A 72,089-nucleotide genomic window follows, 5' to 3' on the forward strand; every position below is an offset into this window, starting at 1 on the left:
TTGGGAACTGATCCTCGGCGGGTGACAAAGATGATAGCGTTCACCGTGGTGGATATTTTTTCAGCGTATAATGGAATTCTATGACGGCCAGCCCTGAAGGATTTCAGAGCCGTAGCTTCCACTTATCATCAGAAGCTTAATTTTATGTGGGAAAAGGAGTTGGAGTCTTGTGCGGGGACCAAAAAATCACGCGTCGGTGTTATGAAGGAGTAGTGAGGGAGGAGGGAAAAAGAGCATGTGTGGAGCTTAACATGATTATGAAAAGAAGAAATGGGTAACTTTGTCCTATTGAGGTACAAAAAGAACAGAGATGAAAGTTGGAGAATGCGCCGGGCAATGCTTTAAAGAGACTCGGCAACGCTTACCACCTTAGAGAATATTAATCTTGACTTGAATTTTGATGTATTTCGTTTCTGAATTTGTCTTGTATTATCAGTTGAAATTTAATAAAGTCAAGTTCTTATATTAAGTTCGTGGATGTTGTTGTATTGTGAGGATGAAATGAATTAAATTTTCCTGCTAAGGCATCATCTAGCAGAGGAGCAGAGTTGGGAAAGAGAAAAATTTTATTTTCCAGCTATGGCATCGCCTAACAGAGGAGCAGAGTGAGGAAGGAGAAACATTTTATTTTTCCTCCTAAGGCATCGCCTAGGAGAGGAGCAGAGTTCGGGAGAAGAAAAATTTTATTTTCCTGCTAAAGCATCGCCAAGCAGAGGAGCAGAGTTCGGGAGAAGAAAAATTTTATTTTCCTGCTAAGGCATCGCCTAGCAGAGGAGTTAGATGGTGAGGGTGGAGAATCTTTATTTTTCTGCTAAGTCATCGCCTAGTAGAGGAGTTAGAGGGCGGGGGTGGTAAATTTTTATTTTCCTGCTAAGGCCCGACCTAGCAGAGGAGTTAGAGGGTGGAGGTGTTGAATTTTATTTTCCTGCTAAGGCCCGGCTTAGCAGAGGAGTTAGAGGGTGGAGGTGGTGAATTTTTATTTTCCTGCTAAGGTATCGCCTAGTAGAGGAGTTAGAGGGCGGGGGTGGTAAATTTTTATTTTCCTGCTAAGGTCCGACCTAGCAGAGGAGTTAGAAGGTGGAGGTGGGGAATTTTTATTTTCCTGCTAAGGCCCGGCTTAGCAGAGGAGTTAGATGGTGAATGTGGTGAATTTTTATTTTCCTGCTAAGGCCCGACCTAGTAGAGGAGTTAGAGAGTGGGGGTGGTAAATTTTTATTTTCCTGCTAAGGCCCGACCTAGCAGAGAAGTTAGAGGGTAGAGGGGGTGAATTTTTATTTTCCTGCTAAGGCATCTCCTAGTAGAGGAGTTAGAGGGCGGTGGTGGTAAATTTTTATTTTTCTGCTAAGGCCCGACCTAGCAGAGGAGTTAGAGGGTGGAGGTGAATTTTTATTTTCCTGCTAAGGCCCGTCTTAGCAGAGGAGTTAGAGGGTAGAGGTGGTGAATTTTTATTTTTCTGCTAAGTCATCGCCTAGTAGAGGAGTTAGAGGGCGGGGGTGGTAAATTTTTATTTTCCTGCTAAGGTCCGACCTAGCAGAGGAGTTAGAGGGTGGAGGTGGGAATTTTTTTTTCCTGCTAAGGCCCGGCTTAGCAGAGGAGTTAGAGGGTGAAGGTGGTGAATTTTTATTTTCCTGCTAAGGCATCGCCTAGTAGAGGAGTTAGAGGGCGGGGGTGGTAAATTTTTATTTTCCTGCTTAGGCCCGACCTAGCAGATGAGTTAGAGGGTGGAGGTGTTGAATTTTATTTTCCTGGTAAGGCCCGGCTTAGCAGACGAGTTAGAGGGTGAATGTGATGAATTTTTATTTTCCTGCTAAGGCATCGCCTAGTAGAGGAGTTAGAGGGCGGGGGTGGTAAATTTTTATTTTCCTGCTAAGGCCCGACCTGGCAGAGGAGTTAGAGGGGTCGATGTGGTGAATTTTAATTTTCCTGCTAAGGCATCGCCTAGTAGAGGAGTTAGAGAGCGGGGGTAGTAAATTTTTATTTTCCTGCTAAGGCCCGACCTAGCAGAGGAGTTAGAGGATGGAGGTGGAGAATTTTTATTTTCCTGCTAATGTCCGGCTTAGTAAAGGAGTTAGAGGGTGAAGGTGGTGAATTTTTATTTTCCTGCTAAGGCATCGCCTAGTAGAGGAGTTAGAGGGCGGGGGTCGTAAATTTTTATTTTCCTGCTAAGGCCCGACCTAGCAGAGGTGTTAGAGGGTGGAGGTGTTGAATTTTATTTTCCTGCTAAGGCCCGGCTTAGCAGAGGAGTTAGAGGGTGGAGGTGGTGAATTTTTATTTTCCTGCTAAGGCATCGCCTAGTAGAGGAGTTAGAGGGCGGGGGTGGTAAATTTTTATTTTCCTGCTAAGGTCCGACCTAGCAGAGGAGTTAGAAGGTGGAGGTGGGGAATTTTTATTTTCCTGCTAAGGCCCGGCTTAGCAGAGGAGTTAGATGGTGAATGTGGTGAATTTTTATTTTCCTGCTAAGGCCCGACCTAGTAGAGGAGTTAGAGAGTGGGGGTGGTAAATTTTTATTTTCCTGCTAAGGCCCGACCTAGCAGAGAAGTTAGAGGGTAGAGGGGGTGAATTTTTATTTTCCTGCTAAGGCATCGCCTAGTAGAGGAGTTAGAGGGCGGTGGTGGTAAATTTTTATTTTTCTGCTAAGGCCCGACCTAGCAGAGGAGTTAGAGGGTGGAGGTGAATTTTTATTTTCCTGCTAAGGCCCGTCTTAGCAGAGGAGTTAGAGGGTAGAGGTGGTGAATTTTTATTTTTCTGCTAAGTCATCGCCTAGTAGAGGAGTTAGAGGGCGGGGGTGGTAAATTTTTATTTTCCTGCTAAGGTCCGACCTAGCAGAGGAGTTAGAGGGTGGAGGTGGGAATTTTTTTTTCCTGCTAAGGCCCGGCTTAGCAGAGGATTTAGAGGGTGAAGGTGGTGAATTTTTATTTTCCTGCTAAGGCATCGCCTAGTAGAGGAGTTAGAGGGCGGGGGTGGTAAATTTTTATTTTCCTGCTTAGGCCCGACCTAGCAGATGAGTTAGAGGGTGGAGGTGTTGAATTTTTATTTTCCTGGTAAGGCCCGGCTTAGCAGACGAGTTAGAGGGTGAATGTGATGAATTTTTATTTTCCTGCTAAGGCATCGCCTAGTAGAGGAGTTAGAGGGCGGGGGTGGTAAATTTTTATTTCCTGCTAAGGCCCGACCTAGCAGAGGAGTTAGAGGGGTCGATGTGGTGAATTTTAATTTTCCTGCTAAGGCATCGCCTAGTAGAGGAGTTAGAGAGCGGGGGTAGTAAATTTTTATTTTCCTGCTAAGGCCCGACCTAGCAGAGGAGTTAGAGGATGGAGGTGGAGAATTTTTATTTTCCTGCTAAAGTCCGGCTTAGTAAAGGAGTTAGAGGGTGAAGGTGGTGAATTTTTATTTTCCTGCTAAGGCATCGCCTAGTAGAGGAGTTAGAGGGCGGGGGTCGTAAATTTTTATTTTCCTGCTAAGGCCCGATCTAGCAGAGGTGTTAGAGGGTGGAGGTGTTGAAATTTTATTTTCCTGCTAAGACCCGGCTTAGCAGAGGAGTTAGATGGTTGAGGTGGTGAATTTTTATTTTCCTGCTAAGGCATCGCCTAGTAGAGGAGTTAGAGGGCGTGGGTGGTAAATTTTTATTTTCCTGCTAAGGTCCGACCTAGCAGAGGAGTTAGAGGGTGGAGGTGGGGAATTTTTTATTTTCCTGCTAAGGTATCACCTAGCAGAGGAGTTAGAGGGTGAAGGTGTTGGATTTTTATTTTTCTGCTAAGGCCCGACTTAGCAGAGAAGTTACGAGATGATGAGGTGAGAGTTTTATTTTCCTGTTAAGGCATCGCCTAGCAGTGGAGTTAGAGGGTGGGGAGGGTGAAGTTTTATTTTTCCTGCTAAGGACTATTTTAGCAGAGGAATCAAGAACACGGGGAAGTGAGAATTATTTTCCTTCAAAAGCTTAGTAGAGGACCTTGAAGATGGGGGCGACGAGGGCATACCATGTTATAAAAACTTATTTGGTTTGTCGTTAACGAACGATGTTTGCCGCTGCGAAAATTACGGGGATCGACCTGCCCGGTCAGATCGCGGGGATCGACCTGCCCGGTCAGATCGCGGGGATCGACCTGCCCGGTCAGATCGCGGGGATCGACCTGCCCGGTTAGGTCGTGTGGGCTTGGGGGCAACGCCCCCAAAAGCTATTCAGAAACCGCATAATCATTCACAAGTGGCAGAGGACAAGGCTGTGCAGGGCGAGTGTGATGGCTTGGGCGAGGGGTTCGTTGGGCGAGGTTGATTGCCTGGGCGAGGTTGGCAGGGTATAGACGAGAGCGCGCTGGCGAGGGTGTAGGCGTTGGGCGAGGAGGGCTATCATGTATGGGCGAGGGCGTGCAAGTGGTGGGCGTGCAAAAAGGGTGGATGGGCGAAGCTGTGGCGAGCACTCGAGGAGGTTGGTGCGCTGGGCGAGGCTGCGCACTTGGCGAGGGCATGCTTGAGCGAGGGTGGGGCGAGCCCGGAAGAGTGTCGGCGAGGGCAGGCGAGGGCGAGGGCCAGGAGTTTGGCGCGCTGGGCGAGGCTGCGCAACGACTGTGCGCTCGGGCGAGAAGGCAGGTGCTCGGGCGAGGGCGAGAGTGGCGGGGCTGGGCGAAGTGGTGCGTGGACGTATGGGCGAAGGTGGAAGCGTGCTAGGCGGCAAGGAGGCTTGAGTGAGGCCTGAGGCGAGGGTACAGCTTGCGGCGAGGAGGCGAGAGTGAGGCCTGGGCGAGGGTACACCTTGTGGCGAGGGGGCAAGAGGCGAGGGCGAAGGGGTGAAGGGTTGCCCTGGCTGAGGAGAGTGAAGCACGGGCGACGCTACGAGGGGCGAGAGGAGGGATGGCGAGGCGAGGGTGCGAGTAGGGAGGTGTGGACGTGTTGGTTTGCGGGCGAGGGGCGTGGTGTGGTGGCGAGTGTGCGAGGTCGGCGCTGCGAGGGGATGTGGCGTGGTGGCGCATGCGAAGACGGGCGGGAGCGGCGAGAGGCGGGGAAGAGCGTGGGAAAAGAAAGCAAGGGCAGGGCGAGGGCGGTGACTGGCGAGGCGGCAGTGCGAGGATGTGTGGAAGGGCGGCGTGGGGCGAGAACATGTGCTAGGCGAGCGTAGGAAGGGACAAATATGGAGGGGAAGAGAAGTAAATAGTGCGTGGGAAAAATGAGAGTGAAGGAAGGAAGGATCTCTATTTTTAGGTGAGGCCCAGATCAGGTCTGGCTCTTCAGAGGAAGATTATGATTTAGCTTGTTTCCAAATTTTTGGAGACTGACGAACGGCTGGAAGAAAATGCACAACTCTCACCCGGTACCCCGAGGACAGCACAACTAATCGAATTTCGAACTTGCGATTCAGTTCGACTCGGGAGGGGGAGACTGGTGATACCCCAAGAATGGGCCCACTACCTCTGGCCCATCCCCTGGCCCATCCCAAGCCCAAGAGGAAGACAGGCCCATCAAGGGCCCAGGTATTCTCCTATAAATACCAGGTTTGAGCGTATGATAATGGATTCAATATATTTTTTTTCAGCAGCACCCTTAGCTGCTCCCCTCATATATCCTCAGTCACTGACTTGAGCATCGGAGGGGTTACGCCAGGACACCCTCATGGCCCCCTCCTAACGGTCTTCTTCATGATTTCAGGCTCAGGACCATTTCAAAACCCTGCGTCTGTACTAGTGACGCTTGTCTGAATCGGACCCTAAATTTTCCGTGAGTATCACAAGTATTTGACAATAGATTTCTTACTCCCAATTAGAAATCTAAACACAAATAGATCCTTAAATGATCGGATTAAAAATTATCAGCGTGTGCTTTCTTCGATCAGTTGCGCTATCCAAGAATGCTTTGAACTTCGAAAGCTTTTATTGCGAGGAAATGATGTCTCAAAGAGATTCTAAAACTTGCCTTACTGATCTAATTATAGGCATCACCTACAAAGATGTCTTTCGAATCTTGTATTTGTGTCCAAATACAGACGTCGTTGCTGCTATGTCATCGTCTTTTATGATATAACTTATACTTTGGGTAGTGCACATGGACTATGTCAGTCAACCAAATAAAAAATTGTTACAGATGATATTGTCCAATCATCAGCTGAGCTCTATTTTTTAAGGGATGTTAGTAGATGATCAGAGAATGTTCATTGATTAGACTAACTGATCCACTGAAGCAGCTTGTTGTCCTTTGATCAGTTTGGATTCTATCAACGACCCTTTATAGCTTAGCTTAGCTTAGTTCAGTAACCCTTAGCCCACAAATAGACTTCTATTAGTTTTGCTTAGGTGTCGGTAGAGATCTGATTAACAATTTTATTTCGGAAACAAAGATGTTAATAAATAATCAGTTTCTTTTCTAAATTCAGTTCGGTTAGACCGTGTAATTATTCATTAGATCAACAATCTTGTTAAAATCACAAAAACTAAAATGTTCTAACAAATCATATAATATAAATGAAATATATATGAGATAAACATTTATTAGAACTTAATTTTGTTGATATTTGTTTGTTTCTGGAATATTTAATGCAATTAACGAATTTCAGAAAACATTTGCATTGCTCAAATCGTGATCATTGCTCGAGTGATCACAGTGTGGTTTAAACGGTTTTTACATTAAATTCAAACCGAATTGACATGTGCGGTTTGGTTTGAAAACTTTTTTTGGTTACAGTTTTTTTATGTAAAATTTCATGTGCGGTTGCGGGTGGTTTGGCAGTACTTTTTGTCCGATAAAGAGCAAATTAGCACTAATTAGAAATAAAAAAATAAGTTACAACAAAAAATTAAGTTACTAGTACAATAGAGCTAAAATTTTAAATTAATATTAAAACATTAAATAGATTTAGAATATCTTTGAAATAAAAACATAAACTCCGACTGTAAAAACATTTTGTAAGAGAAGGGAGACATAAGGTTGAAAATTGAGAATGTTGAGAAAATGGAATAGAAATTGATGCCGATGAATGAAATTAGATTCTATTTAATAGTTTATTAACATAAACGTTTGTTTTGAATTAATTAAAAAAAGAAAAAAGAAAAAGAGGGAATGTAGAATAAATAATTATTCGAATGAATTAAAATTGTTTACTTTTAAATCTTCAATATTCTAGTTCACTATATATATATATATATATTATTTATTTTCTAGCATTGAAATTAGATATGCTAATGTGTAATTTGAACCGAACTCTTGAATTAAATTAACTTACGAAGAGAGTATGGATATAACAATAATTTCATAATTTTACACTCCAAACTTTGGCAAAAACTTATGTGAGACGGTTTCACGGGTCGTATTTTGTGAGACAGATCTCTTATTTGGGTCATCCATGAAAAAATATTACTTTTTATGCTAATATTACTTTTATTGTGAATATCGATAGGATTGACTCGTCTAAAAGATAAAGATTTTTGAAACCGTCTTATAGGAGACGTACTCCCAAACTTTTCCACAATCTTTCAAATACATACGTTCATACAAGAAGTGAAAAAGGGGGCAAAAATCCATTGATCCAAGCACACACACAATTCTTTAAAAGCTTTTTAAAAAGAGAAACAGCACCAACAACAGAAAACAAAATCTTCACCCACCCACCTTGGCTGAGTTTGTTGGACTCATCGAAAGAACCGGTTCCCTTTCCGAGTGTCGAATATTTGAAGTTCAAGCTGCTATCACGAAGGATTTTCACCAATTCATTTGAATGGTTGGAACCTGACAAAATCGGAGATGGTTAAAATGAGACTGACCCGAATATTATCAATTATAAATCTGGATTGTACTGTGTTTCCAAAAATACATCACAATTACTCCTTCAGTGATAAAAAAACAGCAAATGCACTACCCTCTGTGACGACTGTAACTATTAGCATCCCCATGTAAGAGAGAAAACTCATGCTGACCAGGTTTGATTGGGGAAAAAAACTAATAACCAACTTTCTAACATTTAAATCTGAAGAAAAACACACAACCTAGAACTGAAATCCAGATAAGCTAAGATATTAACTCTAGAACTAAAATTCCCAGGTATAGGATCAAGGTAATTTGTATCAGTTACAGCATATCTAGCTGTAACTTGGAGTTGATTACATTGGAAAAATAAAAACAGAGAACAACAACAAAGTTATATGGAGTCCTGCATGCCATGCAAATCCCAATCCAATCAAACCTTATGGATTTGCATGTGGTCAAATGAGTGTGATTCCATCCTCTTGACACTTGTAAGGTCGGGCAGTCATATATGCATATTCTAGACCAGTAAAAATTTATGCATAATGAGCCATGTAAACCAAATGAAATCATGAGTTAATTAGTAAAAACATTTTTATGCTTGATAAGATTAAGTTTCTGCAGACTAGACTTTATTACAAATAATATGACAATTTTTGTGAACAAATTTGAGACAATATGAACTTCACACGCTACAAAAACAGCGAAGTAATGTAAGATACCCCCGGTATCTCATGACAAATGCATGAATAACACTAACTGACAAGATCATTTAAGCAAAACTAAAACAGAAAGACAAAAAAAGGAAAGGAAAAAAACCATAGGCCGCATCATTGTTTTAGGTCCAGCAACATAAAAGCACAATGTTAATTCCTCTTACTGGGAAACATAAAAGATAGTTCATCTCACTGCACCTTGTGATAATTTGAGTTCCTAAAAAATGTTGTTAAGACTTGGGTTTTGTTGTTACCCATTTTCTCTAGCAGAAACAGCAAGGAATGAACAAATAAAGCATTTGAGGCAAGGTTGAGTTCTAGAATATTTCAAGCTTTCAATGTACTTTTTTCTTGAGAAACACCAAAGACGGAAATGAAAACGTGGGAGGAGAAGGCTAAAAGCAAAGCTTGGTTATGATCTGAAATGAGATCATATCAACAAAACAGTTTTAAGCATATTGAAACTTGGGAAATTATAGGATGCGAGAAGGGGAGACTTTTTTCCCCTCCTTTATTCGAAAAAAGGGATATGCATCAGTCAGGAGAGAGCAGGCTCACATTACCAAGGAGGACGAAATGCTTTCAATTTAGGAAATCCTTGGAGAATTTGAAGTATCAAAAAATATTTAGAGAGAAACAGCTGTTTCTGGTGCCCATAACTACTGAATAGAAAAAAAATTGCAGGGCATGTAAAGGGGTCGGTATCGTCAATCCCTCTAAGCAAGCATTATCCTCAGGTATACTTGTACATAAGCGATACTATGAAAAATAGAACGCATGAGAAACAGCTGCTTGGTAGACCTTAATTGTCCTGAAGGTATTTCATACTTTTCTGGATATGTTCCTCTTGTTACTGATTAAAAAAAACTAACAGAAGGTTTTGGTGGCACATGAAGTTTCTTGGATACTGTAGGTTGATGTAATCCAATGTGGAGATAAAGAGAAGGTAAAACAATGATTCCACAAAAGAAGAACCGAGAGAGAGAAGATCTCTAGATTTTGTTGTGTTTGATATGTTTGCCCATGGTCTCTACATATATAGAGACCAAACCATATCAAATAGGATACCTGATAGGTATCAAACTCTAAAAGATTAATATTCTTTCAAATTAATAAATATTTTATCTTATCAGGTGACCGGGTCAAAGCCCACATGTTTAAGTCCAACAGGGAGATATGTAGCCATTTTTGTGAGGAAAATAGAATCAATCTTGTATTTGTAAAATTGAAATAAAGTACAAAAGGCCACCCCTACGGCCATCACCACTTCAGCTTAATCTATTCCTCTAAAATAGAATCAAATCCCAGTAGGTAACCTTCATCTTTCATCAGCTTGCTCAATTTCCATATCTCTGCACGGGTGTGTTTGATTTCAGGGTGCAACAAATCCCCAACAACAAACACATGAACCTGATTCTTCAACTCAATCCAGCTACATCCAGGCTCCTTGCTCACCCCTCTGATATTCATCATCCTTCTGACTCTCTCAATGTCATCTAACCTACCCAGAGCTGAATAAATACTCGACAACAACACATAGCTAGATGATTCAAGAGAACCCAATTCCATCAACCTCTCTCCCGCATATGCACCCAACAAATAATTATGATGGTTTCTACAAGCACTCAACAAAATATGCCATAAAGAAAGACCGTGATCATTGGGTGCTGATTCAATAAATTCTTTGGCTTCTTGGAGTTTCCCAGCACGACTGAGAATATCAACCATACAGGCATGGTGCTCTGTTGTCGGAACTATATTAAATTTATTGGATATTGATTTAAAATACTCCCAACCCTTGTCGACCAGTCCCATGTGGCTACAGGCTGAAAGAACATTTACAAAAGTAACACAATCGGGATTGGCACCCTCCAATTGCATCTCTTCAAAAAGTTCGAGGGCTTCAAGCCCAAGGCCATTCTGAGAAAGACCGGAAATCATTGCATTCCAAGATACCACATCTCTGGTAGGCATCCTCCTAAAGATAGCATTCACATCAACAAGGTTCCCACATTTTGCATACATAGTCGATAGAGCACTTCCAATTGGAACTTCAAGAGAAAATCCATTCTTAACCACATGGGCATGGAGCTGTTTTCCTTGCTCCAAAGCTGAAAGGCCAGAGCAGGCTTTCAACACACTGGCCAGAGTCAACTCATTAGAAGCAACCCCTTCCATTTGCATTCTACAGTACAAACTGATAGCACTCTCATTGTCTCCATTCTGTACAAAACCTCCAATCATGGATGTCCACATTACAAGATCAGGCTCTAGCAGAGTCTCAAATCCCTTCTGGGCATCAATTATTCTGCCACATTTAGCATACATATCAACCAAAGCTGTCATAATATACACTTGAGATTCGAATCCTGATTTGATCAAATAGCCATGCACTTGCATACCTAAATTTGTCGCATCAGTATCACTACAAGCATTAAGAATCCCAACAACTGTGTATTCACTAGGCTTCATCCCACAACAATGCATCTCCTTGAACAACACCAGTGACTTGTCGCCATGTCCACTCTGTGCATAGCCAGTTATCATTGCAGACCATGAAATTGAATTCTTATCATTGGAAAACTCAAACACCCGAACCGAGTCATCTAAATTCCCACACTTAGCGTACATAGTAACAACTGCATTACTGACAGAAACAATTTCTAGCAAACCATTTTTAACCGCTAAACAGTGAATTTGCTTCCCTGTTTCAAGGAATTCATGTGATTTAAAAGCACTCAGCGCACCAGTCAACACAAACTCATTAACACCTTCATTCCCTCCAGCCACCAACACTCTGAAAACCCCAAAGGCCTCGTTCACAAGCCCCTGGGAAGCGTATCCAGAAATCATGGTAGACCAAGTGACCGAGTTTCTATTCAGCATTTCATCAAACACCTTACGACCATCACCTAAAAATCCCATCTTGCAATAAGCATTCAACATAGAGGTGTACACAAAGACATCACCGGTGGTAACGAACTTAATCACCAAAGAATGCGTTTGCTGAGCCACGACAGGGTCCTCCAAATTGGCACAGGCAGATAGAACGCCGGTGAAAGTACGGGAATTAGGGAGTGTAGAGTGCTGTAACATTTGCTGGAAGAGTTGGAGTGCCGAAAGGGAGTGATGGCCAAGACCCATCTGGGAGTGGCCGTTGATGAGGATATTCCAGGAGACCGCGTCATCTTTGCATGGGAAATCTGTGAAGAAATTATGGGCCTCGCAAAAGAGGTCGCATTTGGAATAGAAGTTGAGGAGGGCGTTGGACAGGAATATACACGATGGGATTACACCATCTTTCAGGAGGTGGCCATGGATGGATCTACCGCTTGAAAGATTTTTGTTGCAAGTGAAGAATTGGAGCTTGGTAACAACACTGCGGTACTGTGGAGGTAGAGTGGCAACAACCTGATTCATAAAGAAGCATTTGTAAACAATTTTTCTCCCTACATCTTCATTAACCCGATTGAAGTCGTTATTTTCTTCTTATTTCTTCGCACTTTTACGTGCCAATTGTAGTGCTTTGATTTCAAGAAATTACAATTTCACGAAAATTTCACGAGATTGTCAGTGTTAAGAGTAGTGTCATAGCTAGGGGTGTTCATCGATCGGTTCGGTTCGGTTTTCGATTTTTTATTTCGGTTTTTTCGGTTTTCGGTTTTAGAAATATATAATCCGAATCCGAACCATTTTTCTTCGGTTTGGTTCGATTTTCTACCAAAACGGTTCGGTTATTTCGGTCGGTTATTTTGGTTTTGGTATAATTATTTAAATTAATAATATAAATATATTATAAAATATAATATGTTAACTTTCTATATGTTTTCTTAGTAAAATATTTAAATATAAAGTCTAAATTAATTAAACAAACAACAATCAACTAAAAATTGTTCAAAATGGTTTTGTATTAACTAAATATCATATAAAAATATATAATATAAATAAAAATATAAAAAAATTATTAATTTAATGAAATTTCGGTTTTTTCGGTTTTGAGATATATAATCCAAAACCGAACCAAATAAACTTCGATTTTAACATTTATATCCGAATTATAAAATTCGGCTTTCGGTTCGGTTCGGTGTTCGGTTTTTTCGATTTGGATTTTCGGGTTTTTCGGTTTTATCCGAAGTTTGAACACCCCTAGTCATAGTGAACCAACGAGCAAATTTAACTTAATTGATTTTAATGTTAAAATAATATTTATTTTAATAATATTTTACGATTTTATCCACTTATCATATTTGATTTATTTGTATATCAATGCAAGCTGTATAATTAAAATCTTTGAATATTCAATAGAAAATACCATGAGGTCTGCATCTCAACGTAATATCATAAAACTCGTTAAAAAGTGTACAATATATTCTAAATAGGTTTCTAACCGAATCAGCCGCGTAAAATAAGGATAAAGATCGCTTGAGATTGAGCCATGATTTATTGGTAAGAGCATGAAGATGTCCATTCGTACAGATGAATGATCATTTGATGATTCACTTAACAATCCTCCCTCGAACTGTCTAAGTGGTTATCACTTATTGAGTAGAATATTCCGTAGTTGTGGTTGTACATCATCCTTTGACCAGGGACAATGTAGAGGTTCTAGCATATACTTTGATCTGTTTACTGACTGCATTGAGGGTCATCAGGTGGCGATGTTGGGTGTAGTTTCGAAATACGTAGAAGCAAATACATTGTAGTCGAAAATTCATTGTTTGCCAATGAGTGAAGATATCTTATGTGATCTGATAAGTCAATAATGCAAGAAATCTCTAGTCAAAGTAAGACATGTGTATTTTGGAAATGTATTTCCTCATATGCACATATTATGTCGCTATTAGTACTCAATTATACATCACATCATTATCGAATTTATATTAAACTCTCGATTTAGCAATGATTGCAGATTCGATCGAGATATATGAGTTGAAGGGATATGCAAACCATAACTTAAAGTTCTTCAACACACTATCAATAATACCTAAAGGGATCATGGAGCGATGCTACTAAATGCTCTTACCATGATCTAATAAATACAATTATAAATGAGTTCCGACTTTTTAGAGTCACTATTGGTACTCAAAAGATATCTCATCGTTATTAAAAACTGTTGTCTATTAATGTGTTTTTCAAAGTAAAAAAAAAAAAACGATTTTTGGAAGTAAGTTGTCCATTAACCTTTTTTATTTATGGTTTGAATGACAACAATTATGAGAAACCCTTGTCTATTGCCTTGATTTTAGTGTCAAAGGCAGCGATTTTTTTTAAAAAAATGGATTAAGCTCGTAATATTGGCTATATCGTGTGTCTTCCTCCTCTGAACCCTAAATCGATTGATGGAGAAACCGAAATTAACATTTACAAAATAAAAAAACTACTGAGCTCCAAATATTCACATGTCACCACCACCATTCCTACTCCGAATCTACAATCGATTTTGAAAATCGACGATCGACGGTGAAGTTACGGCCTTTTCAAGTAACGAAAATTGTCATGACTTGAGGGAGAAGAATGAAGATGTCACAGGGAGTGGAGAGAGTGAACAAGAAATTGAAAATTGATTGGGGCAAATCAACAAATTTTTAAAATAAAACATATCTATTACTTTTTAAAAAAAATTAGGTGGGGCTAGAGCCCAACCTAGCCCCCAACCTAGCTCCGCCCATGATTATGGGTGTATTTTAAGGTGTTATGGTAAGTTTGGATGGATCGGGTCGCCGTTTTAAGGTCTAAGGATAAAATTGAGAAAGTTAGGGTTTCGAGGGCAAAACAATCATTTTACACCTGAAAAATGTTAGACGTCCTGGCAGTGCCCTGAATGCTGTAATGAATGTCAAAATGTTATTTAAAATATTATGGAGTTTATGATGCAAAACGATAAATGCTAAAAGACGTGTTGTATGTTTGATTTAAAAGAAAATGATATTATTGCATGTATTTTTATAAAGTTAAGGAAGCGAGGAAAAATGTTTTGAAAGAAGTGATTTAATTGTGACGGTAAAGAAATGAGGATTCGTGAGGGACGAGGCCCAGAGAGAAACCGTTTATGGGAGAAGGCCCCAGAGAGAGCCTGTCGATCGAATTTCCATCGAAATGAGATGATAATATGTAAGGTCAATGCTCAGTTGACAGGTGAGAGTGTAGCTGATGTCCCCGCTGACTATAGCTAAGGCATATAACGGAAAAGTGGTTAATGTTGCCTCGCCACCTGGTACTATGGTTATAGATTAGATTGATCAATTGACCGAATGATGAAAGGATGATCACAATTAATGAACGGAATTCATCTTAAAAGAATTGTATATGTATATCTTTATGATGAGGAAATGATATGATGAAAGAAAAAATATTTAAATTTTATGCACATTCATAAAAAGCTGTTTTTATTAAAAGTATTTTCACTGTTGCATGTGAATGTATATGTATTACTTGTTATCATGGTTAATGTTTGTTGAGTCGATAGTATCATTAGGTGTGATCGGTGTAGATGAGCATGATTTTGATGATGTTGGAGGACTTGATGGTTGAACTAACTAAATTGATGATACACATAACCCGATGATCTTTACTAATTTTTCCGCGTTAGTATGATTTTAAAGATTTTATGACGTTTATGACTTTTGATGCTGTTGAGTGGTTTTGAGATGATTTAAGAGTTTATGCTATTTTTAGGTTTGGTTTGACAATTTTATATTTTGCACTCGTTCTTTTAGAATTTTAAATAATAGGTTGGTTGGTTTAATTTAAATTTTGCAAAATATATACATGTGTATGCATTTTTTACCGAGAGATTTAAAGAAAGAAAAAAAATTAGTATATTTTTAAAATAAAATGAGTAGTAGACGTTTCACAATATTTTTTAGGTTTGTTTAGATTTTTAATATGTATTGATATTATTATGATTTATAAATTTATTGCGTTATTTAAATTATTTATATTTATAGATTACATCTATAGAGGTTTAATAGAAAAATATATATCAATTAATGAATTAAGAAGCACTTCAATGATATTCATCCAAACACATTTTATGAATTTAAAAAGTATTTTTTTATCTATTTATTCAAACACAAAAATAACACAATTTTTATTTCAAAAAAACGCTTTTTTTTTTACGGTGAAAACTTCTTGTAATTTATTGAATAAGAGTCAGATACTTGATTACAAGATTAATCAGCCAAAAAGGAAAATCTCCACACTTCCAAACAAATGGGGAAGGGGAGGAACAGGCAAAAAAAGCAATAGAATGTGCAACATGATTTGCAGTCCGACGAACATGCCTAAGAGAAGGGCTCCCTAGAAGAGACAGTAGGCCACGGATTTCAGACGCTAGGGCCTCAGTGTAACTACGATTCTCTTCTACACCAATGACTGCTTGCACGGCGAGCAGAGAATCAGAGGTAATAAGATGAATCCTGATGTTATGATCCCTTAAAATGTTAACACCAACTAGAATAGCTAGTAGTTCATCAAAAGTAATCGAGGAAGGCTTCTCAATCTTCTGACCAAAGACAAGAATCGGTTGGCCCTCATGGTTCCTGATAATCCGACCAAGAGCATATCTATTGGTACCTTCATTAAAAACTGCATCAACATCTAGGCGTAGGGTATTCACCAGGGGAGCACTCCAGGATCTAGGAGACCAAATTGGATCCTGCGATGAGGCAAGCCTTAGGGCTTGGCGTGCCGATTGAAAGTCTGCCAGACGGCTTGAGCTCCACTCCACATTGAAAGCAAGGGGATCCACTTTCGGACTATGAGTAAGACGAAGCCTCTCACACCAAATAGCCCAAGATCGCATCACAAATATCTCAAACTCATCCTTGCTTAGCTTTTCCGACATCCAGAGTGATATGTCCTGGGCCTCCAAGTGGTGAGTTTGTTTTAAGATCTGCCAGAAACCGGTACCTTTCCAGCAGTGCTTAATGGCCGAACAGGAGAAAAGAGCATGGGCAGTTGAGTCACAAGAGGCATGGCATAAGGGACACGATCCAACAACTGGGACATGGTGAGCCCGCAAATTCTGCTGCGTGGGGATAATATTCTGTAGAACCCTCCACCAAAAAACCCGGACTTTCGGAAGAATATTGAGAGACCAAAGGAGCCGCCATTCATTAACAAAATGTGGAGCCGAGGTGGAGGGGTGAGAATAAAAAAAACCAATCTCTGCCTTGTAGCCACTCCGAACTGAATATTTGCCCTTAGGGTCAAGGGCCCAAAACCTAAAATCAGCTTTTTGAGTAGGAAAGAGTGGGATCGTGAGTATATCCTTGACTAAGTGAGGTGGGAAGAGGTTATGGATAATATCCTCATTCCAAGTATCCCCGTCCAATAGAGAGCTCACGAAAGAGAAATTTTCAGAGTTAGCAAGCACAGGTGTCAGGCACGACGACCCAGGAATCCAACGCTCCTCAAAGGTTGCAATCTTCGAACCATCCCCCACTTTCTAACAAAGACCCCTTTCCAAAAGCGGCCTGCTCCACGCTAAAGATTGCCAGATATAGGACGGGTTATTGCCAAGAGGAGCTTTCATAATATCAAGATGCCGAAAGTATCTAGCTTTCAGGACTCGGGCAAGTAAGGATCCCGGGTCATTAATTATCCGCCAAACATGTTTTGCTAATAAAGCTTTGGTAAACGACTCAAGATGGCGAAAACCAAAACCCCCCATGCACTTAGGTCTGCACAGAGTTCTCCAGGTTTTCCAATGTAAGCATCTCCTCCCCTTTTCCCTACCCCACCAAAAGTTTGCGCATTCATGTTCAATCTCCTCACAGATCGATTTTGGGATATGGAAACACGACATAGCATAGGTAGGTATGGCTTGGAGAACAGATTTGATTAAGGTCTCCTTACCTCCTACCGAGAAAAACTTATTTCCCCACCCATGAATTCTTTGCACAATCCTTTCCACCAGGTACCGAAATTGCAGCTTTTTGCTACGACTAGAGGCCACAGGAAGGCCTAAATACACATCATGTCCCTGTACCACAGGTATTGCCAGGGCTAATTTAATTTGATCTCCCACTTGGTCTGTAGTGTTAGGGCTGAACGATAGAGAGGATTTTTCATAATTGATCAGTTGGCCCGAAGCCCTTTCATAAGAAGATAAGCAGTTACGAATTTCCCTGCAATCCTCCATAGTTGCCCTAAAGAACAATAGGCTGTCATCTGCAAAAAACAGATGGGAGATAGTTGGGCTGGAAGAAGCAATACGCACCCCATGTAGGAGCTTTCTGGCCTCAAGAGATAAAAGAGCTGAGGATAGACCATGAGCACACATCACAAATAGGTATGGAGATAGTGGATCTCCTTGTCGCAGCCCTCTGCTTGGAGAGATATTACCAATCAAATCACCATTCAGGAAGACGGAGTATCTAACCGATTTCAAACATCTAATGATCTTTTCCACCCATGGCACTGCAAAACCCAATCTAAGCATCATGTCCTCAAGAAAACACCACTCTACTCGGTCATAAGCTTTGCTCATATCAAGTTTCAGCGCAGCATAACCTTTCTGGCCCTGTTTCCTGTTTTTAATCCAGTGCAGAGTCTCAAAACTAAGAATAATGTTGTCAGAAATGAGTCGCCCGGGGATGAATGCACTCTGAAATTCATTAACAACATGTTTTAGAATAAGACTAAGCTTGTTACTCAGAGCTCGAGCAACTATCTTATAGCAGACATTGCATAGGCTAATTGGCCTGTAATCTTTCATCGTCATTGGGCTCTTGATTTTTGGAATAAGGGTAATAATAGTAGCATTCCAATCGTCAATATTACCCCCATCATTAAGGATATGAAGAACAGCCGACGTTACCTCGTCTTCTAGAACATTCCAGAATTTCTGAAAAAAGAATACTGACATACCATCAGGACCTGGAGCTTTGTCGGGGTGCATGTCAAAAAGGGCTTTTCGAACTTCAGGGGCCGAAAAAGGCCTGCATAAATGCTCATTCGAATGTCCATCAATCGTTGGTATCACACAATCCAGAATCTTGCTGCGGTCTTCCATAGATGGATTATTTGTCGAGAACATATTCACAAAGTAGTGCTCTATAATTTCAGACATGCTGCTTTACTCAGTGCACCAGTCCCCATGAGAGGAGACCAAACCCCTAATATGGTTCTTTGCTCGGCGAGAAAAGGCACGAGCATGGAAAAATTTGGAATTCCGGTCTCCATGAGCTAGCCATGAGACTCTACTCCTTTGTCGCCAATACAATTCCTCTTTATGCGCTAGCTTCTCAACCTCACGCTCTAGTTCTCTGATATCTGCTTCCGAATGCTTCCAAAGATAATCAGATTTCAGAAGATTCAGGTGGTGACGTTTTCTCTTGATCTGCCGAGGAAGGTTATTAAAACAAGCTCCAGCCCAAACCCGCAGTGCTGCCTTACAACTCAAGAGACAGTTAGGTAAAGAGAGAGAACTGTCAGATTTGCACCAGCCCCTTTCTATGACATCTTTACAGTCAAATTCAGTAATCCAGTGAGGTTCAAAACGGAACACATTGTGCTTTCTAATAGGTTGTTGTTGCGGTCCTCGGAGCTCTAGGAGAATCGACCTGTGATCGGAGTGGTAGAATTCCAGGGACTGCACTAGGGAGGCTGGGTAGAGAAGTCTCCATTCAAAAGAGGCCACGAAACGATCAAGCCGAGCAAGTATAAGAGCATCTGAAGAACGCCGGTTCACCAATGTAAAGAACTCGCCCTCACCATGAAGATCCTGAAGAGAGAAGTCCTCTAGAACATCCCGAAAAGCTCTAGTCTGAAAGAATGGCCGAGGATTCCCCCCAGACTTTTCTCGGTCAAAACATATCTCATTAAAATCACCTCCTACCAACCACGGAAGGTTTCCAAGTTCTGACAAGGATCCTAAGCGCCACAGCAGGTCCCAGGAGAAATGTTGCCGACTCGACTCTGGGTGCCCATAAAAACCTGTGAATCTCCATCGCTTATCCTCATGCTGGATGGAGCAGTCAATATGGCCTGAAGAATAAGAGAGAATAGAAACATTAAAAGGAGTGCGCCACAGCAACATAAGTCCACCACTTCTCCCTTTAGAGTCAACCACAAAGAAACCATCGAATCCTAGAACATGCTTCCACCATTCACATTTAAAACCCATCATTTTCGTCTCGCAGATGAAAGGAAGGGTTGGGCTCTTCTCTGCGACAAGTCGCTTAAGTTCACGGAATGCTAGTTGGTTCTCAAGCCCCCGAGCATTCCAAGAGATGCCACTCATTATTGTCGGCGGGGTTGCTTAGCAACCACCGCCGTTGTTGTACTATCAGTCGGAACCACCGCACCATCAAATACACGTTTCTTTGATATAATGGGAATATCCCGAGTAGATACCATTTCAGGAGCAGTATGCAGGCTGTGTAGTTTACTAACACTAGCCTCATGTTCACGAGCTCTGCGTTTCCACTTTTTCCCGCCATGCACCTGTTGAGTGGTGGTCAATTCCAGAGAGCCCTAGTTCGGCAGACTTCCAAGTGGCATAATATTACCGGAACTCCCCTCTGGTATAATAATATCAGTAAGGTCGGCTTGGAAAGAGGTCTGGGGAAGACCCGTTGGCTTGGAAGGCCGACTCTCAGAGGCTGAAAAATCGTGACCCTCGGGTAGGGGAATAAGCGCGCCTTCCTGACCTTTCTTCTTAGGAAGCAGGGCAGTGCTTTCAACAGAATGCGAGTGGTGGTCTGATTCACTACTCCGAGTATTATTCTCAGAGGCCTTAGAAAAATTGTTGGAAGAGGATTTCCGATCACCCCCCCTCCCGGTACTTGCCCGAAGCCAACCTCCATACGCCATTTTACCTGAATCCAACAGAGAGGAAGGACACTCCCGGAACGAGTGTCCAAGACATCCACAATTATAACAAAAGTCAGGGAGCCTTTCATAAGCCAAGATAACAATAATATCCTCTTCTTCTTTGTTAACCGAGACCCTTATAGATTTTTGAGGGGTTTAGAAACATTAATACGGACCCTTATTCGAGCAAAGTGACCCAAGACGAATCCACTTTCCCGAGTGTCGATCTCCTCCACTATACCGATTTTGGTTCCCATTTTCTGGAGAAAGTCCTTATGCATGCAGATTAACGGCAAATTGTAACAGTGAACCCAAATAGAGATTTCATCAAAATTCAAAGATCTAGGGTTCTGCCACCCCTAGGGCGCTGAGAAAATAACAAGATCCCGAAAAAAATTCCAAGGGCCTGACTGGATGGCCCGACGTCGATCAATGTGGGAGGAGAAATCCACAATGAAGATATTATCTCCCAACGGACCGATCTCGATTGGTTTTGACGCTTGGAGAATCCTCGGCATATGGTTTTTGAAAGTTTCACAATTGATCAGTGATGCAACCCGGGCGAAACGGACGAGTTGGGTCAGGAACTCTGCCGGGTAAACTATCAGGATATTGGAGGAAATAGGAGTTAGACGCTGGACTTGGATTGTAAACTCTCGAGCTCCTTGAAGGATCTGCGAATAAGAAAATAACCACGTGAATGGGCGCCGGAGGGGAGTACGGCGTGGCCACTCCGATGCTTAAGTCAGCAGGGCACTCGAGCAACAAAACCAATGTAGTCAAGTGATGGCTGTGATAATTGTTGTGTAGCAAATGAGAGTATTAAATGTGAATTAACATCTGAAAAGATAGTAAATGCAAGTAAAAAACCTGATATTTAAAGTAGAGGATTCAATGATGACCTCGTTCTTCGTGTGAGAGCATTAATTATAATAGGGTGGCTGATTATACCCTATTATTCTGACATGTCAAATCGCACACTTGTCACATCCATGCCACTTGATTTATTGACCACTTGTAATAATGTCAGAGATAAATCGGCTATAAACACTGTTGATCGGCGGCATTAAATACTTCACTCATATCGAAATGATCATGGTGAGGTATTCCTCGGGATTCCTTATAAGAACATAAATGTATAACTTCTCAGGGAGGTTCGGCTTCGGGTGCTCTCATGGCCTGGCCTCTGATTGACCGGCCCTTCCGTGGGTTCTTCCAGCCACCTTCTCGTTATCCCGGGTAATTTCATGACTCGGGTGCCGATCCGTCCGATTACTTTATTGGTATGATCAAAACCTTTCTCCTGACCTGGGCATTACCCATGGATATTATCCATGACCCGGGATATCTCGGGGCATCATCACTCCTACCTTAATTAGTCGGGCTAGAGTCCACTCGTTGTCCCGATTAGTCTCGTGTGCCCGGTCAGGAAAATTGTTTGCTTACTCGCTTATTATTATTATTATTATTATTATATATATATATATATATATATATATATTTTTAGCTGATCGTAGTGTACGAACACGTGGATTATAGCTGACATAGGCCGTAGGATTTGTCAGAGACTCTTCTTTTTCCAAGAAAATGAATTATTATGACGCCTTGATTCCTGGACCTGTCTTTTCGAATATCTTCTCGTCTGTATGAATATCTTTGCACTATTTCCGATGGATATCTGAGCCGTTGGGTCCATTATGGATTAATGGTGTGGATTGGCTTCACTCTCCTATATATATAACAACACTTCCTTTGTTCAATGACACCAACATTTATCTTCTAGAGAATATAATGGCAGGTGCAAGCGGCTCCAAGACTCCTGATATGGCGGAAGAATTCATGAAAACAGCCCGGGAGAAACGAAAGCTGGAACTGGAGGATGAAGTCCTCCATAAAATTATCCACTACTGGGAAAAGCTTCAGAGATTGAAGTTTCTCTACGAGACTGGGGAAGCTAATACTCCTAGACTGGTGGTAAAGCTGAAGGAGTATCGGGAACGTCTGCACGTTTCTGAGATAGCTGATCTCTTCAAGGACGATTATGTCTACGAGTTGATGCTCTACAAGGAAAGGAAAATTCTGACGGACATTGTCGACTCCGACAGCTTCCTCAAATCGTCTACTGGAGAAGTAAAGGGCTGGATGACCCTGTGGATGATGTTTGTAGAGGAAGCATATTATGATGTAGTCCGCAAGAATTTCTTTTTCTGAATAAAAGTTATTTTTGTTTTATATTTCCGTTACTTTCCCAGCACCCTTTCCGGAATAAAAATACTTGTCCATTTCTAATTCTGTCGAGAATTTCAGTTTTTCTAGATATTGTATTTGTACTAGGAACTGAATAAAATAAATCTCCCTAACTGAGATGCCGGGAGCTAAAATTCCTCGTGCTACAGAATAAGATGCCGGGGCCTCAAACCTCCCGGGCTATGATGTAGAATCATAATGACGCATGTATCAATAGTAAATTTCTGTCGAAAAACGTTCCATATTTTGAGATGGATAAGAATGATGCTTCGATAACAGTGAACGTCCTCTCGTCTTACCTGATACCATTTACGAGGTGCCTCCATTAAATGTAATGTGCCTATAAATAAGAGAATAGAAATGAAAGGTGAACATCTGTTCACATGTCTTCAAGTGACTCCACTAATTGCAGTAGCACACACGTCTTAGTAACCAACGCAATGCGTCCTCATCTGGAGGATTTGAAGAAGACGATTGAAGAATTAATCTGGGTGAAGGTCATGTCTACCTGGTACAAGGTTCAAGACCTGAACGATACCTACCGGAACGGTTTGGCTCCTACTCGAGCACAGAGAGCAAGAGCAAGGAAGTACACCTGGGAATTTGAAGTGGGTAGAGTTACAGATCTAGCTACCGACCAGGTTCTATTACACATGATGCTGTGGAAAGAATGGCATCAATTGGAAAAGATCTTAACTGCTGAATCCTTCATCAATCTTCGGATTCATGAACTGACCGACTGGCTAACTGAATGGCAAATTTCTGTATCTTCAATAATGGATAATGTAACAGTTCGCCGGATTCTTTCTTTAATAATAAAAAATTATTAATTATCGTGTCTTATGTTTCTTTATCTCCTACACGCAAATAGGTACAAATAACCAATAAACAATAGTATCCTGGTCTCGAAATCAAATGTCGGGTCTTCATACCATCCGGGCTTATAAGAATATACCGGGGCCTCACATTATTCGAGCCTGTAGATAGTACCGGGACCTTGCGTTTCCCGGACTAATATGCTTCGTTGGTTAGTGTAACCGGTCAATCCATAAGGATTATTATGATGCAAGCTGATTTATGTCGACGAAAATCGTTTCATATTCCAAGGTTATAACACCTAGATATTCGTGTATGTCTTTCCGCCTATTCTGCTCTATATTCAAGACTAATCCTGACCGTTTGTGTATTCAGTTAATGATGGTGATCAACTTTCTTTTTGGGTAAATAGGAAGGCGCTTCGACTGCCTAGGGCCTCTTTACCTTCTTCAACATTAAATGTCACCTTCCTATAAATAAGACGATATGGATGAAATGAGTATTAGTTCATCATGTCGAGCTCAAGTGTTCCAGTGTCTGCAGCAGTACAGTCTCTTCCGTTGGTGCACATAGCCAAATACCAGCCGAGCTACGTCCTTACACGGAGAATCTAAAAAGAACTGTCGAAGAGTATATCGAGGTAAAGGTTATGTCCACTTGGTACAAGATTCAAGATATTACCATCGCTTACCAGAATGGCCTGGCTCTTACTCGTGCACAGAGAGCAGTGGCAAGAAAATATAGGCGAGAGCTTGAAATAGCTCGACTTGCAGACCTAGCCACCGACCAAGCTCTGTTGCATGCTATGCTGTGAAGGAATGGCATCATTTGAACAAGATTTCAACCGCCGAATCCTTCACCAATCTCTATTTTCAAGAGTTGACTGATTGGATGAATGAATGGCAAGATTATGTATCTTCTAGAATAGCTGTAATACGACGCCAATCCATTTCCTTAATAAAAATTTTAATGTATCTTGCTACTTTATATCTTTTGTGAACAAGCCGGCATAGATTAAGAATCAATAAACAAGAAAACCATAAGCTATTAATTGATCGCAGGATCCTCGTGCCACCCGTGCTTAAGATAATACGCCGGGACTTCGTATCACCCGGGCTTAGGATAATACGCCGGGACTTCGTATCACCCGGGCTTAGGATAATACGCTGGGGCTTCGTCTTCCCTGATCATTTAATGCGATGTCAGAACGACGCATCCCCCTCTGACAAGCTGTCAGGAACTGTCCGTATTCCAAGCAAGTGAATGACTATAATTTCTCGATTTGTACTCACGTCTGTTCAAATATACCGCCCAATGATGCCGCTCAATTTTCGAGGCTGATCTGGTCCGTTCGATCTGCTTTAGATCAACGGTATAGATCACCCTCTTCCCCTATATATAGTATATGACTGGTTTTCAGCATTCACTTGCAAATTCCCTTGTAGCGAAGCTCTGCCAAATTCTTTTCTCGAGCTTTTCCGTCACGTGGGTGTTATTCCGGCGATCTTTCCGTTCATCGACAACCGGTCACCATCTTCATTTCTTCCTAGTAAGTCTCCTTTCCTCATTTACCCTTTTCATTATGTCAAACTCCACATCTTCCACGTCCGGCAAAAATGTCAGGGGCCGATCGGAGGATAACTCCCCGACCCCTTCTGAGACCTCCGTTCGCCTTCCAGTAGGCATTCCCATTTCCCATTCTCGACCCCTTAAAAAATCAAAAACTTCTTCTTCTCGGCCTGCTGGTACCCAGGGCAAGGGAAAAGAGAAGGCCACAAGTCTCCCATGGTTTTCCACTGTGACTTCTACCCTTCGCCCGGGTAGTATAGAAGTTGAAATCTTTGGGCTCCATCCCTTCTACTTATGACATCAAAATTCCCGGACCGAACGATCACCCAGATACCCCTCCCCCCGGCTATCATGCTTTCTTTCTTGAGCAGCTCAAGAGTGGTCTCCGCTTCCCGGTACACCATTTCTTTGAGGGAGTTACCTGATTTTTCAACCTTCCCCTCAACCACCTCCATCCTAATGCTTTTCGTATTATGGCTGCTACTTTTGTACTGTTCCGTATGAAACAACTTCTCATCAATTCTTCAATTTTTCATTATTTTTATTCTTGCCGGTTTAATGATGGGGTCTTTTCTTTTATGGCCCGGATGCATTATCGGTTCTTAACTGATATCCCTTCCTCTTTGAAGGGATGGAAGACAAAATTTTTCTTTCTTCAATTCCCGACTCTCCCCACCACTGCTTTGGGCTTTCTTTCTGCTATGCCCTCCCAACCCGAGCTTCCCCGGGATTACAAACTCCTCCCCCCTTTTATCCAAGCCTGGGGGGCCCTAGAGAAACAATCTTATCTTTCCTCTGTATTGATTGGGGGGGACAACTTGATTCATTATGGGATTGGGTCCCGGCCTGAAGACCCCGTGGACAAGATAATAGATGAGTTCAGTCACCCCGGGTCGCAGGCTGGTAAAGTATTATCTTACTATTATTTCCCTTTATGTATCCTTCACTTGCTTGGTTATCTGACATGCTGTTTTTGTAATGCAACCGAGGGCATGATCAGGGCGAGTTTCCAGGAGGCCGAGGCTAAGAGAAAAGCCGAACAAAAAAGAGCCCGGGCTGAGAAAAAAGCTCGGGAAACTCAAGAGGAGGAAGACCGCCAAGCCCGGGCATTGGCTGAAGGTCAGAGGGACGAAGCAGAAATGATGGTTCGTGAGGAACCCATTCTTCCCCAGAAGAATCCACCGTCCCAACTACCGAAGAGGATCCAGCTCCTCTTAATCAACGAAAGAGAAAAGCCATCCAAGAGCCGGTGGTGGCAGTAGAGGATGACGTCGAGGAGGTCGTCCGGTCTCCTCCTATGACAGGTTCTTCTACCGGGCCCTCTAGGGGAAGGCCTTGGGTTATCCCCAACATCTTTGGGGAAGATATCAGTGCAGACCTTCTTAAAATGATCCGGGGCCTTCTTCGTCTTGATGAGGTGGCACACCTTCAGGGACTCCATCCCAACATGCTTCTCTGCGAAGGAACGTCCCGGGTTTTTTTCTGCAAGTTCAGGAAATTGTAACCCCCCCCCCCCTTCTCTTCTCTCCCGTTCTTTCTCTTTTCTTGCTTTATCCCCAAGTTTGAACAATATTTTCAGGGCCTGCAGATGCTCGTACATTCTTACGAGCGAGTAGCTAACGTAGCTAAAGGGGCCAATGCTCGGGCTACCTCGGCCCAGGAGACGTATTCTAAACTCCGAGAGGAGGTGGACCGTTTGAGCGAGCTTCACGAGCATATGTTGGCTCGGGAGAGGGCTGTCTGGGAGCAACAAATGGATTTGATACGGGCGGAGCTGACAGTGGCCCGAGCAGAGACACAAGCGTTAAGGGAGGAAGCCGAGTCCTCCCGTGCTCGAGCTGATGGTCTCCAGGCTACTGTATCCCTTCTTAAGACTGCTCAGGAGGAGCAGATGACCAACTTTTTAAAATCTCCTGAGTTTAAGTTGATGTTGGCTAAGAAAGCCTTCCCGTACTTTGAACAGGGCTTCAACAAGTGCCTGGAACAATTCGAGGAGGCGGGTTTGGTCCCAGCTGACCGGGAAGATTTTCCAGATTTAGAGAAGGCAGCAGCCTCTCTCCCAGACGAGGAGGAGGAGCAGAACAAGGAGCAGGAATCCCAAATAAAACTAGTTTTTTTTTTTTTTTACTCCTGGGTTTCGGGTACTTTGTAAATATCTTCTTTGTTAATGAGATCTTTTCATCGCATTTGATAACGGCTTCCCCGATATTCCTAGATTTGAAAGTATAACCGGGGTACGGGTCCCTGGGCTTGAAAGTATAACCGGGGTACGGGTCCACCGGGCCAGGGTACGGGTCCCTGCACTTGAAAGTATAACCGGGGTACGGGTCCACCGGGCCAGGGTACGGGTCCCTGGACTTGAAAGTATAACCAGGGTACGGGTCCCTGGACTTGAAAGTATTTAAACGCTTTCTCGAACAATCTTTTTATTTGATGTAGAAATCAGTAGGTACAAGTATCTTTTACACATAATATCTTTTTAAATGAAAAGCATTCCATGGCCTCTTGAGAGTTTGCCCCAGAGAATCTTCAAGATAATAAGCTGCACCAGAACTGATTCTTTGAATTATTTTGAAGGGTCCTTCCCATTTTGCTTCCAATTTCCCTACATCGCCCACCGGTTTCACCTTTTTCCTGACTAAGTCCCCTATCTGAAAATTTCGCGCCCGAACATTCTTATTATAGGATTTCATTACCCGGCTACGATAAGCTTCCATTCGAATGTTAGCTCTGTCTCGCCTTTCTTCAACCAGATCAAGTTCAATGGTCCGGGACTGATCATTGTGATTTGGGTAGGACTCTATCCGAATAGAATATTGCCCGATTTCTACTGGCAGGACTGCTTCTGACCCGTATACCAGGCTATAGGGTGTTTCTCGAGTAGATGATCGAGGAGTAGTTCGGTAAGCCCATAAGACACTTGGCAATTCCTCCACCCAATCTTTTCCTTTCCCATGGAGCCGGGCCTTCAGTGCTTGCACGAGGATCCTGTTAGTTACTTCCGTCTGGCCATTAGCCTGAGGGTAGGCTACTGAGGTGAAGGATTGAATAATCTTCATTTCATGACACCAGGAGGTAATCTTTTTTCCCTGGAATTGTCTTCCATTGTCGGAAATTAGCTTCCTAGGGATGCCGTATCTGCAAACAATGCTTTTCCAAAGAAATTTCATAACTTCATCTTCAGTAATTCTGGCTAATGGCTCAGCTTCCACCCACTTGGAGAAATAATCAATAGCCACTAGAAGAAATCTTTTTTGTGCCCGGGCCATGGGGAAGGGGCCCACTATATCTAGACCCCATTGATCAAAAGGGCATGAGGCGGAGATTGGTTGCATACTTGCAGTTGGGCGATGGTGAAAATTGGAATGGTGTTGGCAACCCTGGCATTTTTGGACTAGTTTGGCGGCATCTTGATCCATCCGGGGCCACCAAAATCCTGCTAATAGGGCTTTCTGAGACAGGGCCATCCCTCCCAAGTGTTCTCCACAGCATCCTTCATGAATTTCCCTGAGGATGTATTCTACTTCGCTTTCTGAGATACATTTCAATAGAGGACCCATGTATGATCGCCTGTAAAGAGTGTTGTTCAATAGAGTGAACCTGAGTGCTTGCTTCTTTATCTTTAAAGCCTGAACTCGGTCAATCGGAAGCTTGGCATGGACTATGTATTCAATCAGGGGAGTCATCCGTGAATTTATCTGGGTAGGTGATGCCTCATCAACAGATAGTACCAATCGGGTAAAACACATGATTTCCCGGGTACTTACTTCGGACATAGAAGCAGCTAACTTGGCCAGACTATCAGCTTCCTCATTCTCTTCCCGGGGGATTTGCTCGATGCTCCAGTCGGTAAAAGAGGCAGCTCGGGCTGCTATGAGTTTCAAGTATTTGAGCATTTTTTCATCTTTGGCCTCGTAAGCACCCTTAATTTGTTGTGCCACTAACTGAGAATCAGAGTAAATAATTACTCGGGAAGCTCCGACTTCTTGGGCGGCTTGTAATCCTGACAAAACAGCTTCATATTCAGCTTCGTTATTTGTAATCCGAGAATCGATTCTCAGGGCCAATTTTTTTTTTCTCCGAATGGGGCTACTATGACCACTCCAACTCCGCATCCGGATAGATTTGAAGCGCCATCAACGAAGACTCTCCATACCTCCTCCTCTGTCGGTTGGATCATTTCTATCAAGAAGTCTGTCAGAGCCTGAGCTTTGATGGCGGTCCGAGGTTGATACTCAATGTCGTATTCCCCCAGCTCTATTGTCCATTTCACCATTCTTCCTGAGACTTCCGAATGTGTCATTATTCTTCCGAGTGGGGAATTGGTGAGGACCACTATCGGATGAGACAAAAAGTATGGCCTTAATTTTCGGGCAGTCATTACCAAGGCTAGAGCTATTTTTTCCATTTCACTATATTTCAACTCTGCTCCTCGGAGGGCGTGACTAACATAATACACGGGCCTCTGATCTGTCCCTTCTTTCTTGATGAGAACAGAACTGACAGCATGTTCAGTGGCAGACAAATAAATCCACAACTTTTCCCCCGGCTCCGGCTTTACCAAAACAGGTAACTCGGATAAGTGTTTTTTCAAGTCTTGGAAAGCTTGTTCGCACCCTTCATTCCAACCAAACTTCTGGGCCTTTATGAGGATTTGAAAAAAAGGATAGCTCCGGTGAGCAGATCGAGAGATGAATCGGGACAAAGCAGCAATCCTCCCTGGTCAATTTCTGTACATCCCGGGTAGATTGAGGGGAGGGCATGTCAATCACAGCTTTTATCTTTTCCGGGTTGACTTCAATTCCTCTGTCTGTAACCATGAAACCCAGAAACTTTCCACTCTTGACCCCGAACACACATTTGGCCGGGTTGAGCTTAATCTCATACTTTTCCAACGTGGCAAAAGTCTCTGTCAGATCAGCAATAAAACAAGACATTTCTCGAGTCTTAATCAAGATATCATCCACATATACCTCAATATTCCTGCCTATCTGGTTTTGGAAGACTTGACTCATTAGGCGTTGATATGTGGCCCTGGCATTCTTTAATCCAAATGGCATGACCACATAGCAAAAGGTGCCCCCAGAAGTGATGAAGCTGGCTTTATCTTGATCTTCTCGGGCCATGGGTATTTGGTGATAACCCTGATATGCATCCATGAAACTTAGTAACTCAAAGCCGGAAGCTGAATCCACCAACTGATCGATTCGAGGAAGTGGGTAACAATCCTTCGGGCAAGCTTTGTTCAGATCCCGGAAATCTACACACATTCTCCACTTCCCTGCGGCCTTAGGAACAAGGACCACATTAGAGAGCCATGTGGGAAATTGGACTTCCTTGATGTGGCCGGCTCCCAACATTTCCTTCACCTGTTCTTCTATGATTTGTCTTTTTCGGGCCCCAAGTGCCTTTTCTTCTGTTTTATAGGTCGGGATCCAGGGATGATGTTTAATTTGTGCTCGGCTACTTTGGGTGATATTCCCACAAGTTCCTGTTGGGACCATGCAAAAATAGAGATATTAGCTCTTAAACAGGCTAGGAGTTTTACCCGGGTGGAGTCTTCCAGGTCTCGGGCCACTCGGATACTTTTTCCGGGTTTTATTTCGACCACCTCTTGCTCGTCTTCTGCAACAAAATTTACTTCATTCCCTTCTACCTCCTTTGCTCCCTGAGCTACTTTCTTTCCCTTGTCCTCCCTTCTCACCCTTTTCTGATCTACTCGGATTGTTTCACCATAGCACTTCCGGGATGAGGGTTGGTCTCCCTTAACCTCTCCCACCTGCCCTCGTATCGTGAACTTGATCTTCTGGTGATAAGTGGAGGCTACAGCTCTCATCTCGTTCATAGCTGGCCTTCCAAGGATTACGTTATATGAAGATGGGGCATCTACTATGGTGAAAACTGTCTTCCTCAAATCTCCACTTCCAAGTGTTAGGGGTAGAGTGATTTCCCCTTCAGGGTACACAGCATGACCAGCAAAGCCGAACAGAGCAGTCGCAGCTACTTCCAGCGGATATTCATGTAAATCCATATGGACCAGGGCTTCCTTGAAAATAACATTAACAGAACTCCCATTATCCACAAAAACTCTCAACACGTCATAATTAGCGACCCGGGCCTGAATAATCAGAGCATCATTATGAGGTAGGCTGACTTCTCTGAGGTCTTCCGGGCCAAAACTAATAGCCGGCTCACTTCGATCCCTCCCATCAACTTCTAAGCACACTCTTCTACCACTTGCTTTCCTGGCTCGGTTGGAATCACCATCAGTAGATCCTCCCGAAATCATTTTGATCACTCCCCGGATAGGGGGAAGGTCTTTTTGTTCCACTTGTCTGCTTTTTTCTTCCCTAAAGTTCCCTTCTGTTCTCCTGCTTCCACTGGGAATGTCAGCCGATCTCCTAGGAACATTCGGTCCAGGTCGTCGTGATACCCAGGGCGGCGACCTGGGCTCCTCCCGAGTAGGGCGAGATTCCGGTTCAGTGTGCTTCTTAAACCCCTTCCTTAGGGATCGGCATTCATTCGTGTTGTGGGAGCATTCTTTATGTAGGGTGCAATATCTGACCTTTTCTGATCGGACCGGCCGGACTGTGAGATTAGAGAGTGGGGCCACATTCGAGCTACATTCTTGAACTTCCATATCCCGGACATTTCTCAAGGGAACATGAGAAAGATGCCCGGAACCATTCTTCTTGTTACTTCTTTCCTCAGGCCTGACAGCCCGGTCTCCCCTTGCTCTCTTCAATGCTTCTTTCTTCTGGTGCTGGGCTTCTTCCATATTGATGTACTTTTCTGCCCGGGACAAAAGGTCTTCGAAATCTCCGGGTAGTTTTTTGGTGAGGGAGCGGAAGAAATCCCCTTCTAGCAATCCTTGCGTGAAAGCAGTAGTTTTTGTCTCGGGCGCGCAAGCAGGTACGTCTAAGGCTACTCGATTGAATATTTTGATATAAGCTCTTAGAGTTTCCTCCGAGCGCTGCTTTACCTCGAATAGGCTAAATGCGGTCCTTTTATATTTCTTGCTACTGCTAAACTGATGTAAGAACACCTTCTGAAAATCTTCGAAAGAGAGAATACTCTGAGGAGCTAAACCCTCGAACCACCTTTGTGCCGAGTCAATCAGAGTGGTTAGAAACACTTTGCATTTAATTTGGTCCCCATAACAATGCACCATAGCCATGTTTTCGAAACGAGCAAGGTGCTCTTCGGGGTCAGAACTCCCATCATAGTCCTTGATTTTAGCCGACTTGAAATGCCCGGGTAATGGTTCCCGAACAATGATGTCAGAAAATGGGCAACCTTTTGCAACTGAAGCGCTGCCTTTAGAACCAACATGCCCTTCTAACACTTTCACTTTTTCCCTCAATTCTTCCAATTCTTCCGCAATAGTGGGAGACTTAGAACCCGCGCTTGATTCCCCCTCCTCTTCCCTTCACGGCTGTTCATGTTGTTGCTCGGGATGACTGGCATGGTGAGAAGTGGCCATCTTAACAGCATCATTTATAATCTTCTGTAACTCCTCGGGGGTTAAATGAATGGTAGGCTGAGGACCATTAGGGGGAGGACCATCAGCACCAGAGATACGAGTGTTGTTTTCTCCTTGAACATGAGTGTTGTTTTGATTTGCTGTTCTTCTGGTAGGAGCCATATCAACGTCTTAGAACTCACAATTTCCCACAGACGGCGCCAATGATGCAACCCGGGCGAAACGGACGAGTCGGGTCAGGAACTCTGCCGGGTAAACTATCAGGATATTGGAGGAAATAGGAGTTAGACGCTGGACTTGGATTGTAAACTCTCGAGCTCCTTGAAGGATCTGCGAATAAGAAAATAACCACGTGAATGGGCGCCGGAGGGGAGTCCGGCGTGGCCACTCCGATGCTTAAGTCAGCAGGGCACTCGAGCAACAAAACCAATGTAGCCAAGTGATGGCTGTGATAATTGTTGTGTAGCAAATGAGAGTATTAAATGTGAATTAATATCTGAAAAGATAGTAAATGCAAGTAAAAAACCTGATATTTATAGTAGATGATTCAATGATGACCTCGTTCTTCGTGTGAGAGCATTAATTATAATAGGGTGGCTGATTATACCCTATTGTTCTGACATGTCAAATCGCACACTTGTCACATCCAGTCCACTTGATTTATTGACCACTTGTAATAATGTCAGAGATAAATCGACTATAAACACTGTTGATCGGCGGCATTAAATACTTCACTCATATCGAAATGATCATGGTGAGGTATTCCTCGGGATTCCTTATAAGAACATAAATGTATAACTTCTCAGGGAGGTTCGGCTTCGGGTGCTCTCGTGGCCTGGCCTCTGATTGACCGGCCCTTCCGTGGGTTCTTCCAGCCACCTTCTCGTTATCCCGGGTAATTTCATGACTCGGGTGCCGATCCGTCCGATTACTTTATTGGTATGGTCAGAACCTTTTATTCTCCTGACCCGGGCATTACCCATGGATATTATCCATGACCCGGGATATCTCGGGGCATCATCAATCAGTTTAGGGGAGAGTACCTTGGCTACCAAGCAACGATCCATACGTTTTGCACCGATCTGAAAATCATTCTCATCTAGGGTTACGGTTTCCCCTTGAGCAGAATCGGGAGAGAGTTTCATTTCCGTTACCAACCTAGCCACTTCATCTGGATCCATTAGTTTGGAGTCATAGAACATAATACACCATGCAGAAATGATTTCTATTAGAAAGAAAGAAAAAACCTACAGAGAAGTAGGAGAGAAATCCTACAGAGAAGTAGGAGCAATTACAACCGTATTTATTATAGTTTTTACTCCTTTCAAAAAACGCTTTTAAAAACCAACTTAAAATGCATTTTTTGAAGTAAAAAAAGTACTTAGAGAGCGTATGATTAAACCTATTTAAAATAAATTATAAGTTCTTACATCTTATAAACTATTTTAGGAGCTTATAAGCTGTGATGTCTTATTTTAAAAACAATTGTTAAAATGTTTGGATGAACTTATTTTAAAATACTTAAAGACATTAATGTGTTTGGTATTATAAGATTTTTTTATTATCAAAATTACCGAAAAAAAATATAATACTCCGAGTTAATTTAAATAGTTATATATACAAATATAATTTTAATATTTTAAAAAATAAATCTATTTTAAATTTATATTTAGAAAAATTTATGTTCGAATAAAAAGTTTATTATTATTTTTAATGTGTGTAAATAAAATATTGATATAAAAAATTATAGTTAATAATTTATTCAATAAAAAGAAAAAAACGTATTTTAAATTGTATAAAAAACAAAGTAAATAAAATGATGATTAAAGAAATGATGATAAATGAATATTTAAGAATATATATAAAAATATTTTGAGAAGTAAAATATAAAAAAGATTTTTTTTAAAAAAAAGATCACAAATTTTTAAAAAACAACTTATAATCTGTAAAATTACTTATTTCGACAATTAATAAACTGTTCGTAATATTTTTTGTCAAACAAATTATAAAAACTTATACACTCTGAAACAGTTATAAAATATGCTTTAGATTTTAGGGTAAAAGAAATACCCTCACTCCCTTTTTTGAATTAACTTGGAAGGGACTCCGATTTCCCGGTTTCTCACTTCAACGGCAGCGGCAGCCATGACTTCTCCCGTTTTGCCCACGGCCGGAAGTACACTTAGCACGAACCCACTTCTAAACTCTTCATCCTCTACTTTTAAGCCTTCTCTCTGCACCAATTTTCTATCTCCAATCGTGGGTGTCAGCGTCTCAGGTGACTTTTCGGGTCAAAGAATCTGCCCTGCTTCCCTCAAACCATCTTCCTCGACCTCTCGTGGAAGAAGAAGTGTCGTCACAACGGTAATTAATCATATGAGTATGGTTTTGCTGTGTGGAGTTGTGCTTATTATTGTTGATTGGTGAAATGGGTTTCGGGTGATCTTTTTGAGCTCTTCGTTGAGAATAATGTTATGTTGCAGGCTGAAATAAGGATGTATGTGCTGTAATTGGCGCTGTGATTTACGCTTATACTTTTTTTGAGGCAGTGGAACTGTAAAGTGTTATTATTCTGATGATTGTTCCAAGGAGAGGATTCATCATTTTGTCGTCAAGATTCATTTTTACACTAGATTATGGTGGTAATTTTTTTTGCTTGCTGTGTGTGTCTAGTTACCGACCATTGGTGTCTTAGTTTGTACAAAATAGAGATGGTGAGAAGAGGAACTAAATGTCATGCGGATAAATTTTTGTGGCACTATTTGGAATTAAGTACCCTTGGTTTTAGTTCAGGTAAGGAAAAGTATTTTGTGCTCCTTATGGTTAAGAGGAAATTTACCGATGCAGGCGCAGCTAAGTAAATTCATATATAACTGATTGAATTAGCTAGATAGAAATGGTTGGCTTCTAAAATAATCGAACAAAAGAAGCAAAGAAACTCATGCATCACCTCAAAAATAATTTATGGTGCAGTTGTCACTGAAATTGCTCACACTTGTATTTTGAACTCATTATCTCATTTTGTTTTTGCTTCTGAGATAAGTGTTTACTGTGCATAGAGAAGGGTATTTGTTTAGTTTCTTGAGTAATTATGCAACTTTTTTCAGGATGTCAATAGTGGCTGCAATCACGGTTATAGATTGTTTTCTCAATTTGGTAGTAACTTGTATAGAAGGTTACCGCCCCTTACTATATGCACCCAGTAACCAAATTCAACTCTATTTATATGCATCTATCTATACTACATAATAGGCAAAGCACGGGCATGTCAAATTGGTTTCTTCGGTGTGTCAAAGAAATTACTCTAAAATGCTCGTCATTTTGTGCATCTTCAAGAATGCTCTACTCAAACTATATATTATCTATGTCAATATTGTATAATAAGCATAATAGGTAATGAATCAATATCGTAAATAAGATATTTTAATTTAAATTTGCATGTAATTATTTAAATTGATTTTATAATGTCATTAAATATGTTTTTAACAAAATTACATTATTCTAAAAACTAAAATATATTTTCATGTGCATCAAGTGTGCTTTTCTCACTATTATTATTAATTATTCTAGTGCTTGTCTTGCTTATTATCTCATTTGTGATTGGCTCCAATTTGTTATAGGTTATTCCTTTCTCTAGGGGAAGTGCTTGGGAGCAAGCTCCACCAGATTTAGCATCATACTTGTACAAGAATCGGATTGTCTACTTGGGAATGTCTCTAGTTCCATCTGTCACTGAATTGATACTTGCAGAACTCCTTTACCTGCAGTACGAAGATGAAGAAAAACCAATTTACCTCTATATTAATTCAATTGGGACAACAAAGGTTAGACGATGCGTTTTTCATTTAAAAATAAACCTAGATGGAGCATCATTTATGTAAAGGGTAGTCGTATGACATAAAAGTATCATGAAATAAAGTGAATGTGTGTTTCAGAGTTAAGTGTTGTGTGCGGTGTTGTAACACCTAATACAACCTGCAGCGGAATATATTTCAACACACAAAATTTTACGTAAATACAGTAACACACAAAGAATTATGCACAAGCGATGCTTAATGGCAAAATATTCACTAGAATATATTTTCAGTTTACACAAAAACAATATTAGTGAATAAAAGAAAATATAAATCACTTAACAGAGTAAGGGAGCACAGTGTATTCAAAACATTTATCAAACTAAATAACCAAAACTACGGATGCAGCTTTTGTGAAGCCGAAAATCTTTTTCATGTACAACACACTAATCTGCATTGTGATTAGGTATTGTGTCTGCATGTCTTCAACACTTCTCGACAATACAACAATATGCCTTGGCTTGAGCACTTTATCTTTTCGATGTAAATCATCAATTCTTGTGCTTGCTCCTGCGGCGTCTCTCTTCTCTTGTAAAGGGTGGTTGTATGACATAAAAGTATTGTGTAATAAAGTGACTGTGTGTTTCGGAGTTAAGTGTTGTGTGTTGTAATGCGTAACACAACATGTAGCGGAATATTTCAACACACAAACTTTATGTAAATAAAATAACACATAAAGAATTATGCACAAGTGTTTCATTTGTGCGATGTCTAAGGGCAAAAGATTTGCTAGAAAATACTTTCAGCTTTACACAAAAACAGTACTAGTGAATAAAAGAAAATCTGGCTCCTTTAGCAGAGTGAGGGAGAAAAGTGCATCCAAAATAATTATCAAACTAAATAACCAAAACTACGGATTCAGTTTTTTTGTGAAGCCGAAAATTCTTTTGATGAACAACATACTAATCTGCACTGTGATTAGATGTTGTGTCTGCGTGTCTTCAACACTTCACTGTAACACAACAATATAACTTGGCTTGAACACTTGATCTCTTCGATGTAAATCTTCAATTCTTGTGCTTGCTCCTGCGACGTCTCTCCTCACACTCTCACCGTCCACCTTTCCCAGCAGTTATCTTTTATATTTATATGCTTCCTTTGCCCTAGAGTTTATTCCATAAAAAATGAATCCTACAAGTATGAAAACAAGAATTTTATTAGAAAATAAAATCTTTTAAACACTATTACCATATATTGAGTTCTTACCATAAATATCTATGATCTAGAAAGACAAAACTATATAAACAAATGCATGTGGTCTTATTCCCCGTAAAGTAAGCTGGTGCAATCTTCAGCTTTTCACCCACATCAGAGAGATCCACATCCATGTCTCCGATTAACCTTGAGATTCCAGAATGTCGTATATTAAAGACGGAAATGACAACTTTGTTGATTTCAGTCCACCATTATAAAATTTAACAATTGTTTGGAACATCAATTTCCCAAAATTAAAGGTATCTCCAGTACCAATTGCAAACAAAACAAATGTGTGTAACCACTGTTGTATTTGTGAGGGAGTCCAATTTCGGATGCTCGTTTTGTGCAACACTAAATAAAAAGATATTAAATTTGCTGCAGACAACCGTTTAGATGATATGGAAAAATCTTAATCAGTCCGCAAGTGATGATAGCTGTAACTTCATTGATATCCGGAGTCATTCCTTCTGTGTCTTCATCAGGTGTGTTGTAAAATGCATTGATAATTGAAGGATTGAAGTTATAGACTCTGTCACAGACAAACACTCATCCAAACATTGGAGATCTATCATCACCCACACTGGATGAGAGATTTGAGAAAAATTCCAGATTTGGCTTTCTGCAGTACGGTGCTATTGCAGCAGTCACCTGTCACCATTGACAACAGCCGACGATTGGTCAGGAATAGAGTCAGATTTTGCTTCACGTAGGCATCAACATCAATGTTTTTCTCATCAATTAGTCCTCGATTGACGCGAAGTGGCCACAGAGCAAGAGCATCTTCGAAATAGAACTTTGTGGAGAATGACTTACTCAAGTCATAATCTCGATGTTGTCCATGGTGTCGACAACATTGTCCTCAACATCAGGACCAACATCAGCATCATCACTTCATCACCACCAGAATACTAATCAGAATCAGAGTCAAGAGTTGAATCAGAAGTAGAACCGTCAAAATTGTCTGAGCGATTTTCTTCGAACTCTTGCAACTTTTTTTCATTTGGTTCCTCTGATATGTCTTTCTTCAAGGTTTTTTCTTCTTTTAACCGTGCAAGAAACTCAGCTAGGGACTCTTCGTCCTCAGTGGGATTAGTCTGTTCTTCAGAAACCACAGTTTCTTTCTTAGCTATAGTAGAGGGCGTCTTTTTTTCAGTAGCAACAGGTTTTGGTATTGCGACCAATTCAAAATTTTCATCATCAGAGTCATCTCCAGACGAGCAATCAGGATCTAGAAGATTCGCAGTGGAGGAGGATGCTCAGAACTTTTTGGATGGGATGAAATCAGGGTCATACCCTGTCTGACGCTTTGATCATCTTGGTTGCGGAGGAACAGGGAAGACACGATTCAATTCTTCAAAATCTGACGGATTGTCAACATCTATTGCATCATCCCACTCCCCAGGGGCAATGACTTCAAGCCGAGTTGGTCCTCGGCGACCACAACCATCTGAAGAAAATTAACAGTAGGGGGTTTTGTAGGCGGTGTTGCCACACGGGGTGGACCACCGGCGCTTGCAGCCATTTCGCTTCGAATATCAAGAGGGTCGTATCTAGTTCCGGCCATCTAGTGAAATATAAATGAGAATTACAAATGAAACCAACAATACACTAAACAAGAATTTGCGCAGAGAGCAAGAAAGATGGGAACATAGAAAGTTTGAGAGGAAAAACAAGAACAATTAGCAGTGATAAATTGTGTATTCACTGTAAAATTAAATACTTTTTCTTCCAATTGTAAAAAAATACTCACATAGATAACCACTCGTTTATGTCAAGATTTAATCTTTCATCCAAAGGTAACAAATACGAATCAATGCGATCATATTTCAAGAAAATCATCCAGATTTCATTCCTCTTCTACTCAACCCACTAATACACGAGAAATCACATATGTCCAAAATCAGGAAGATCAGGGTTTCATGCAAATATCACAGGTTCAAATATGATAGCTCACTAATTAAGAGAAAATCACATAACGATTAACATGAATGTCTTTTTTATTCATAAAATATGACATGTTCAAGAAATGTCAGACATTTGATCAAATTGTAAGGTGTTTATATGCAGTGTTGGAAACATCTCTCAGCAACACTTCCAATTTCTAAAAATATTTTGGTTTTCCAATACACAAAGCTCATTAACACTTTATTTTTTATTTGGAAGTGATAGTTCCCACACTAGAAAACAGTATTCATTGGACTCATCTGGGTAGCTTTTTCCAATTTTTTATGTTATGATTTCTGTTTTTTGATTCAGAAGAGGTAGCTCTTTCTAAAATAACAGTCTTCATTGGACTTTTTTTGGTAGCTTTTTCTATTCTTTTTCTTCTGATACATAACATAATTTTTTTTTGCTCAATCTTCTCAAGTCACTTTTCATATGTGACAAGATCATGGAGTACACGAACATCCCTCAACTACTTTGTGACTTAGGCATAGTACATCTCATGGCCAAGTGTGTTGATTGAAACAGAAGTAGAAATTGAAAGCACATTAGGAAATAGTCATCACATTATAAACAATTCACAAAACAAGATGAATGAGTTAATACAATGTCTAACATCCTATAAAAGCATATGCATATTGGTTGTTGTCCTAGATGTCGCGACATCCGAGAAAACATCAGTGAGTGATTATGCACACAAACTGAGAAACTTTCTAATGTTGAAAAATCTCTCGAAATCTAGTGGTTTTGTGAGAATAACTGCCAGTTGGTTTTCAGTTCCGACAAATTCATTCGGATTATTCCCTTCTCAACCAAATCCCGAATAAAGTGATGTCTGATGTCAATGTGTTTTGTGCGTGAGTATTGTACTGGATTTTTTGAAATGTCAATTGCACTAAAGTTGTCACATTACACAATCTTCTACCATTTGGTTCATCCACATGAGTTGTGATCATCAACTACCAGTTGCCACATATTCAGATTCAGCAGTTGAAAGAGATACACAGTTTTGCTTCATTCTGTACCGTGACACCAAGTTATTGCCTAAGAAAAAGCATCCACCAGTGGTACTTTTCATATCATCTAAATCTTCAGCCCAGTCAGCATCACTAAACCCAACTAGATTGGTGTTAATTTCTTTTGTGTAACATAATCCTAGATCTACAGTTTTTGCAATGTATCTCAAAATTCGTTTTACTGCCTTCAAAATTCGTTTCACACCATTATCATTACTCATCGTTTTATTGCTTTGATCATCATCCTCGGATTCTGTTAGTCTTAACGTGGGTGTTGACCCTGGTGTCACAACATCAGACACAACATCTGTGCTGACCAGTGACTTAGATGTTTCCAGCAGACCGTCTACATCATCTTCGATCGTCTTCCCTGCTAGATCTGCAAGATCATCAAACACAACATTAATTGAACATACGATAATCACGACTATTCGTTGAATATCCAAGGAACAAGCATTTACCACTTTTGGAATCAAACTTAGCTAGGTGACCTCAGTCATTTAACACATAGCATATACACCCAAAAACATGAAAATACTTTAGGTTTGGCTTCTTTCCCATGATGATCTCTCATAGGATGTCATAGTCGAACCACTTCTTAAATACAACACGATTTGGAATATTACATGTTGTGTTTAAGACCTCAGCCAAAAAACGTTTTGAAATATTTTTGAAACTCAACATGACTCGAGCCATCTCTCGCAAAGTTTGGATTTTTCTCTCGGAAATGCCGTTTTGTTGATGAATTTTGGGGCAGAGAAATCGTGTGATATACCTTTTTCATCCCAAAAGGATGAAAAATACGAGTTCTCAAATTCCTTACCGTGGTCGGTTCTGATTTTACCAACCATAAAATTGTGCATATTGATAATTTTTGCAATTGGTCTCTTAAATGCATCAAAAGTATCTGACTTTTCTCTAAGAAAGCTTAACCATGTAAAACGTGAAAGCTCATCAACACAAACAGATAAATACTTTTTACCTCCAAGCTTTCCAGTTCCATTGGACCCATAAGATCCATCTGTAAAAGTTCCAGACACTATGCTGTCCCAAAATGTTATAACACTTGGTGCGGCACGGGGTTTGTTTATCTTCCGGCATGCTCCACACACATGTGGTATTCCAGAAGTTAAATTAGGCATACCTCGCACTCACACATCATATTTTCCTAGATTCTATAATGTCTTGAAGTTTGCATGACCCAACTTTTGATGTCACAAATCTAGTTCACTTACCTTCGTATGTATGCAAATATGTTCATCTCCCAGTAAGTAGCATTTGTCAACGGATATAGTACATGTCATCATAACACAAACATTAACTTTATAAAAAACTTAACACGTATTTTTTCAAACTTAACATGTAAATCATTATCACATAATTGACTAATTCTTATTAAGTTTGAGTTACGTCTCTCGACATGAAGCACGTTGTGAAGCTTAGGAAGTTCATCCACATTCAGTGTCCATTTTCCAACAATCCTTCCTTTTACACCAACTTCATAGGTTACTCAACCACTTTTTAATTCAACATAATCAGGAAGGTGGTCCTTCAAACTTGCCATCTGGCGTGAACACCCACTATAGAAATACTAGATACCTGGATTGTTAGTTTTTAAGGAGATATAAACAATGGTAGAACGAATTTCAGGCTTAGGTACCCAAATCATCTTCACTGAAGGTTTCTTAGCGAAGTGTTGCGGTTGGTGTTGTGCGACACTTGATGCAACATCCGATTTGCCTCTCAGCTCATGTAGTCATCCTTTGACTTAAAACAGTAAGGTTTGATATGACCAAGCTTAAAATGACATACAAAGCAACGTCTTTTTCGTTTAGGTTTTTCAGCAGTGTCTTGCTTCTTTGTTTGTAGACTTTTGACCGAAAGAGTGTCCTTTGGAACAACGGTATCGACATTTCCTTTCACAAAAATAGCTGGTTGAGTTTTAGAGTTTGACGATTCTCCAACTTCAAACATACTATTGTTTAATCCAGATCGGCTTTGCTATCCTTTTCATCATCAATATGGAGTCCAGCTTGGATAAGCTTGAGTTGAACTTAGCAAGAGTTTGCGTCGATTTTTTGAGCTCAGCCATGATCTTGTCCATCTCCAGGTCCTCCTTACTTTAAATCACCTCATGTCTGGCCACATAATTTTTCAACTCGATGTTTTCCTTTGAGAAGATCGAGTTCAATTTGTTCTTTTTTATCCAATCAGCATATAGTTCCTCATAGAGTTTCTGTACACTTTCCAAGGTGACTTCTTCATTTATATCTTGAGTTTCCAGATCACTTGAACCAGAAGAGATTGTCGCATTGAAGCTGATGGAACTTGCTGAATTTGGAGAGGTGTTCCTACTAGGTTTTGCATTACCAGAGGCAACACCGAGTGATTAATTTGTGTTGAACGTTTATTCTCCAAATTTGCAAACAAAGATGTATGGTTTTCCCTTTCAATGTATCCTTGTTCTTCGTCAAAATCTTCATCACTTAAGGAGATATTTAATCCCTTGTTTTTGCGAAGTCTGTTAGCGCATTTATTAGCATAATGATCGAATCTAGAACATTCTTTGCATTGAACCGAGCCTAGTTTCTTGACATCATATTGAACCTTTCCATCGTTCGTCGGTCGAAATTTTCCTTGAGTAGGTGCAATCCTATGAGTTTTCTCAGAAGCATTAATGCTTGGAAATTTAAGCTGTTGACCCGATTTCTTCTTGTCTCTGATCTTCTTTAGATATCAATGAGAAGAAATCTTCACATAAATCAGGCTCGTTGACTTCCTGAGATAGTTGAAACAAGTCATTGTATGAATCATCAGAAACTTGAAAAGCAATCGTTTTCCTCTTTTATTTTTTTCTGCAAATCCAGATTCATCTCAAAGGTTCTGAGGGAACTAAATAGAGCGTCCAAATTAAGCTTGGTGGTGTCCCAAGCTTCATCGATTGCACAAATCTTAATGTTGAAGTGTTTCTGGAAGTGATCTTAAACCTTCTTGACTAATCTCTCATTGGAGATCGGGTCACCAAGACCAAAAGCTCCATTGGCAATGTCTCACAATCGGCAATCATAAACAGTGATAGACTCTGTTTCTTACATTATCATATTTTCAAATTTTGAGGTTGTCATCCTGAGCTTGGTTCTTCGCATACTTTCAGATCTTTCACAGTGTCTTTGAAGGGCATCCTGAGAATCCTTGGCTGAGACACAATTGGTGATTACACTGAACGTGTTTATGTTCACAAAAGTGAAGATGGCATTGAGTGCCTTTGAATTGAATTCGAAATCTGGACTTCATCAGTCGTCCATGTACTTTCTGATTTAACCAAACTGTCACCATCTTCATCAACAGTTTTTGGTGGAGTCCAACTATCTATGAACATGTTGTCATGCCCTTTCTTCAATAGATTTGATGTAAACCCTCATCTTGACTTTACAAAGTGCATAGTTGTATCATTCGGAATTGGTGGTCGTAGTGCCGTGTTGACAAGCGACACGTCCATAGTACTATTTCCTCTCAACCAAAAATAACCAGAATCTCACTTAGTATCATCAAGTGTCCATTCTGATATTACTTGTAAAGGTAGTTGTATGACATAAAAGTATTGTGTAATAAAGTGACCGAGTGTTTCAAGAGATAAATGTTTTGTGTGATGTTGTAACACTTAATTCAACGTGCAGTTGAATATTTCAACACACAAAACTTTACGTAAATAAAATAACACACAAAGAATTATGCACAAGTATGTTCACTTGTGCGATGCCTAAGGTCAAAAGATTTACTAGAAAATACTTTCAGTTTACACAAAAACAATTCTAATGAATAAAAGAAAATCTAACTCCCTTCACAGAGTAAAGGAACAGAGTGGATCAAAAACACTTATCAAATTAAATAACCAAAACTACGGATGCAACTTTTGTGTAGCCGAAAATCCTTTGATGAACAACTTACTAATCTGCACTATGATTAGGTGTTGTGTCTGCGTGTCTTCAACACTTCACGCCAACACAACAATATGCCTTGGCTTGAGCACTTGTTCTCTTCGTTGTAAAGCTTCAATTCTCGTGCTTGCTCCAGCGTTGTCTCTCCTGTTTCTCGCTGTCCATCTTTCACAACAGCTATCTTTTATATTTATATGTTTCCTTTTGCCCTAGAGTTTATTCCATAAAAAAAAATGCTACAAAATATGAAAACAAGAGTTTTATTGAAAAATAATCTTTTAAATACTAGTATCATGTATAGAGTTCTTATTATAAATATCTATGATCTAGAAGGACAAAACTCTGTAATTCAATAAACACAATATTATAAAAAAGAAAATTTAAAAATGAATAATTTATATTCCTTTCAATTTAGTTTCTCAACGAAAGGGAAACATCATTTTGATTACTTTACCTAACAAATTCTGCAATCTTTGCAAATGTACGTAGATACATTGCCACTTTAAGTCTTATCACTCTACCATGTTGCTCTATTTTCAAATAAATGATTTCAGAATAGTAACCATAGCAATGTCATGCAACGATTAAATCATGTCATTCGTAGGGACGCATTTCATTGACATGCATTATTTGCCTAAGAAATTGTCAGTATATGTTGGTATCTATTTCATGTTTACCTGTAATGCTGTAATAAGGGCATGAAGGTATTCATTCATACATATGTGTGCTCATTTGATGAGACACTGAACAACCATCCTTCTGACTTTCCAAGTGGTTATCATTTATCGAGTGGAACAACCCTCAGTTATGGTTTTACATCATTAGTTCTTAGTCCCGAGACAACATGGAAGCTCTGCGTACTATAATATACTTTGATCCATTTATCGACTCCATCGAGGGTAATCAAGCGTGCAGATTAGGTGTAGTTTTGAAATACATAGGAGCCAATGTATTATAGTAGGGATTCACTGCTCACCCATAGGTGTTGATATTCTATGTGATCTGAAAAGATAATAGTGCAAGAAATCTCTGCTCGGAGTAAGACAAGTGCATTATGAAAATGTGTTTCCTTAGTTGCAAATACCATGTAACAATTATTTCTCGAAGATACATCACATTGTATCGAATTCATTTGCAACTCTCATGTACCAATGGTTGCATGTTTGATCGGGATATATGAGTTGAACGGACCTTACTGTACGCTAACCATAACTTAATGGTTCTTGCAGGTACTATCCGTGATGTCTGGGGAATCATGGGAAGATGTTAGACACTCTTACCATGAGCCAATGGGGCAGTCAAACTTAAGATCCGACGTTATTGATCAAGGTTTTGACGAAAAAAATGAAGCTAATTAGGATAATATCAAATAAGAACGGATGTTGTTTTGAATCACATGAAGTTGTAAACTCATAACTAGTTGCATCTCTGAACCATTGAGGGTTACACAAGTATTGAATTATGTGTTACCGTTGAGATTGTCAAATTCAAAGGGTGGGGGTTGAATTTGGCGATTGTAGTTTGATGAAGATCAAATGTATTGCTTATATAGGAGTTTATAAGTATATTTCATTATTGGAAGTTATGGAAGTTGGATTAACTGTAAATTAAGTGAAGAGAGTGCAACTTACAAATTTATCGAAAAGTTCACAAAACAAGCAGCTGCAAAAAATGGAACAATGGAAAATTTTGACTTTCGAGATTTTCACTTTTAATTATATGAACGAGATTTGTACCCTCGGTAAATCGGTGTTGTCTAATCTTTGATTGGATTTATGATGAGTTTAAAATTATTTAATTTAGTGAATTTTGAATATATTAATTACATAATAATTGAGTAGTAGTGAATATTATATAAGATTCTCATAGAATATTCTAGAAAGATTCTAGAATTAATTAATTGATTGATTAAAAAAATTAATAATTGTTATTTAATTATATCATATCATGTATTATCAATAGTTGATAATTATTTAATTTTACCATATATTTTCAAGAATGAAAAATACAATATCAGTTTTAAATAAAGGAAATATATAATCCTGATTCAAGGAGAATCCTGGTTGGATTGAAAAACTGTGTTTATTAAATACATATTATCAAATAAGTGATAACAAGCAAGTAATAAAACACACAGCCAGAAAATCTACAACCAATATTTTGATTTTCTCTCCACACTAGCAATTTTTGTCCACACTCTTAAAGTGTCTCGTCCAATCATCTCCCTTCTACCACCACGACACTACAGCCCCATCTTCATAGAGTCATCGTTGTTATGCCGGAATCCTACTATTTCTAGTGATTGAACATCTCAACGCAAGTTTCGTGTGGATTTCTTGTGCAATCTACACGAGTAACAAAGTATCTGATCGTGTACATAATTAGAAGGTCGAAGAAAGCTCTTAAGGATTGCCAAGAAGGACCAACTCCGCTAATCTCTGATTAGTTTAGTTTGCAATAGTTTTAAACGCAAAGTTAAATCGAATTTCATACCATATGAATGGTTAAATCATACAACGCTCAAGAACATTTTGAACGTCAAAACAAAAAAATAAATAAATGTACGATGCATCTTGAGTGCAAGAGAACAATATTCCAATAATTGTAGGGTAAATTTGACCATACTTTCATAAAATATCAATTTAGCTCAAATTTTTTTAATTTTTTTTATAGATTTTTCTTATAAAATAAATAATTAACATGATAATTGAGTAAATATGTTTATTCAATTTATTAATTTATTTTAATTTTGATAAATATACAAGATATGTGATTTTATGATAATATTTGATATTATGATTTTAATGTAATATTTGATATTATATGGTATTAAGATGATCAAGAACTATGACCAATTTGCTAGGTATATGTTAGGATATTTTACATGTTGCATTTTTAGTTATTCGATAATTATTAAAGTGGACTATTTGTGGCCCGTTCTCACCTCTTAAGTTTGTATTCCAATGTGTCATGAGAATTTAATGAAATATTAGATTAAGTGAGAGATCAAACCCAAATATACAAGAGTTTTAAAGATTTAAGACAAATAAAATATTAGAAGCTTTGTAATATACATTTGGATGCCAAAATTTGCCAAGGTTTTGGACAAGGATTCCTGTATGGCTCTCACATATCAAATAGATCTCGATTATCGACCATTCCTTAATATTATTATGCATGTGATATATTATAAATAATCAGTATGCACGTTATTATTATTGTAATAACTAGAGTGGCATGAACCTGACAAACATACAAACAAATATGTTACACTTTTTAAAATAAATAATAAGACAAATTTTTGAAATTAAAATCTCTCTTTTTGAATAAGATTCATAATTTATATTAATTCCATTAAAATAGAAGACAAAGGGAGTTTAATATTTTTTTGCCTTCCATCAACCGTGATGGCATGATGAACGCTATATGGGGTCATTGTTTGGCTCGTATAATTGGGAAAGACTGGAAGCCGGAAAACTGTTACTTTTACTGACATATTGATGTGAAATACGTTGAAGTCCTATGACTTTGGCTCATATATTTGGGGGATCTCAAGGCGATTGTCAACTAAGATTCGACATTGATGGGTTGAGCTCGACACATAAAGATAAATGACATCATATTATTGGGCCTTTATCAAGTGTGATGCAAATAACATGAGGGTTGCAAGGGCTTGCAACTGGGCTTTATCTTTTGAAAATTATGATTGGCAGATATAATTCAGGTTCATTATTTAGAAGTTGGAACTTGCATACTCACTAAAGAAATATGATTTTTCATTTTCATCAGAGGTGGTGAAAATGTCAAAATAATGACAGACAATTCATAGAAACAAAAGACCATATTTTACGTCTTATAAAATATTTTAAAATAATCAGTAATATTTATTATGTTTCAATTTCATTATATTTATGGTATCGTCGCAAAATCCTTTATCTGTTTTTCTTTATCAAAACAAGCTGACTAGACCAAATTACCTAGAGTGGTTGAGGAGTTTAATTTTTTTAAAATCCGAGAAAATAGGACATGGGCTCAATACGGCTCCTCCAAAAGAGGCTAGTTGTCGATGCCCTTGCAAAGGAATTGGATAGGCTTGAGAAATGGTGGGAACATGACTTGCAAGCTAAGAGCTATATATTAGCTTCTATGTCAAACAAAATGAAAAAACAACATTGACGGTCACCTACAAGAGTTGTACAGTAGAAAAACACGTCCATTAATGCGTGTTACTGTGAAGGAGCTCATGACATCACGCCTGCGAGAAGGGGTCTCGATCCATGAGCACTGTGTGAGTACGATTGGGCTCATCGAGAAGCTACTGGGCTAGGACCTTGTCATCCCAAACAAATTTTCTACAGACATTCTCATGTTGTCACTGTCGTCTTCGTTTGATAGGTTTGTTGTAAACATCAAGGTCAACAAGATAGAGGCTATCATTGAAGATCTAGTCAATAAGCTTACAACGTATAAAGCTACCATAAAAAAGGAAAAACTTATTTTCTTAGTGGGCTCATCGTTTATGAAACGTCCACTACTTTTAAACTTTAAAATCTTACTAATTTTTTTAAAAAAATTCGAAACTTGCAATTTAAAATACTCAACGATTTGGACATCCAAAAATTAACTTAATATTTAAATTCTCAAGTGCATAAAAATTCCTAAATCGTCAATTAACAAAAATCACATGTCAACCATTAACATAATCAAAACTAAACTTCAAAATAAAGCATAAAAATCTCTAATTAAACCATTCTCAAAATCTTTCTTTCAAAACTTTAACTATCAAGTTAATGCAGAAAATAAATGTCCTTCGGGAGTGTACTGCTTGACCCGATCCGCTCAAGCGTCAGCCCCTCCCTCAATATCATTATCACCTGCAACCATCTAAACCTAGTGAGTGTAATGATTCAACACGTTCTAACCATGAGTAACAAATAATACATTTACAAGCAAATGCATTAAAAATCATACTTTTATTTAAAATAAGCTTGTAATCATAAATCATTTAATCATAAAGCTTTCCTTCGTCATATACCATTTTGGGTGAAATTTGATCATTGAAAGTGACTAGCTGTATCATGTGGTCGACTGATCAGTCTTAGCTCACCATTGCGCACGGGTACGAGCACTAGGCACCGTCGTAAATAGAAATACGATCTTCGGGCTCCCTCTGTGTCTTCTCCTATAAATGGGCTGTGAGGTCCGGGGCCGAAGAGGGCGGGGGGTGATCGCTGGTGCCATGAGGTTGCACGTACAATGAGCGGCTCCTGACAGGCTTCTAGGCGGAGGAAACATGAATGAACTGATCTTACACCGGAAAGAGAGGGATCCCGAAACTGTTCAGGTAAAGACTGTGCAGTTGAGGAGGGCGTAAAAGATTTGATATGTACTACTCATATCAAGAAGGTGCATCTTCTTTTCGGTAGCTCATTAAATAAGAACTCCAAAGTTAAGCGTGCTTGACTTAGGACAATTTTGAGATGGGTGACCCCTGGGAAGTTTCCTAAGGTGCGTGTAAGTGAGGACATAAGCACGCTGGAAAGACTGGTCTTGATACAGTGAGGATAGTCGTCGAATCTGGAGCGTTACAGTTAGTATCAGAGCCGACCTCTCCTAGTACGGTGTGGTTCGGGGACGAACCAAGCGGAAGCTGGTGGGCATGTAAGGCCCGGGGTCGGAAGAGGGCGGGGGATGATCGCCGGTGCCATGAGGTTGCACGGACAATGAGCGGCTCCTGGCAGGATTCTAGGCGGAGGGAACATGAATGAACTAATCTTACACCGGAAGGAGAGGGATTCCTAAACTGTTCAGGTATGAGACTGTGCAGTTGAGGAGGGCTTAAAAGATTTGATATGTACTCTACTCATATTAAGAAGGTGCATCTTCTTTTCGGTAGCTCATCACATAAGAACTCCAAAGTGAAGCGTGCTTGACTTGGGACAATTTTGGGATTGGTGACCCCCTGGAAAGTTTCCTAGGGTGCGTGTGAGTGAGGACATAAGCACGCTGGAAAGAATGGTCTTGGTACAGTGAGGATAATCGTCGAATCTGAGGCGTTACATGGCCTCTCTCTTAGGCCTTTTCCCGCATGCAGGCTCTCTCTGGGCCTTCTCCCATAGACAGGCTCCCTCCGGGGCCTTCTCCCTCACCATATTCCATATCATATCATGTTTATCACAGTCAATTCACATCCTTCAAAATATTTTCTTTTCTTTTTATTCATAAAATATCGCGTCCTTTCCATTTTCATAAAATAGCATTTTAACATAAAAATCGTACAGCTTTATCATTCATCATAAAATTCCATATTTTCATCATAAACATTTTAAAATATCATTTAGCATGTATTATGATTTGTCGGATGCTTCCGAACCTTTCGTACTACCCTGGACGTAAAATGAACATTTTACCCCTGAATTGTAAAATTCTCGATTTTGACGTTTTCTTACTTTTATTGACTCGAGTCTATCCCATAGTATCATATAAACTTAAATTTGACTTCTAATATTTTTCTTAGACGTAAACCGGAGCCTTTCGATTAATAACTTAATGACTAAACCACGAAGCGTTTTTAACCCGAATAAATTCAAAACTTAATATTTTCTTCACAAATTTTATACATAAAATTTTCATTCCTAAACTTAACATGACATCATAAACATTTCTTAGACGTAAAATTAAGCTCCTCAACTAATTTCCCAATTCTTTTTAAAACTTAACCGTAAGTCCCGGTTTCAACCATCGACTCAAAACTTAACCAAAATTTACCAAACTTGAACCATAAATTATTAACAACTTACTAACCCCTTTTCATCCCAAATCAGGCCAATTAAAACCCTTGAACAAGCCTAGAACCATGCTGGAAAATTTTGCTCATTTTCGAAAACCCTAGCTTGCACAAACTTTCTATCCCTTCGACCCTAGCCCATGGCCAACCCAACCATCCCTTAGCTTACCATCCTAGGACCATGACTCAACCCTAGAGACCCTGCTGGACCAAGCTTAAAGAGTCTAGAACCCCCAGCCCTAAGCCGCGCCCCTACATGCCTTAAACAACCCAAAACGACGTGCAACCTTTATCCTCCCTTTCAAGCCCTTGCATAACCCATATAAGACCATGACTAGAGCCTATTAGGACCCGTGAACATGTCCCTACAGCAGCTAACAACCTGCTTCTTCCTAGGACCAAAAATGCAAACCTTAGTTCCTAAAAACCCAATTTTCGTTCAGCTCTTGCATCCCTACTGTCCAGCCCTTAAACATGCATCTATGGACCCTAAAACATGTTGAAAATCGTCCCTTCCCGTAGCCCTATAATGGCAGCCCCTTTGTGCATCATAAGCATGAGATTCAATGCATGAAAATCAAAGTTTTACAAGCCATAAAAATGAAAATATAAGGAGGGTTTCATATTATTCATGCAAACATGATTAAACACACATAATATGGTTTGAATGGTGCAAAAAGAAATTTTAGAAACGTTCCTTTACGTTTAAAACTCTCGAAATACGAATAACAAAACGGTGGAAGTCGGTGACGAACGGAGGACGATTTTTATTTTTTTCTACAATTTCTATCTTATCAAAACCCCACCGAAAACCTACCTTGGGATGCAAGGGAGTCGGGTGATCGTTGTTGGAAGAACGAACGATGGAGAAAAAAATCGAAAATCTTCCCTTACAAGCACAAAGAGTGTTCAGCAACTTTTATTTCAAGTTGTATGAATTGTGTGTGTGTGTTTCGGTGTGTGTGTTTAGGGTTTTGTGTGAGTAGGACTCTTTTAAAAAGGAATTTAAAATGGTTTTCTAAACACTTAATTAATGGACTTAATTAAGCCTAGCTTTTAAATAATTAATTAGGCTCATTAAGATTAATAAAATCATTAGGCATCAAATTGAAAGATTTAAAAATACTCGTTTCCAAAAAATCCTTATAAAATACATAAAATTTCTTGCTCCCACTAATTAATTTAAACTTGACCTTAAAAATACAATAATTCTTAAAATATTTAAAATATTTTCTTAACTAAGAAAAAAATTAGCTTATAAATCTTTAACACCTTAATCGTCTCCGATCTTCCGTCCCCGGCCAACCACCGATACTCGTCTGAAAATATTTAAATTATGAACCAAGCAAAATTATACAATTAATCATTTAGCCACTCAAAATATATCATTTATGCATCCAAAATTATTTAATTAAAATATTTTAGCAATTTAATAATTTTGATGCATGCGGTCTACGTTTACTGATTTTTCGGGCGTTACAGTTTGGGATGAAGAAAGGCCCACAAGAAGGATGTTCCAAACATTTCTAAAAGGCCAACAAAGTTCGATAAAATAGAATTGTTTTGATTCAACGGCAAGAAGCTTGAACACTGGAAGTGCAACTGCAAAGAATATCTATCACAGAAAAGTTCTGGCAATGGTATGTTCTATATTGAAGTAAATGTCTCAATTAATTCAACTTCTTGAGTATTGGATACTGGATGTGGTTATCATATTTGTAATAGTTTGGAGCTGCTGACAAGAAATAAAAGATTAAGGGATGTTGAGACACTCTTAAGAATAGAAAACGAAGCAAGTGTTGCTGCAAAGGCTATAGAAGACGTTTATTTAATATTGAACAATAATTTTAAGTTGTTTTGCAAAATTTTTTATTTTGTTCCAGATTTGATTAAAAATATTATTTTCATTCCTATGTTAGAGAAAGATGGGTAGTTTTCTTGTTTATTTGCTAAAAGTGTGTGATATTTACAAGAATGAATGTTTGATTGAGACAGACAAGTTAGCAATCGATCTCAAACTTAAAAGTAAAAGATATTCTATTTAACAATTTCCAAGTTAATACGATTTGAATAACAAACAAAAGAAAACAAGATAGTCTAAATCAAGCACAATTGTGGTGTGCTAGGCTAGGACGCATTTTCCAAAGAAAGATGCACAAACTAGCAGGGAATGACATGTTTGACTTGTCAGACATACATTCTCTTAATACTTGTAAATCCTATCAAAAAAGAAAGATGACCAAAGCCATTTTCCTAGGGAAAAAACTTGCACATGATCTGTTGAATTTGATTCATACAAATGTATGTGGCCAACTGAATGTTATCACAAGACATGGACATTCTTATTTCATTACCTTTACTGATGACTTCTCGACGTATGACTATGTGTATTTGATGAATTATAAGTCTGAAACCTTTGAAAGGTTCAAAGAATTCAGAGCTAAATTAGATAAACAATTAGGAAATAGTATTAAAACACTTCGATCTGATCGAGGTGAAGAATACTTAAGTACTTAATTTCAAGACTACCTTAAGGAAAATGAGATTCTCTCACAGTTGACCCCACTGTCACACTCCAGTTGAATGGTGTATCAGAATAACGTAATCAGACATTGATGGACATGGTTCGATCTGTGATGAGATTAACTGAACTGTCGCCATATTTTTGGGAATTTTCATTTTAGACTAAGGCAATGTTGTTGAACCAAGTATATATGAAGGTAACAGATAAAAGACCATATGATATATAGATGATAAAGACTCCCAAATATTATTTCCTAAAAATATGGAGATTTTTTGCTTATGTAAAGCAGACAATGTGAGACAAATTAGATAGTAGAGCCAATTCGTGCCAATTTGTGTTATTTTTTGGGATATCTAAAGAATTTTGTTGGATATTATTTATATGATTCCAATGAAACAAAATTGTTTATTTATAAGAACACTACCTTCTTGGAAAAGGATTTTATATTAGATAGAAAAGTGAGATGATAGAACTCGAGAAGATTCAAAATACACCCACTCTTAAAATAGTAGAACCCAGGGTATTTTGTTCCAAGTCATGTAGGCTCGCGACTTTTCCTCCATTCTAAAAAATTCCTAGTTTATTTGACATGTAAGCAAGCTTAGTTGTTATACATGTTAGAGTAGATATCCAGCAAGTCAACTTATAGCTTGAAATTTATTTTTTTGTATCAAAAAACAATATTTATTTTAATACTATTTTATGGTTTTATCAAATTATGACATTGCTCTTTATCTGTATAATCATGAAAGTTGCATAGATAAAGTCCTTGAATATACTATAAGTACAATGAGATTCACGAGTATAGTGGAATATGAAAATTCATTAGGAAGTTTACGGAATATTCTAAATTCATTATTAGATGATTCGGCCACCTAAAAAACGATAAAAGTCGATCAAGCTTGAGACTTGTATCTGTGATATAAACGTCACATTTCATTGGTAAGTGCATGAAGATGTTCATTCGTACAGATGAGTGCTCATTTGATTAGGCACTGAACAACCCTCCCTCTAACTTTCCAAGTGATTATCATTTATCGAGTGGAATAGTGTTCAGTTATGGTTGTACATCATTAGTCCTTAGTCCTAGGACAACATGGAAGCACTGCGTACTAGCATGCACTTTGATCGATTTATTGAATCCATTGAGGGTCATCAGGTGGCCAGATTAGGTGTAGTTTTGAAATACAAAGGAGTAAATATATTGTAGTAGGATTCACCGCTCACCCACATGTATGAATATCTTATATGATCTGATGAGTTAATAGTGCAAGAAATCTATGTCTGCATTAAGACGTGCATTATGAAAAGGTATTTCCTTAGTTGCACATACCATGTAACTATTATTTCTCAAAGATACATCACATTGTATCGAATTCATTTGCAACTCTCGATGTATCAATGGTTGCAGATTTGATCGAGATATATGAGTTGAACGGATCGTATTGTATGTTAATCATAATTTAATGATTCTTGCGGGCATTATCAGTGATGCCTGGGGGATCATGAGGTGATGCTACTAGACGCTCTTACTATGAGCCAATGGAACCATCAAACTTAAGATCTGACGTTATTGGTCAATGTATTCATGAAAAGAATGTGACTAATTAGGGTAAGCTCAAATAAGAACAAACGTTATCCTGAATCATATGAAGTTGTGAACTCGAGGCTATCTGTATCTCTGATCAATTTAGGGTCACACAAGTATTGGATTCTGTGTTACCCTTGAGATTGTCAAATTCAATGGGTGAGAGTTGAATTTGGCATTGTAGTTTGACGAAGATCAAACATATTGCTTATATAGGAGTTTATAAGTAGATTTCATTATTGAAAGCTTTGGAAGTTAGATTAACTATTAATTAAGTGATAAGAGTGCAACTGCCAAATTTACATGAAAAGTATACAAAGAAACGACAAAAAATGGAACAATGGAAAATTTGACCTTCGAAATTTTAACTTTTCATTATATGAACGAGATTTATACCCTTGAATATCGATGTTATCTGATATTTGATCGGAGTTATAATGAGTTTATAGTTATTTAATTAGTGAATTTTGAATATATTAATTAAATTATAATTGAGTAATAGTGAATATTATATAAGATTCTCGTGCAATATTCTAGAAAGATTCTAGAATTAATTGATTGATTGATTGATTAATATTTAAATAATAGTTATTAATTATATCATATAATTTATTATCAAAATTTGATAATTATTTAATTATACCATGTAAGAATGAAAAATTCAATATGAGTTTTAAATAATGCAAATATAGAATCCTGATTCAAGGAAAATCTTGGTTGGATTGAAAGACTGTATTTATTAAATACATATTATCAAAAATTTGATAACATGCAAGTAACACAACACACAATTAGAAAATCAACACCAATATTTTGATTTTCTCTCTCCACACAAGTGCAATTTCCGTCCACCACCTTAGAGGGTCTCGTCTGATCATCTCCCTTCCACCACTGCAACACTACCACCCTATATTTGTAGAGTCACCACTATTCTGCCAGAATCCTACTATTTCCCGTGATTGATCATCTCAACACAAATTTCGTGTGGATTTCTTGTGCAATCTACATAAGTAACAAAGTATCTGATCATGGACCTGATTAAAAGGTTGAAGAAAGTTTGTAAGGGTTTACAAGAAGATCAACTCCGCTAATCATAGATCGGTTTGGTGTTCAACGGTTTTAAAACCTAAGGTAAATCAAATCTTAATACCCTTTGAATGGTTTAAACCATACGATGTTCGAGAACGTTTTGAACGTCAAAACAAAAACTTTTAAACTTCCGATGTATTTTGGGTGCGAGAAAAACGATACTTTAATAATAGTAGGGTAAATTTGATTATACTTTCATAAAATATCAGTTTAACTCAATTTTTTTGTTTTTTTGTTTTATATAGATTTCTCTTATAAAATAAATAATTGATGTTTTATAAGGAATTTTAATTATTACTAAATTAATAGGATAATTGAGTAAAGATGTTAATTAAAATTATTAATTATTTTAATTGTGAAAAATATACAATATATGTGATTTTATGATAATATTTGATATTATTATTTTAATATAATATTTGATATTATATGATATAAATATGATCAAGAATCATGACCAATTTACTAGGTATATGTCAAGATATTTTACATGTTGCATTTTTACTCATTTGATAATTATTAAAGTGGATCTATTTGTGGCCCGTTCTCGTCCTTTAAATTTGTATATCAATGTGTCATGAAAATTTAATTTAAATATTAGATTAAGTTAGATATCAAGATTAAAGATGGTGGACCCAAATCTACAAGAGTTTTGAATATTTAAGACATGAAATATTTGAAGCTTTTGTAATGTACATTTGCATACATGCATTTACCTAGGTTCTGGATTTGGATTCGTGTATGGCTCTCACAGATCAAGTAGATCTCGGTTATCGATCATTCTTTATTATTTATTATGCATGTAATATATTATAAATAATAAGTATGCGCGTTATTATTATTATTGTAATAACTAGATTTTCATGAATCTGGAAAAGATACAAACAAACATGACACACTTTTTAAAATTAAATGATGAGACAAATTTTTGAAATTAAAATATATCAAATAAGATTCGTAATTTATATCAAGCCCTTTAAAAGAAAAGTTAAAAGAAGTTTAATATTTATTTTCCTTCTATCAACTTTGTTGCATGATAAACGCTGCCGCGATATGTATCTGTCTCATATAATTAGGGAGGACTGGAAGCCAGAAAGCTGTGACTTTCACTGATATAATTGATGTTAATTACGTAGAACTCATATGACTTCGACCCATATAATTGGGTCTTTATCATGCATGATGCAAATAACGTGAGGGTTGCAAGATGTTGCAATTGAAATCTACCATTTGGAAATTATGATTTACTGATATAATTCAGGATCGTAATTTAGAAATTGGACCTTGCATACTCACCAAGGAAATATGATTTTCATTTTCATCAGAGTGTGAGAAAATTTCAAAATAATGAGAGACAGTTCATAAAAACAAAATACTATATTTTACATCTTATAAAATATTTTAAAATAGTTAGTAATATTTATTATGTTTCCATTTTCATTATATTTATGATATCGTCGCAAAATCCTTTATCTATTATTCTTGATCAAAATAAGCTGACTACACCTAATTACCATGAGTGGCTGAGGAGTTTAAAAATTGTTTAGATTCGAGAAAATAGCATATGTGCTCAATAAGGCTCCTCCAAAAGAGGCGGTTGGCGATGCTCTTGCTGAGGAATTGGATGGGCTTGAAAAATGGTGGGAACATGACTTGCAATCTAAGAGCTATATGTCAGATTCTATGTCAAACAAACTGAAGAAGATGTTTGAGGATGTTATAAATGCTGCTGACATTGACGGTCACCTGCAAGAGTTGTACAGTGCACAACACATCCAATAAGGCATGTTACCGTCAAGGAACTCATGACATCATGCCTATGAGAAGAGGCTTTGGTCCATGAGCGATGATTGGGCTCATTGAAAAGCTAATGGGTCAAGATCTTGTCATCCAAAACAAATTTTCCACAGACATTCTCATGTTGTCATCATCGTCCTCAATTGATGGGTTTGGGATGAACTTTAAGATAAACACGATAGAGGCTATCCTTGAAGAGCTAGTCAATATGCTTACATCATATGGAGTCACCATAAAAAGGAAAAATATGTTTTCTTAGTGGACTCATCGTCTGAGATGAAGAAAGGTCCACAAGAGAAGAAAATGAAGAGTTCTTCCCCTTAAGAAAAACTCATCAAGAAGAAAGCTCCAAGCACTTCTAAAGGGCCCATAAATTCCGATAAAATAGAATATGTTTGCTTCTACTGCAAGAATCATGGACACTGGAAACGCGACTGTAAGGAATATTTAGCGCATAAGAGTTCTCGCAAAGGTATGTTCTATACTGAAGTAAATGTCTGAATTATTTCAACTTCTTTGGTATTTGATATTGGATATAGTTCTCATCTTTGTAATAATTTGCACGTGTTGACAAGAAGTAGAAGACTAATGGATGATGAGATTATCTTATAATGAGCAACGGAGCAAGTGTTGTTGCAAATGTTATATGTTGGAACATTTCAAGTTCACAATCTTGATTTTGATAATAACAAAATTTGTTTATTTGTGTTACTAATAATCTACCTTAGTGTGCAGCAGCTAGTATCACTCACGAGCTGTTTACATCGCAAGCTGAAGACCTAACTGATCGCACAAACTGAATCAGTCTAACTGTTACGTCAATTGAGCAGTCTAGCTGATTGTCCAGTTGATAGGTGGTTCAGCAGGAGAACCTCAGAAGCCTGGACAGCCGAAGGAGTGTTCAATTGATGAAGAAACCTAACTGATCAGTTCAAATGAACAAGAGTGAAATCAGTTCAACTGACGAGTCAATTGATTTCACCAGCCCAGCTGAAGATCAGTTCACCTGACCAGTTCAAAGCATCAGTCAGAATCTTTCAGTTATAGATGAAGACAAACTCTTTCAGTGGATTCCAGCTGTACGTGAAGGTACAAAGCCATTGTCCAGTCAAAGGACAACAATAGACGTTGCATCAGAGCATTAAAGACAAAACGTTTCAGAAGGGCAGTAGAAAAGTGGAGACACAAAGTCCAAGAAACGAATTCAAGATGCAACGGATACAATAAATGAGTCTCACTGTATGTTCAGTTTTCGCCTATATAAAGAGAAGACCAATGAAGAATCAATAAGATGAGAAGAAGTTGAAGTAGAAGAAAAAGAACAAAATGCACAAAAAGCTTCAACACAAACAAGAGAGAAAAGAAATGGCACACACAATGCACATCAGCTTTCAGAAGCAATCAGCCCAAATGGACACTTTAACGTGTTATCTGCTTAGTTTAGAAGCTTATTTTGTGAGGCCCGGGGCTGAAGAGGGCGGGGACTGATCGCCGGTACCATGAGGTTGCACGGACAATGAACGGCTCCTGGCAGGCTTCTAGATGGAGGGAACATGAATGAACCGATCCCACACCGTAATGAGAGGGATTCCGAGACTGTTCAATGTAATGGATTGTACAGTTGAAGAGCGCTGAAAAGATTTGATATGTACTACTCATATAACGAAGGTGCATCTTTTTTTCGGTAGCTCATTACATAAGAACTTCAAAATTAAGTGTGCTTGACTTGGGGCAATTTTGGGATGGGTGACCCCCTGTGAAGTTTCCTAGGGTGCATGTGAGTGAGGACATAAGCACGCTGGAAAGACTCGTCTTGGTACAGTGAGGACAGTCGTCGAATCTGGGGCGTTACAGTTGGTATCAGAGCCAACCTCTCTTAGTACAGTGTGGTTCGGGGACGAACCAAGCAGAAGCTGGTGGGCATGTGAGGCCCGGGGCCGAAAAGGGCGGGGGGTGATCGCCGGTGCCATGAGGTTACACGGACAATGAGTTGCTCCTGGCAGGCTTCTAGGTGGAGGAAACATGAATGAACCGATCCCACACCGAAATGAGAGGGATTACGAGACTGTTCAATGTAATGGACTATACAGTTGAAGAGGGCTTAAAAGATTTGATATGTACTACTCATATCACGAAGGTGCATCTTCTTTTCGGTAGCTCATCACATAAGAACTTCAAAGTTAAGCGTGCTTGACTTGGGGCAATTTTGGGATGGGTGACCCCCCGGAAAGTTTCCTAGGGTGCGTGTGAGTGAGGACATAAGCACGCTGGAAAGACTCGTCTTGGTACAGTGAGGACAGTCGTCGAATCTGGGGTGTTATATATTTCCCTCAATGTGTGAGAAATTCCTTGTTCAGTTCTCACACACAAACACTCTCAACCACTCAAATACAGTCTTGCACAAAGACGTTAAACTTGTGTATGTAGTCTTTCACACATAGACGTTAAAGAAGTGTAGGCTGGAAGGTGTAGCCTTCAGTCGTAGCTAGGAGTTCAGTTTAGGCAGTAGTGTAAGTCCTAGCTGAGTAGGTTTGTACAAAGTCTTGTATAAATCAAGTTTTCTAGTGGATCCTACCCGAGGCGGTAGAAGGGGTGACGTAGGAGCAGTTGAAGTCTCCGAACATCAATAAATATATCTTGTGTATTTAACTGATTAACTGAAGTTCTCAAACTGTTTGGATCAGTTAGAGTATCCATCAGTTCAGCTGTCACCATAACTGAACTGATGAATGCAAAAATTAATCTACTTTTTTTCGGTTATTCAGTTTAAATGAGATAAAATATTTTCTAATATAACAATCTTCTTCACGAAGAATATCTTCGAGTTTCTTCCGCTTGGTTTTAAACCAAACTCGATTTAATTCATCGGTGTTAATATTCTTAAAATACGAGCTATTACAGCTCATTGGAGAATATAGTGTTCGAAATGCCTTCCAAGGCACTAGCGCACTCGATCCTTCAATTGGTATCAGAGCGGGTTGTTCTAAGAAGAACATTTGAAGAAAACTGTGTTTTAAAATTTACTACTTTAAAATAGTGTTAAAAGTTATTTAAAAGGATCTTATACTATTTTCAAAACTATTTGAAAATATTTATATGTCGCTCTTTAGTAAAGAGTTGAGAGGATTGGTTCTGCAACTAACGTTGTAGCCACTTCTCTTGATTCTTTACTTCGGGGTTTTAATCAGCCTGCAGCGGACTGAGAATCATCTGCAAAGATGCACAGCTAAATTGCTCGTTGAACAAGTTTTCAGTTGCAAGCCTACCAGTTCAGCTGTTCTTCAGACGAAACTCATCCATGCTGGGAAGTTGGTTGATTAAATCACCTGTTGTATTCCAGTTGAGCCTAGTCAGAGTCTGCTCGACCAGTTAGTCTGCGAAGAAGTCAAGTTCAAGCAGTTTAACTCGTTTCTCTAGCAAATTGAACTCACAACCGATGCAGCATTTCAAGCAGTCAAGCAACCAGTTGATGGTATATCCAGTTCTGTCGCATCAACAATTGATATCTGATGTTGTTTAAAATATGCTACTGTTGTAGTAACTTTTCTTGTTCAACTTATGTATGTACTCAGATGTAAATGCAAGAAAATTTATTTAAATAAACATCATGTTTATTCAGCTGTGTTTCGTTGTGAATGAATGGATATTTCCAAATTTCTTGTCTACATTGCTTGAATGATTATAATCTCTGAATGAATGATTAAATAAATATATTTAAAATACGGGTCTTTATTCAGTCTCTGAGGGGGAGTTTTTTTTCTCAAACTGGAATTATTTTCAATCAGTTTTGAAATTCAGTTGTTGAGAAAAATTCTTTCTCGTTCATCAACTGAAAATTATTTTCTTAATACTGATTATCTCTCTTAATAGGTTTTCAATTCAGTTTTGGAGGGGGAGTTTTTGTTTGTTTTCCAAACTTCTTTAAATTCAGTTATAAAGGGAGAGCTTTTAACGATGTTCGAATGTACTAACCCTTAAACTGAATATATTGCGCTTAGCTGCTCAAGTTTTTGTAATCATCAAAAAGGGGGAGATTGTTGGAACTTTTCAAGTTCGCAATCTTGATTTTGATGATAACAAAACTTGTTAATTTGTATTACTAATAATCTAACTTAGTGTGCAGCTGATATGATCACTCACGAGCTGTTTACATCGCAAGCTGAAGACCTAACTGATCACACAAACTGAATCAGTCTAACTGTTACGTCAATTGAGCAGTCCAGTTGATTGTCCAATTGATAGGTGGTTCAGCAGGAGAACCTCAGAAGCCTGGCTAGCCAAAGGAGTGTTCAACTGATGAAGAAATCCAACTGATCAGTTCAACTGAACAAGAGTGAAATCAGTTCAACTGACGAGTCAACTGATTTCACCAGCCCAACTGAAGATCAATTCAGCTGACCAGTTCGAAGCATCAGTCAGAATCTTTCAGTTATAGATGAAGACAAACTCTTTCAGTGGATTCCAGTTGTACGTGAAGGTACAAATCCATTGTCCAGTCAAAAGACAATAATGGACATTGCATCAGAGCATTAAAGACAAAACGTTTTAGAATGGGAGTCGAAAGTTCGAGACACAAAGTCTAAGAAACGAATTCAAGATGCAACGGATACAATAAATGAGTCTCAATGTACGTTTAGTTTTCGCCTATATAAAAAGAAGATAAATGAAGACTCAATAAGATGAGAAGAAGTTGAAGTAGAAGAAAAAGAACGAAATGCACAAAAAGCTTCAACACAAACAAGAGAAAAAAAAAAGGGCACGCATATTGCACATCAGCTTTCAGAATCAATTAGCCCAGAGGGACACTTTAACGTGTTATTTGCATAGTTTCAAAGCTTATTTCCCTCAGTGTGTGAGAACATCCTTGTTCAGTTCTCACACACAAACACTTTCAACCACTCAAATACAGTCTTGCACAAAGACGTTACACTTGTGTATGTAGTCTTTGACACATAGACGTTAAAGAAGTGTTGGCTGGAAGGTGCTGCCTTCAGTCATAGCTAGGAGTTCAGTTTAGGCAGTAGTGTAAGTCCTAGCTGAGTAGGTTTGTACAAAGTCTTGTATAAATCAAAGTCTTCTAGTGGATCCTACCCGAGGCGGTAGAAGGGGTGACGTAGGAGCAGTTGAAGTCTCCGAACATCCATAAACATATCTTGTGTATTTAACTGATTAACTGCTGTTTTCAAACTGTTTGGATCAGTTAGAGTATCTGTCAGTTCAACTGTCACCATAACTGAAATGATGAATGCAAAAACTAATCTACTATTTTTCGGTTATTCAGTTTACATGAGATAAAATGTTTTCTAATATAACAGTCTTCTTCACGAAGAATATCTTCGAGTTTCTTCCGCTTGGTTTTGAACCAAACTCGATTTAATTCATCGGTGTTAATATTCTTAGAACATGAGCTATTGCAGCTCATTGGAGAATATACTGTTCGAAATGCCTTTCAAGGCACTAGCACACTCGATCCTTCACTATATGAGATGTTTATTTAATAATGAACAATAATTTAAGTTGTTTTTGCAAGATGTTTTATTTGTTTCTGATTTTAAAATTTTTATTTTCATTCATATGTTAGACAAAGATGGATTTTTTTGATTATTTGCTAAAGGTGTTTGCATTATATTATAACATACAAGTTAGAAAACGATCTCAAACTTAAAAATATAAGATATTCCATTTAATAATTTTCAAATTAATACGGTTTCAACAATAAATAAAAGAAAACAAGATAGCTTAAATCAAACTCACTTGTGACATACTAGGCTAGGACACATTTTCCGAACCATGGCTGGTTCATCTGGTCTAGGCTAGGAACGAAATAAAGGGGGGGTTAGCTCACTAGGGATGAGGTGTGCTTGGGCTGTAATTTACAGCAGCATATCAGCAGGGTTTTTAAGGTTCTAAGGGGTTCAAATTGGGTGGATTCAGGTATGATATAGTGTTGTTAAGTCATGTTTTAAGTTTGGTAAAATTCAGTTAAGTTTCGAGACGGTTCGGGTCAAAACCGGGACCACGGTCTAAGTTTTAAAACAATTCGGTTAAATTATGAAATGGGCTCGATTTTATGTCTAAGGATGCTTTTAAATATGTTTTGGGACATTTTTAGGAGTTTGGTAAGCTTCGGATCAAAATAATGAGTTTTGGATTTATCCGAGATTTCGTCGCCGCACGAAACGTTAATTAAAGAATTAAATTGAAACGCTTAGATTTAAGCTTAATAAAATTATGGAAAATTATATTTAAGTTCAAATAATTATTAGAAGTCTTAGTTTTTAATTTGGGAATTTTATGATAAAGTTTGGTTTAATTCGGGATTAAAACGTATTAATATGTTATAGTTAAAGATTAATTTATAAGTTGTCGATTTAAGCCAAATAAAAATATGGGAAAATTCTTGTAGGCTTAAATAATTATTTGGAATATGTTAGAGTCAATTGAATTAAGAAAATGTCAAAAACGTGAAGTTTTACGTCTAGGGGCAAAACGATAATTTTTGGGTTCCCCGGGTGCAAAATGAAATGGTCATTTTGCACCCGGGATGAGGTTTTGATCCTGGCAGCGCCCTGAGCACAAATTCATGATATTTTAAATGTTCACGCATCATGATTCACGATTTTTAAGATTTTATAAAAATATACGTTGCATGCTTGAATTTAAAGGAAATTGCATTTATACATGAATTTTATAAATGATGAAAATGATAATGTTTTGAATGACGGGAATTAGTTGTGGCTATCGAAGTATATGTAAATGGTTAAGACGTATATGTAAATGCTGATGATGAGGCCTAGGCACAGTGGATGGGTGATCCTGTCACTGATGTCCAACAGCCGTTGGGTACCGCGGTTCTATGTATGATGGATCAATCGTAAATGATGATATACGATAGTCACCTCTAATGAACTGAATTCACCAATGATAAATGATGAAAGATGAATGATGAACGATGAATGATCAACGATAAATGATAAACGATGAATGATCAACGATAAATGATAAACGATGAATGATACGATGAGCTGTTTTGACACATGATTTTACACGACACGTTTATGTTACATTTTTAAAGTTCATGAAAGGTATGTTGAGTATGGTATTTTTCACTGCTGTGTGCTATGTATATGTATTTGCTATTAACAGTACAGGTGTGTTGAGTCTTTAGACTCAGTAGGCGTGTGTGATGCAGGTGAGCTTAATGTTGAGGAGACTGGAAGTGCCGAACTCCGAGTAGGCAGACCTGGTGCGGTGACACGACCCGAGGACCACATGTTTTTCGCATTACGAATTATGAGATTGAGAGGAGATGAATATTTTCATACGTTGATGATTTTAAGATTTTTACTCATTTATGTTTACGTATGATTTTGGATGAGTTTGGTTAATTTAAACTGCACTATTTTTACGGTAAGATAATTACGATTAATTTAAATGTTATTTCGAAAATGCGAGCTTTTATTAAAAAAAATGTCCAGTAGAATTTTAAAAATGAGTGAGACGTTACAGATACACAATCTAGTGGGGGTATGTTTGACTTTTTAGACATAAATTCTCTTAATACGTGTAAATCATTTCAGAAAGAAAAAATGATCAAAGCCAATTTCCTAAGAAAAATGAAACTTTCACATTAGAGGCTCGGGCTCGAACCCTGTCAGACATGAAACTTGCACGATGCGAACTGATCCATCGATGCGCTCTTTGCAAACTTTAGCGCACGAGCGTCGTGAGAAGCTCGGGCTTGAGCCCTGTTGATGCATTACAACTTTACACCTCCATTACAGTGGCTTAACTTTGGCATGAGTTAACTTGAACTAAAATTTAGCCAACACAAAAAATGATATAAAAGAAAGTGTAATGCTCGAGAATTGCTGTGTTGTTAATCTTAAATGATTCGTTGATTAATTGATGTGATTATAGACGGAACGGATCAGACCAGGAGAGCCGAAAAGAAGATTGATCTATGTGCGAGGATAAGCCCTCGCGCATATGCGCGACCCCGCCAGGCGCATATGCGCGAGGCAGGCAGAGAACCTCGCGCATATGCGCGACATGGATTCGCGCATGTGCGCGAGGGTATCCAAGAGTTTTGAAGAACCTCGCGCATATGCGCGGAAGTGGTGTGCGCATATGCGCGAGCTGCCGAGGAAGGAGTTGCGGAGACCAGTAGGTCTCGTGCATATGCGCCGGTTGAAGTCGCGCATATGCGCGAGACGTGCTGCATCAAGATGAAGCCACATATGCGTTGCCATGCAATTTAAATGAGAAACCAATTCATTTCCTCATCTTCCAGCGGAAAGAATCGAGAAAAGTTTCAGAGAAAGTGTTGAAAATCCTTACTCCTTTTATTTTAGAAATTTGAAGTTTGTGAAAGATCCGCCCATCAGAATTTGAATCCGACTTCAGTACTGTGTTTCTATCGACGCAGGCTACAACTGGACGTAAGTTTTCTTAAGTTTTGATATGATTTGAAATTATGGTATTACCAGAATCGGATATGATTTATATATGGGGTTTTTGATATGCTAAACATCGTATAATTGAAACCCGATTGAAGAACGGATACCGTATGAAATTGTTATGAATTTCAGATTAGATATGATTGAGATTGATATCAGATTGTGTTGTTATCGATTGTGAATTGCAGTAATTGATATCGGTTGATATTGTATTGACGAGGATATCGGGATTGTTCCGTTATGCCATTGATCTTGAGTTAGATTCAGATTGATCAGATTCGGTATTGATTTGAGCAGTATATTGATATTGTACTTCTTGATATTGTCATTGCCAGACTGAATATTGACAGACTTCGAATTCCAGACTTGAACGTTGTCAGAACTACAACTAAAGAAAGGTATAAGTCAATGTCGAACCGGGAGAATGACTCGAGTGTGAAATACTTGAGTTTCCCTAAACCACATACTTATTGTTATTGTATGCATTGATTTGGATTGATATGCTTGTTCTATTGATTTATAGACGATTGGTCTTGTGACAGAAGGGCCAGATGGTGATGGAATCGTCACTGGCCCATTGCACATTGTCACAGAATAGTGATTGGCGGAGGTGCCAGAGTCTTTGACGGATAGGTCAAGACACTGGATGTTTGGTTTATTTAAATAATAGTTATTTAATTATATCATATAATTTATTATCAAAATTTGATAATTATTTAATTATACCATGTAAGAATGAAAAATTCAATATGAGTTTTAAATAATGCAAATATAGAATCCTGATTCAAGGAAAATCTTGGTTGGATTGAAAGACTGTATTTATTAAATACATATTATCAAAAATTTGATAACATGCAAGTAACACAACACACAATTAGAAAATCAACACCAATATTTTGATTTTCTCTCTCCACACAAGTGCAATTTCCGTCCACCACCTTAGAGGGTCTCGTCTGATCATCTCCCTTCCACCACTGCAACACTACCACCCTATATTTGTAGAGTCACCACTATTCTGCCAGAATCCTACTATTTCCCGTGATTGATCATCTCAACACAAATTTCGTGTGGATTTCTTGTGCAATCTACATAAGTAACAAAGTATCTGATCATGGACCTGATTAAAAGGTTGAAGAAAGTTTGTAAGGGTTTACAAGAAGATCAACTCCGCTAATCATAGATCGGTTTGGTGTTCAACGGTTTTAAAACCTAAGGTAAATCAAATCTTAATACCCTTTGAATGGTTTAAACCATACGATGTTCGAGAACGTTTTGAACGTCAAAACAAAAACTTTTAAACTTCCGATGTATTTTGGGTGCGAGAAAAACGATACTTTAATAATAGTAGGGTAAATTTGATTATACTTTCATAAAATATCAGTTTAACTCAATTTTTTTGTTTTTTTGTTTTATATAGATTTCTCTTATAAAATAAATAATTGATGTTTTATAAGGAATTTTAATTATTACTAAATTAATAGGATAATTGAGTAAAGATGTTAATTAAAATTATTAATTATTTTAATTGTGAAAATATACAATATATGTGATTTTATGATAATATTTGATATTATTATTTTAATATAATATTTGATATTATATGATATAAATATGATCAAGAATCATGACCAATTTACTAGGTATATGTCAAGATATTTTACATGTTGCATTTTTACTCATTTGATAATTATTAAAGTGGATCTATTTGTGGCCCGTTCTCGTCCCTTAAATTTGTATATCAATGTGTCATGAAAATTTAATTTAAATATTAGATTAAGTTAGATATCAAGATTAAAGATGGTGGACCCAAATCTACAAGAGTTTTGAATATTTAAGACATGAAATATTTGAAGCTTTTGTAATGTACATTTGCATACATGCATTTACCTAGGTTCTGGATTTGGATTCGTGTATGGCTCTCACAGATCAAGTAGATCTCGGTTATCGATCATTCTTTATTATTTATTATGCATGTAATATATTATAAATAATAAGTATGCGCGTTATTATTATTATTGTAATAACTAGATTTTCATGAATCTGGAAAAGATACAAACAAACATGACACACTTTTTAAAATTAAATGATGAGACAAATTTTTGAAATTAAAATATATCAAATAAGATTCGTAATTTATATCAAGCCCTTTAAAAGAAAAGTTAAAAGAAGTTTAATATTTATTTTCCTTCTATCAACTTTGTTGCATGATAAACGCTGCCGCGATATGTATCTGTCTCATATAATTAGGGAGGACTGGAAGCCAGAAAGCTGTGACTTTCACTGATATAATTGATGTTAATTACGTAGAACTCATATGACTTCGACCCATATAATTGGGTCTTTATCATGCATGATGCAAATAACGTGAGGGTTGCAAGATGTTGCAATTGAAATCTACCATTTGGAAATTATGATTTACTGATATAATTCAGGATCGTAATTTAGAAATTGGACCTTGCATACTCACCAAGAAAATATGATTTTCATTTTCATCAGAGTGTGAGAAAATTTCAAAATAATGAGAGACAGTTCATAAAAACAAAATACTATATTTTACATCTTATAAAATATTTTAAAATAGTTAGTAATATTTATTATGTTTCCATTTTCATTATATTTATGATATCGTCGCAAAATCCTTTATCTATTATTCTTGATCAAAATAAGCTGACTACACCTAATTACCATGAGTGGCTGAGGAGTTTAAAAATTGTTTAGATTCGAGAAAATAGCATATGTGCTCAATAAGGCTCCTCCAAAAGAGGCGGTTGGCGATGCTCTTGCTGAGGAATTGGATGGGCTTGAAAAATGGTGGGAACATGACTTGCAATCTAAGAGCTATATGTCAGATTCTATGTCAAACAAACTGAAGAAGATGTTTGAGGATGTTATAAATGCTGCTGACATTGACGGTCACCTGCAAGAGTTGTACAGTGCACAACACATCCAATAAGGCATGTTACCGTCAAGGAACTCATGACATCATGCCTATGAGAAGAGGCTTTGGTCCATGAGCGATGATTGGGCTCATTGAAAAGCTAATGGGTCAAGATCTTGTCATCCAAAACAAATTTTCCACAGACATTCTCATGTTGTCATCATCGTCCTCAATTGATGGGTTTGGGATGAACTTTAAGATAAACACGATAGAGGCTATCCTTGAAGAGCTAGTCAATATGCTTACATCATATGGAGTCACCATAAAAAGGAAAAATATGTTTTCTTAGTGGACTCATCGTCTGAGATGAAGAAAGGTCCACAAGAGAAGAAAATGAAGAGTTCTTCCCCTTAAGAAAAACTCATCAAGAAGAAAGCTCCAAGCACTTCTAAAGGGCCCATAAATTCCGATAAAATAGAATATGTTTGCTTCTACTGCAAGAATCATGGACACTGGAAACGCGACTGTAAGGAATATTTAGCGCATAAGAGTTCTCGCAAAGGTATGTTCTATACTGAAGTAAATGTCTGAATTATTTCAACTTCTTTGGTATTTGATATTGGATATAGTTCTCATCTTTGTAATAATTTGCACGTGTTGACAAGAAGTAGAAGACTAATGGATGATGAGATTATCTTATAATGAGCAACGGAGCAAGTGTTGTTGCAAATGTTATATGTTGGAACATTTCAAGTTCACAATCTTGATTTTGATAATAACAAAATTTGTTTATTTGTGTTACTAATAATCTACCTTAGTGTGCAGCAGCTAGTATCACTCACGAGCTGTTTACATCGCAAGCTGAAGACCTAACTGATCGCACAAACTGAATCAGTCTAACTGTTACGTCAATTGAGCAGTCTAGCTGATTGTCCAGTTGATAGGTGGTTCAGCAGGAGAACCTCAGAAGCCTGGACAGCCGAAGGAGTGTTCAATTGATGAAGAAACCTAACTGATCAGTTCAAATGAACAAGAGTGAAATCAGTTCAACTGACGAGTCAATTGATTTCACCAGCCCAGCTGAAGATCAGTTCACCTGACCAGTTCAAAGCATCAGTCAGAATCTTTCAGTTATAGATGAAGACAAACTCTTTCAGTGGATTCCAGCTGTACGTGAAGGTACAAAGCCATTGTCCAGTCAAAGGACAACAATAGACGTTGCATCAGAGCATTAAAGACAAAACGTTTCAGAAGGGCAGTAGAAAAGTGGAGACACAAAGTCCAAGAAACGAATTCAAGATGCAACGGATACAATAAATGAGTCTCACTGTATGTTCAGTTTTCGCCTATATAAAGAGAAGACCAATGAAGAATCAATAAGATGAGAAGAAGTTGAAGTAGAAGAAAAAGAACAAAATGCACAAAAAGCTTCAACACAAACAAGAGAGAAAAGAAATGGCACACACAATGCACATCAGCTTTCAGAAGCAATCAGCCCAAATGGACACTTTAACGTGTTATCTGCTTAGTTTAGAAGCTTATTTTGTGAGGCCCGGGGCTGAAGAGGGCGGGGACTGATCGCCGGTACCATGAGGTTGCACGGACAATGAACGGCTCCTGGCAGGCTTCTAGATGGAGGGAACATGAATGAACCGATCCCACACCGTAATGAGAGGGATTCCGAGACTGTTCAATGTAATGGATTGTACAGTTGAAGAGCGCTGAAAAGATTTGATATGTACTACTCATATAACGAAGGTGCATCTTTTTTTCGGTAGCTCATTACATAAGAACTTCAAAATTAAGTGTGCTTGACTTGGGGCAATTTTGGGATGGGTGACCCCCTGTGAAGTTTCCTAGGGTGCATGTGAGTGAGGACATAAGCACGCTGGAAAGACTCGTCTTGGTACAGTGAGGACAGTCGTCGAATCTGGGGCGTTACAGTTGGTATCAGAGCCAACCTCTCTTAGTACAGTGTGGTTCGGGGACGAACCAAGCAGAAGCTGGTGGGCATGTGAGGCCCGGGGCCGAAAAGGGCGGGGGGTGATCGCCGGTGCCATGAGGTTACACGGACAATGAGTTGCTCCTGGCAGGCTTCTAGGTGGAGGAAACATGAATGAACCGATCCCACACCGAAATGAGAGGGATTCCGAGACTGTTCAATGTAATGGACTATACAGTTGAAGAGGGCTTAAAAGATTTGATATGTACTACTCATATCACGAAGGTGCATCTTCTTTTCGGTAGCTCATCACATAAGAACTTCAAAGTTAAGCGTGCTTGACTTGGGGCAATTTTGGGATGGGTGACCCCCCGGAAAGTTTCCTAGGGTGCGTGTGAGTGAGGACATAAGCACGCTGGAAAGACTCGTCTTGGTACAGTGAGGACAGTCGTCGAATCTGGGGTGTTATATATTTCCCTCAATGTGTGAGAAATTCCTTGTTCAGTTCTCACACACAAACACTCTCAACCACTCAAATACAGTCTTGCACAAAGACGTTAAACTTGTGTATGTAGTCTTTCACACATAGACGTTAAAGAAGTGTAGGCTGGAAGGTGTAGCCTTCAGTCGTAGCTAGGAGTTCAGTTTAGGCAGTAGTGTAAGTCCTAGCTGAGTAGGTTTGTACAAAGTCTTGTATAAATCA

At 38.7% G+C, this 72,089-nt stretch overlaps 4 protein-coding genes across 4 annotated transcripts; 1 reads left to right on the top strand and 3 right to left on the bottom strand.

Annotated features, from left to right (window-relative positions):
• Nucleotides 1-9,594: 9,594 nt before the first annotated feature.
• On the bottom strand, nucleotides 9,595-11,993 carry LOC142527425 (pentatricopeptide repeat-containing protein At2g33680). The gene has a single exon (XM_075632229.1). It carries the CDS (start codon nucleotides 11,856-11,858, stop codon nucleotides 9,717-9,719), a length of 2,142 nt encoding a protein of 713 aa, XP_075488344.1. The 5' UTR covers nucleotides 11,859-11,993; the 3' UTR covers nucleotides 9,595-9,716.
• A 3,583-nt stretch (nucleotides 11,994-15,576) lies between these two features.
• LOC142526030 (uncharacterized) lies at nucleotides 15,577-18,513 on the bottom strand. The gene is made up of 3 exons (XM_075630305.1): nucleotides 17,298-18,513; nucleotides 17,106-17,173; nucleotides 15,577-16,887 (listed from the first exon to the last, which is right to left on the bottom strand). The coding sequence occupies exons 1-3, from the start codon at nucleotides 18,511-18,513 to the stop codon at nucleotides 15,577-15,579; spliced, it is 2,595 nt and encodes an 864-aa protein (XP_075486420.1).
• A 6-nt stretch (nucleotides 18,514-18,519) lies between these two features.
• On the bottom strand, nucleotides 18,520-19,686 carry LOC142526031 (uncharacterized). Its single transcript, XM_075630306.1, has one exon. The coding sequence runs from the start codon at nucleotides 19,684-19,686 to the stop codon at nucleotides 18,520-18,522; it is 1,167 nt and encodes a 388-aa protein (XP_075486421.1).
• Nucleotides 19,687-34,432: 14,746 nt separating this feature from the next.
• Nucleotides 34,433-45,695, top strand: LOC142526979 (ATP-dependent Clp protease proteolytic subunit-related protein 4, chloroplastic). The gene is made up of 3 exons (XM_075631677.1): nucleotides 34,433-34,737; nucleotides 35,994-36,197; nucleotides 45,552-45,695. Exons 1-3 carry the CDS (start codon nucleotides 34,519-34,521, stop codon nucleotides 45,678-45,680), a joined length of 552 nt encoding a protein of 183 aa, XP_075487792.1. The 5' UTR covers nucleotides 34,433-34,518; the 3' UTR covers nucleotides 45,681-45,695.
• The last annotated feature ends 26,394 nt before the right edge of the window (nucleotides 45,696-72,089 follow it).

Source organism: Primulina tabacum, chromosome 15 (assembly GCF_025594145.1).
Source record: "Primulina tabacum isolate GXHZ01 chromosome 15, ASM2559414v2, whole genome shotgun sequence".
Classification (NCBI taxonomy): Eukaryota; Viridiplantae; Streptophyta; class Magnoliopsida; order Lamiales; family Gesneriaceae; genus Primulina; species Primulina tabacum.

What these genes read in the sequence shown, in the direction of transcription:
- LOC142527425 (XM_075632229.1), bottom strand. Translation starts at nt 11,858, where the DNA reads ATGAATCAGGTTGTTGCCACTCTACCTCCACAGTACCGCAGTGTTGTT.
- LOC142526030 (XM_075630305.1), bottom strand. Translation starts at nt 18,513, where the DNA reads ATGTCTGAAATTATAGAGCACTACTTTGTGAATATGTTCTCGACAAAT. An exon ending in TAAGTTTTTCTCGGTAGGAG is followed by an intron (nt 17,174 to 17,297) that starts GTAAGGAGACCT and finishes TTGGTGGGGTAG; the next exon opens with GGAAAAGGGGAGGAGATGCT. An exon ending in CAGACCTAAGTGCATGGGGG is followed by an intron (nt 16,888 to 17,105) that starts GTTTTGGTTTTC and finishes GGTCTTTGTTAG; the next exon opens with AAAGTGGGGGATGGTTCGAA.
- LOC142526031 (XM_075630306.1), bottom strand. Translation starts at nt 19,686, where the DNA reads ATGAGTGGCATCTCTTGGAATGCTCGGGGGCTTGAGAACCAACTAGCA.
- LOC142526979 (XM_075631677.1), top strand. Translation starts at nt 34,519, where the DNA reads ATGACTTCTCCCGTTTTGCCCACGGCCGGAAGTACACTTAGCACGAAC. An exon ending in GAAGAAGTGTCGTCACAACG is followed by an intron (nt 34,738 to 35,993) that starts GTAATTAATCAT and finishes AATTTGTTATAG; the next exon opens with GTTATTCCTTTCTCTAGGGG. An exon ending in ATTCAATTGGGACAACAAAG is followed by an intron (nt 36,198 to 45,551) that starts GTTAGACGATGC and finishes TGGTTCTTGCAG; the next exon opens with GTACTATCCGTGATGTCTGG.